The following is a 60,948-nucleotide window of genomic DNA, read 5'->3' as shown; positions in this document are numbered from 1 at the left end:
ACAGCTCAACAAACACTCCCTTGCATTTAGTGGTCCAAGAGCTGCAGCAACATCCCTCTCTCTTCAACATGTTTACATATGTGCGTCAGAGAACACTCTGTTCTCCGATTGGTCAATACCAAGGAGCATGTTGTAGGTCATGGCAAACTAGGCAGAAAAAAAAATACAAATGGACTTTCTTTGAATTGCTGTCTTTAATATTTTGCACTGCAAACCCCATTTGTCTTTCCAATGTTCCCATTCTCTTCAAAACGTGTCAAAATCATGATGAATGTATGTAGTGTGATCCTGGAAAAAGCACTGTGGGAAATGCCAGTAGGTGCCCCTGCATCAGGAGTGTAAACCAACTGGCACTAAGACCAGACAGCCCTGGAAAACTCACCACATCGACTCCAGAATGAGATGAGAATGAGCGCGACAGAAACTTATCAGCACTGACAGAGAGGCCACTACCACAGGACCCGCTCACGCACCAGCTCACTCCTCTCACACTCTCAACACTGATCAGTGAGAGAGAAGGACAGGGCAGAGCTCTCCCTCCTCTCAGGGGTTGTGTGTGTGTGTGTGTGTGTGTGTGTGTGTGCGTGTGTGTGCGTGAAAGAGAGAGCCACTGGCAACTTTGAGCTGAAGGCTTGAATGCAGTAGGTGCTGAAAGTGACAGGGCTCTCCCTCACCAGAAGAGGAGAGGGAAAAAAGACAGAGGCATACAAATAGGGGTGGATAGAGAGGAAAAAAGAGAGGGGGAGAAACATAAAGGAAGAAAAGAGAGAAACTGACAAAAAAATTAAATCAGAGAGCGGACAAATGTGGAGGGAGCAAAAGTGGGTAATAAGAGGAAACAGAGTCAACAAGAGGCAGGAGAGAGAGAAGAAGAAAGGAGAAAAAAAGAGCAGCAAAAAAGTCTAAAGAGACTGAACAGAAACAGATATTACTAAAGAGAGGAATACCATCAGAAAAAGAGAGAGAAAGAGGAAGAAGTAAAGAAAAAGATGGTGAGAAAAAAGAGCGACAATAACAAAGGGATGAAAAGGAGAGAGGTGAGAAAGCAACAAAAATGTAGAAGAGAGGGGAACAGAAAGATATTGTTTGTTTAAGAAAAGAGGAGGCACTGAAAGTAAAAGAGTTAGAGAAAGAGAGAGAGAGAGAAAAAAAAGATAGAAAAGAGAGGGTAGAGAGACTCCACCATACAGAGAGGAAAGAGAGAGTGAATCCTAAAGAGAGAGAGAGGTGCTGAAACAGGTAGAAAAAGGAAGAGAAACTCCACCAGAAAGAGAGGAAAGAGAGAAAGACTCCACAAGAGAGAGAGAGTGAGAAAAAAAGAGGGAAGCACTAAAACGGATAAAGAAAGAGAGAGAGGAATGAGAGAGTGACTCCACCATAGAGAGAGAGGCACTGAAACAGATAAAAAAGAAAGAGACAGGGGAGAGAAACTCCACCCGAAAGAGAGAGAAAAAGAGAGACTCCACAAAAGAGACTGAGGAAGTAAGTAAGTGAGTGAGTGAGTGAGAGAAAGAGAGAGAGGCACTGAAAAAGAAAGAGAAAGAGAGAGTGGAGAGTGACTCCACCAACACAAGAGGAAAGAGAGAGTGACTCCACCAGAGAGAGAGAGAGAGAGAGAGAGAGAGAGAGAGAGAGACTCTGAAATAGATAGAGAGAAAATCCATCAGAAAGAGAGAGGCACTGAAATTGATAGATTGAAAAAGAGAGCGATTCCACCATAGAATGAGAGGAAAGAGAGAGTGACTCCATAAGAGAGGAGAGAGACTCTGAAACAGATAGAGTGACTCCACCAGAAAGAGAGAGGCACTGAAATGGATAGAAAAAGAGAGTGATTTCTCCATAGAGAGAGAGGAAAGAGAGTGACTCCACCGAGAGACTCCACCAGAGAGAGAGAGAGAGACTCCAGCACAGAGAGAGAGAGAGACTCCACCAGAGAGAGAGAGAGAGAGAGAGAGACTCCAGCACAGAGAGAGAGAGAGAGACTCCAGCACAGAGAGAGAGAGAGAGAGAGAGAGAGAGAGAGAGAGAGAGATGTACAGCAGCAGCAGTCAGTCGGTCGGTTGGAGAGTAGTTGCTCTCTCTCCCTCTCTGTTTTTTTTTCAGTCAGCTCCGCTGTTCTGATGGTTTCTGATGAACAGACATGCATCGCAATCCATTTTTAATCAGCTAGTAAATATTTACCTTCCCTTTAGCCGCTCTGTGAGAGGAGGGAGAGGATCCGTATGGTCATACACAGGTAAGACTGACTCTTTTCCTTCTTTTCTTTTTTATTTCCAGTTTAAACAGCGCTGAAACACATACAGCTCTTTTTTCTCTGTTATACGGAGAGAGTCCGGCTCTATTGTTTACAGTCAGATCTCTCTCTCTGTGTTTTGTCTCTGTGTTTCTGTAAATGCCTTCAGTTGAGCAGTGCTGTAGTCTCACCTGTCTCTCTCTGTGTGTAACTCTGCCCCGCAGCCTATTATGTCCGCACTTCGGAAGAAATTCGGGGACGACTACCAGATAGTGACCACCTCGTCCTCCGGCGGCTCCGGCTTCCAGCAGCCCGCTCCGGAGAAGAAGCGCAAGCGGCAGCGCTTCGTGGACAAGAACGGCCGCTGCAACGTGCAGCACGGCAACCTGGGCGGAGAGACGAGCCGCTACCTGTCCGACCTCTTCACCACGCTGGTGGACCTGAAATGGCGCTGGAACCTGTTCATCTTCATCCTCACCTACACGGTGGCCTGGCTCTTCATGGCCTCCATGTGGTGGGTGATCGCCTACGCGCGGGGCGACTTGAACCGCGAGCACCACGACGACAAGTACACGCCGTGCGTGGCCAACGTGCACAACTTTCCCTCAGCCTTCCTCTTCTTCATCGAGACCGAGGCCACCATCGGCTACGGCTACCGCTACATCACGGACAAGTGCCCCGAGGGCATCATCCTCTTCCTCTTCCAGTCCATCCTGGGCTCCATCGTGGACGCCTTCCTCATCGGCTGCATGTTCATTAAGATGTCGCAGCCCAAGAAGCGCGCGGAGACGCTGATGTTCAGCGAGCACGCGGCCATCTCCATGCGGGACGGCAAGCTCACCCTCATGTTCAGGGTGGGCAACCTGAGGAACAGCCACATGGTCTCCGCGCAGATCCGCTGCAAGCTGCTCAAAGTAAGTTCACGCTGGTTAAGAGTGGCCGCTGCAGCACAGCACCTTTAGCTAGTTTCCTCCCTCACGAGGGACTTAAAGTTCAGCGAACTGTGTGGAAAAATGGCTTTTTACAGCCACCTGTAGTGAAATAATCAGATTAAAGGTCTTTTAACTCGTAATAACAGCGCTTCTAAACCCCAGGAAGTCTGGGGTTCTTTTAGTGGCACACAGTACCAAGGACCTGACAGCTAACTTTTGCATAATACATAATTACCTAAAGCATTTTAATCACAAAGAAGACTTAAAGCCATTACTAACGAAGCCCCTAACCCTCTTTGGCATGGTGTTGCTTTCAGGCAATACTTTTTATATGTGTTTTAATGTTATAATCAAACCTTTTTCTTTTAATTTTCTTACTAAAACAGTGTTTTTTTTTTTTTTTTTTGTCTCAGGGCAACAATATCTTTACTGTCCGATGAATGAAAAACAAGTATCTCCAAAACAGCACCCTTTAATGGAAGTTTATGTAAAAAGTAAAAAGAGTTTATTTCAGATAATTTTGAAGTATTTTTTACATGTCTGTTCATCAAGAAATGTTGACACAGTGTAAGAAACAGTTTGTTTAAATTATGTAGTAAGCTAAGAATCATACAAAAGGTGGAAATGTTTTATTGGTTTTTCATTGGACAGTGATGATATACAGTTACATTATATGGAAAGCAGTGGTTCTTATTATCTTATTATGGATATATGAAAAGGACCCTCCAAGCTCTTTTAAGAAGAAGTGGAATATATGAAATATTAAAATCATGCTATAAAGGGCTAAGGTGACATTATGGTAAAAAAAAAAAAAAAAACCCTGTGGCCATGATTTATTAAGACATGGTTGGGACTTCTTATAAAGGTGAGAGGAATAAGTAATGAAGTTGTGGGCATGACTTATATAGCCAGGACTCAATTATCTCGTTCCCACAACTTAATTGTCTCATTCCCATGTTTTAATAAGTCCTGGCCATGCATCAGCTTGGCTCCACACATATAATCTATTTTTACCAGCTAATTAGAAGCAAAATGGGATTTACATGCATTAAAAAGTGCTATATGACAGTTATTAATACTTTATATAGCTAACCTAAGCTAACTTAGCTAGCTATTTAATAACCAGAAATGTTCCTTACATAGACTACACCCTTTTTAAAGTAAAAATATTTAAAATGATACCTTTATTCATAAAATTCATAAGATACGATGTGTAAATACAGTTTGGTGATTTTAATAGAACCTGCTTAACAGAAGCAGCACGTGTTCGCTAGTTAGTTAACTAAATAGCTAACAGTGTACCTAAAACTAGCTAGCTAGCTAAAGTTGCAGCCATTGCTCCAAATCAGCCATTTCCACATATTGTGGAAATTTCTTTCTCTCCCTGCCAGTTGCATTAAGAAAATTAAAAACACGTCAGCTCCCGCATCAGACAACACTTAAACTTTCTTCTGCAAAAAGTCATGCAATAAAACAGTGTTTTAGTATCACTAATAGTGTTGTAATTTTGTAGTGCGATCCTTAAATTTAAAAGATTTCCTCAAGAAATTTTCGATGCAGCACTTACTGACTGAGTTATGACATAAATGTTTTCCTATGTCCACAGAGCATATAAACAATGGTAACGGATTTATATGTGAATTCCAGTAGTAACACAATTTTTAGACCTCTCCAAACAACGTATATTTATTTTATGCCAAATAACATATGTTGTTTGGAGATTTCTAAAAATTGTGTTACATTTAGAAATCACATATAAAAAGCATATAATTTGTTTGATATTTTATCTAAAATACAAAAAAAAAAATCACGACCAAGTGGGGTTAAGGAATTTACACTCAGGGAAACATAACAACTGACGAGTATGTGAATGCAGCTAGAATGCGTCAGGTTTGTATGATATAGCTGTTAGCTAAATGTATCCTATGGTACCAATACCCAGGAATTGTGAGCTCATTAACTTTTAGTAAATATCATGTGATCCTGTGGTAACCTACAGTTTTACCATTTCAAAATACTGCCTATAATGAATTGTATTGTAACACGGCCCACCAAAAAATTGTTTTCCTGTTTTAGCTTCCTTGTTTTAGCAAGTGTTAGTTAGGTTAACTAGCCAGCTAGCAAACAAAACATGTTAGCTATCTAACTAGTTAGCACACAGATCATGTAGCTAGTTAGGTTAGCTTTACTCCGTTTTTCTTGCTCAATGAAACGCAGATTTATTTATTTAAATGGGGTAAAATGGTACCGTAAGCGACATTCTTAAAAAGATAACCTGACTTTGTTTACTGTAAACTAAAAAAAAAATTAACAAAGAGCCAAGTAATTTGAGCAAAAATGATCATTATAAAGTCAAAGAATCAGTAGATCATTTTTCAATGTGGATGAGAGTAAACTATTAAAATAGACTAAACCAAAGTTTCTTATTGGCATGCCACCAACTTGAAAAGTGCTAACACAGTTGGCCATTATTAGAAGAAATAATTTATTGTAAGACATTTTTTTTTGAGTAGGAAAAAGTTACAATTACTCAGGAGATAATTCATTGTAACAAATATACATACATATAATAAAATAATGTTGTTTAAAATGATCATCCAAATACTGAATGTACTGATCGGTATCTAAACTGTCTGGCTATGGTATTGTTTAGTTATCGTAGCTAAACTGAAAGTGTTAACTAATACAGCTAGTTACGTAGTAACAGCAGAACTTGATTATATAAATAAATGTGTAACAGTATGTAGATGCATAATGTTTTTTTACTTTACTAAATATTACTAAGAACATATCTTTATATCTTTTTATATTTATAAGAACAATATGTGCTGAAGTATAGGTAAAATATAATACATATTGATTCTTTAAGTAAGTTTATCCCAGTGGGCCCTGAATTCTGTTGCTGATGTGGCAGCATAGCTAATCTCTCGTAATCAACTCAGCCAACGCTAACTGCTGCTTCTCTTATCAGCTTTAGATTGGATAAAGGCTATTTAGTCTAATGGCCTTTGTGGAGTATTAAATCTTAGGTTATGGATTGTTCTAAATGTATGTACGCTCACTGGATTTTACCACATTTAGGAGAGACAATGCCTAGCTAATATTATAAGGAGAAACTCATTTTATTTGTTAAATTAGTTTTTTTTAATCATATTTCTTTATATGTACATTCGAGTCATGGCCTGTCCGGCCCCACATCATCTTTTCTAGCTTGATAACTTTATTGTTTTGTCATCATTCCCTGATTAAACAAGGTAGAGATGTGAGATGTGCCTGTACGTGTGTTTTCTCATTCCTCCCTGTTAACTGATTGGCCCCTTTCTCTCTTCCTCTATCTCTCCCTCTCTCCTGCTTTCTCTATGGTTCTTAATTTCTCCTCTCTCTCAGTTCAGTTCAAGTTCAACAAGGCAGTATTTTGGTACAGTTGTGCCAAAGCATAACAGAAACAGAAAGAAACCTTTTTTCCCCTTTTTCTTCTTCATAACTGTCTGTACACCTGTTTTTTCCCTCTGTCCTTTTTCTGTCGTTAAATCTTTCTTGTCTTCTCTCTTCTTGTGTCTCCCTCTCTCTGCACCATCCATCTTTCTTTCTCTCTCTTCTCTTTCCATCCTAGTCTCGGCAGACGCCCGAGGGTGAGTTCCTGCCTCTGGATCAGCTTGAGCTGGACGTTGGTTTCAGTACTGGAGCTGATCAGCTCTTCCTCGTGTCGCCGCTCACCATCTGCCACGTGATCGACAGCAAAAGCCCTTTCTATGAGCTGTCCCAGCGCTCCATGCACACGGAGCAGTTTGAAATAGTGGTAATTCTGGAGGGAATTGTGGAAACGACAGGTAAGCAGTCTTCTCCTGTAGCTGGAAACTCTTTTTTTAAATAAAAGCTGTTTTGGAAACTTTTTTTTACACAAAGCATGATGAAGTCATGACTGACCGGTGGGAATAAGTGTGGCGAAACAGATAGGTAATTGTATTGATCAGTGTGATTAAAGCACTGGTCTAAACGTTTTATTTAGGACCAGCGGTAAACATGCAACACCTTGATGGCTATGTAGGCCTGTTTAACAGAGGATAAAACTGATATATGAAACGGTTCATAAATAAGGCCATATCTTGCCACAGGCCTGCTTCTACCAACCCTTGGAAAAAATAAAAAAATACAAAGCCTGTTGTGGTGAATATTGGGTGTAGAATAAAATGTTGCATTTGAATTGGAAGGCAGGCCTATATTTCTCTTTTCAGAGATAATCAGAGATTCTGTGTACCTCTCTCTCTCTCTCTCTTTTGTAACTAAGGACTTTCTCTCTTTGTAGTGTAATGTATTTTGACAGAACCAGTTGTGTATTTAGTAGCACTTTCATTTACTGTCATTACCTGTACTAAATATAAACATGCAAGTAAATAGCACTAACACTTGGAAAGGCAAACAATTAGGAATAGCATCCGCATAACTACATTATATGGACAAAGTATACGGACACCTGCTCAAGGGTTTTAAAATGTTAAGGGGTTTATCCTGCTTTTACTGAACTAACTGGCTGTACTGTCAAGGTAAAGCTTTCAAATAGATTTTGGAGAATTGCTGTTAGGACTTGTGAGGATTGCATTCATTGAAGAACATTAATGAGGTCAGGTTGTTGTTGGATGACCCACCCCATCCTCAACTCATCCCAACTCATACTCATTCCGAAAGTATTAGCTGGAGCATGATCATTCACAAGAACAAAGTTACAGTTCTGCACAGCTCAATGCTGGGTGGGCTTTTTACCCCATTAGCCCATATTATCTAGTGCCAATAGGTTAATCGTTATCTGCTCAATTTTATCTTTATCTGCTTTATTAGATGTTCACAACCTTGAATATCAGTGTAGTCTTAGACCTTTTCCCTTCCTTTTAATGGAAAATCTTCATTCAGAATGCTGTGTAGTCCAAGAATATGCTTTTACCTTGTCTGGGTAACAGCCCCATAGTGTATTAACCTGCTGTTGTTATATAGACCACTTAAAAATGATGAATTTATTTAATTTTACCAAATTGAAAATCTCTGGAATATAATCAGAGCAGAAACCAAATAATATAAACTCTTTTTGCGTTTTTTGAGGTCTGAAAGCTCTGCATCTTTTTTGTTTTTTTCAGCCATTTCATATTTTCTGCAAATAAATGCTCTAAATGACTTTATTTTTATTAGGAATTTTGGAGAAATGTTGTCTGTAACCTATAGAATAAAACAACAATGTTTATTTTACTCAAACATATAACTATAAATAGCAAAATCAGAGAAACTGATTTAGAAACTGATGTCGTCTCTTAATATTTTTCAGAGCTGTATATATATTTTAGTGGAGCTTTGATTTTGGAGTCTGTCAGTGTGGCAGAGAATACAAAGTGAAAATCTTGAGAGAGTGAACATTTGGTGTGGGGGGGTGGAGAGAGGTACATTTCATTTGTTACGTTCTGATAAATCTGGCACTAAAACTGGAGTGTCTGGAACTTTTTAAAGACAAATAAATGACTAAGTTATTAAAATAGCTTCAGCTACAGTGAAAGAAGTCGGTTGATTAAGTGTATGCGTTTACTGCCCACTGAAGATCAGACAGAAAGAACGTTTCAGTGTAAAGTATGCACACCCATATACACATCCCTTGATTTAACTTCCCTAAGGTCGGTTGGTGGTCTGTTTTGGTGTCAAAGAATAGTCAGCCTAAATGTCGGGATGGGTTTTAATTGGACCAGAGAGGAAAGCTGCTATGGTAATGCTGTGTATGGAGTTTGACACTGCCCTTTCTTGCTTTAAACTGCTTCTGAATATTCTGTAGTTTCTGGCTAGTGGATTTAGGCGAGTGTGAGATAAAGCCAGCAAAATCCTGAAGCGTAGCATTTAAAACAGTTGGCATGGGCTGACAGTGTTGTCTGCTGTTTTTTTCCCCACATTTTGGCACGTCACTTTTGTGGAGGTAAGATAAAGAGATATTAAATGTCACTGGTTATTAATGAGACTTTTTTTGTTACATCAGACGTGGCATTGCTGTTATTTGAAGATATCTGAGCTTGTTTCTAAAGCTTCATATAATTGGAAGCTGCTTCAGAGCGTGTTTATCCTAAACGAAACGGATGCATCTGGCATTCGGCGGTATAAACGTTAAGCTTAAGCTCTGCTGATTTGAGCAAGTCAGGCATAACACAAAAATGAGTTGTGGCTCAAAAAAAACACAATGTTTCATTAAAAATGGATGTACAGTGAAACTCCCGGATCCCAAGACGCTCCGCTTTTCTGGTCACTGTAACTCTGTTTCCATGGCAACCTGCCTCTACCACCCCCCCAGCCCCCACCTCCCCCTATGTGCTCTCAAGGTTTTGCACAGACGCTGAACTTCTGATTATTTTGAAACCCTGAAAAGTGTGTGCAAAGCACATCGCCTGGCTGTGCCTGTGGACACACACTGCAGTGCACTGAGAGAAACTGTGAACGGGTATGTCTGGGTTTTAAAAATAAATACACAGCACACAAAGAGCTGCTGACTCTTCAGCATGATCTTATGAGTGGAGTGTGTGTGTGTGTGTGTGTATGTGTGTCTGTACGCTGTGACAGTGCTGGAAACAAGAGACGTGCTCAGTTTTTGTGTCACATAGGCAAGAAATCAAAAACATGCCAGTGTTGTTCCTGTTTGCGTCACACAGGATAGGGGTGTATGTGTGGAAACAAAAACTTCAATATGCGAAAACGCTGCTGGATATCCAGATATCGATGTGAAACACAATTAAAAAAGATCCTAAATTAGTTTAAGCTACTTAAAGGTTTTTTGGCACTAGGCTTGGCTGCACTAATTTTCTCAGATTAGGGGGCTGGTTTAGACTTATGCATAAAGTCAGTGCATTGTCTACAGCATAGCCTGCATGAGTGCTGTACACCACTGTGACCATTAATACTTGTCCAATTACAGCTGCTGCTGCTGCTGTTTGTGATGTGCGATGTGTCAGATTTCTGGGGAGGTGTCAGGCTACTCTGGCTGTGGAGTAGGATACGTAGCTATGGCGTAGAGCAGGGGTTCCCAACTTTTGCAAATCACAGTCTAGTGCTGGGCGATATGAAAAAATCATGATACACCACATTTAAAGCAGCACTAGGTAGGATTTTCTAGATTTTTTATCTTTTAAAAGAAGTAAAATTACAGCTTAAAACTCACTGCAGCGCTGCATTGAGATGTAATAGGGGGAATAGCAGTGCTCTCGTGTCTGTGCCGGGGTCCTCTGAGCTCAAACCAGACTCTGTAAGTTTTCCGAGGCGGCCGCGACCAACGCTCGCGAGAACTGCAACCTGCTTTCCGATGTTTAGTTCTAACAGTTCTACAAGGACTACTGGTTCATTCTTTACAAACTAACATACAGACACTCTGGCAGAAGCTGGAAAGAGACCAAATATGTCTGTGAAAGCCAGAAAACGAGAAAGAGAAACTAATCCGCCTGAAACAATTATTACAACTGTAGGGGGAGCCCACGAGCACAAAATCTCAATCCTACCAAAATAATATCATTGCTTACTTTTTTCCAACTTTATTTCAGAGTGACAAATGAGAATTACTACCTTTTTGTGCAGCAATATATATATGTATCAAAAGAAAACAAATGAGGTAGATGCAGTAGCTATTTTTTTTTCAAAATTATATAGGTATATAAATTGAGTTTTTAAAATAAACTCAATTAACCTTTTTTTTAAGTGTCCGTCAAATAACGTAAAGCAGCATCATGTCGCAAAATCACATTATCAAGCTTTTTTTTTTGCGAAGATTACCTTAATACATTTCAGCGTAGCCTGCTTTATATATTTGCATGAATAATTGATTAAATTACTGTAGAAACGGGGACGATAGGGACGATAGAATGTAAGTAGCACGATAGACACTTTTCTAATGTCCCCACAATATTTATCGTAATATCGCACAGCACCATCACAGTCTATTAAACCCACAACAAAACTTTCCAAGGCCACTGGGAATATTTTATTTGTAGTTTAAAACCAAATACAGCACAACTATCAGCTTCATAGTTTTCTGTTCCCGTGCATGTAGATGGTCCGGCTTCAGGGTCTTTTGTTGTCAAAGTCTAAAAATTTTTTCAACCATCACTCAGATTCTGACTAATAATGTAACTACCATATTTTTCACACTATAAGGCGCACTCTCAATAAACATCTATTTTCTGGTGTATTTTCATACGTAAAGCACACTGGATTATAAAGCACATTTTAAGAGACACGATATGAAACTTTCTATACATTTAAAAAACTTATTAAGTTAAGTAAAGCTAAGCTAAGTAAACAAAACTGTAATTAAATAAAGAGTTCAAAAAAAGTCAAACGAGCGCTGGATGTTAATCTACGCAAATTTCACTCCTAAAAACTGTTTATTTATGTGAGTAAAGAGCTTCCGTTTATTTACAGAAAGCTCAGATTCCCGGGCCGATAATACTCACTTCTGAATGGGGAAATAGTGCTTAGCGGCTAATGCTAATGCTACTCCAGCCCGGTGCTGGAGAAATAAACTGAAACTTCTGAATAACGCTGCACATCAGTGGAGTGGCTTTACTGCTCCTTACAACCTGACTGGCAAAATTCATACACAAGGCACACTGACGATTTTTTTGAAAATTAAAGGATTTTAAGTGCGCCCTACAATGCGAAAAATATGGTAACCGGGCTATTAATCTGCTAGCTTGCTCTCTTTGCCTGTCATGTGACCACACCAAACTACACCAAACCAATCAATTATATTTTCAATTACCTCTTTTAAACTATTTATATATTGGAATAATAAAAAAAAAAATTGTCCAAAAAAATTGCCCGTGTCCCAAAGGTAGATAACCACTGCGGTATTGTTTTTCGGCTACATGTAGAGTATACATAGACTGGGTCATATAAATTAGCCTTAAGAAGTAGTTTGGTTTGGTGTGGGAGTGCTCTGGAACCTTGTTTTAGTCTCCCTACCTCCAGTTATAGTCTAGTTATGAGTACAGTTTGCAGTGTGAAGAGCTTCTCCTGTTTTTTCACAAAGTAAATAACGTTTTTGTTTGCTGATGCTATTGCAGCTCTTAAAAACTAGTTTCTAGTTAACAATAAAAGTACAGTTCATCTCTCAGCCCTAGCATCACAGATGTATGGAGTCAAAAAGGTGCCAGTGTCATGGACTGATAGCTGTTTTTTATTGGATCAATTATTATCCTAGAAATTATAGCAACAAACAAGATAATTGTCTTTGAAAACCATTTTATGCCACTGATATAACGGTAATGGTTACACCCTAATAAAAAAAGCCTCACGTATGTAAGGATTAAAAAATGTGTCGTATATTTTTTGCCTGTTCAACTAGAGTTCTGCTGTTATATCCATACATTATTTTTCATTAAGGGCAGACCAGAGTGAAGCAGCAACAATACTTCCACTTCCCTAATGTGGTGACTCATATCTGATGGTGTCAGGGCTGTGTGGAGTCACAGATCTTATCTTTTCAAATCAGCTCTGAGCCACTTTCTATTTAGTCCTGTAGATCCTATAGGCTACATTCCTCTTTCCAGGCTAAAGTGACTGAAATCTGATTTTGTTGCCCTAATGTGACACAAATGTGATTTTTCAGGGCTGTAAGGACATGTCATTGAGTTTTATTCAGATGTGTTCCGGATTTGTTGGCACGCAACATGTATGTGAATGGTTAGATCAGATTGTGTGCAGTTATTTTCCTGTATGCATGTGCTTAGTTGCTTATAGAGGCTGTAATGCTTATAGGAAAGTCTATTCACTCAGCTGTCATCTTTGCAGAGCTGCTGGGAAGTTATTTCTAATCACATAAGACAATGTGTTCTGGCTTGTTTTGGCCACTGTCTATGCTTAAAAATACTTTTTTCTTTTTAGGGACACATTTTAGTTGTGTCCCTGGGTTTCACTCATTCCTGTTACTGTAAAACATTACCTCATCCGAAACATCTGGAATATTCTACAACAAGTCACATCTACAACAGGAAGTGACATCAGATGGTTTTTCTGAAGATCATGGGAAGACCAAAATTAGGTCCTCTTACTTGTTTTTTCTGTATATTTGATCTTATCGTAACTCTGACTGAGGAGGTCAATCTCAACCCTCATTCCTGTTACCTAAATTAATCCTCAGATGTTATTTGTTTATTTTGTAAACTACAAACAAATCACAAGAACGTGCTCAGTGTCCTCCTCATGCTATTAGCATAGCTGCTATTTAACTATTTGTCATGTTTTTGCTAATTCTATGCTAAAAACCCATTCCTGTTACTTTCATTCTTGTTACTCAAAACATAAAACGTAACAGGAATGAGTGCTAGTAACAGGAGTGAGTTCCAGTAACAGAAATGAGTGCCATTAACAGGAGTGAGTGCCATTAACAGGAATGAGTGCCGTTAAGAGGAGTGACTTTTTTTTGTCATAAATATCAATTATTTGAACATGCAGTCAAACAAAAATCGAAGAAATTAGATATGTTTTTAAACATGCTTTTTAAATGTCACATGAGTTATGTAACCAACTTCGACTTAGAAACTTTGTAAAAAATTAAGTAAAGCTGCCTGAGCTTGACCAGTACATGTTTAGAGTAGTTTTATGTTATTAGATTCAAAGTTGAAAAAAAAACAAACAAGTTTAATTTGGAAGAGTTACAACAAGTAAATGGCACCCATTTGGTGGAATGGCCCATATATTTCCCCAAATTATAATTAATCGTAATTTTGTCATATTTTAAGGGGTAAAAGTCATTTCTGAGGTGATGTACTGTCCACAGAACTTCTTATCTTAGTAACTTAGACTGTATCTAGTGTCTCAAAAAAACCTTACTCAGACGAATTGCATATAAACACAAAAGTAAACATTCTCAACAGAGCTGAATAGTTGGGTATCCATTTTAAGAAAATGTTCCCATCTTCCAGATTTAAAGTTAGAGTCAGTGGGTTTAATATTTTGTGAGTGAATTGTTTTCTGTACTCTGTTTACAGCGATTGACACATCTTTTCCTTTGTTCCAGTGCAGGTTATCCAAGATTTTTTTATTTTTTTTGTGCCTCAAAGGCAGTAATTGACAGTCGGCTTTGCAGCATGTGGTTTTGAGGTTTTGAAGGCAGGAGACCTCAGGGTCACGTTTGAAACGCCAGCTGTACCTGATAGCGAACGCTGCTGTGCTGCCTCAGGCCAAGGTGCTTAAACCATGTTGTACCAAGCCTGCCTGCTACACAGTACAGGATGAAGCTCTCCCCCACCCCCTCCCATGTATTATGTATGAGTACATCATATACTTGGATGAAAGAGTAATCTGTATTAGTTAATATTTCTTTATGTAGTAGAGTAGTCTAATTCTGCTCTCTGTCAGCTTATGTGCAGTGTGGTGAGGAATATATTTATAAGCCGTGGCAGTCGTGAAGGAGTTGAAAGTGAATGAGGAAACTGTGATATTTCGGTGGATCAAACGCTGTCAGCAGTGAAAACCTCATGCTAAACAAATTATTAAAATTGCTGTTTTGAAGTGGTAATGATGTCATTTTGCTGTTGTCACATTATCTAAACAGCCACTGGTAGAAGGAAGAGTGATCTGAAGCACTGGACTGGAATTAACAAAAGTAATAACTGCGATAAACAAATGTTTGGATAAAATATAATTAGTATAATCAGATATAATCAATCTAATTTCTTTGTGGTTTTTTTATGATTTTATTTTTGATTTAGTCACCATTTTCTCCCAATTTGGCCATTCAATTGCCCCACCCCTTTGTGCGTTCCCATCACCAGTAGCACCTGCGACCCTAGGAGGATGCGGACGAGCACACGCCTCCTCCAACACGTGTGAAGTCAGTCACCCCTTTTTTTGAGCTGCTGCTGATGAATCATTGCCTGAGTGGCTAGCGCGCTCGGAGGAAAGTACAGCAGCTAGGTTCCGATACATCAGCTCACAGACGCCTTGTGTCACCCGGCAACACCTTTAACCGTGATGGGGAGAGAGCGCCATCTACCCACCCGGAGAGAGCAGGGCCAATTGTGCTCCCTCTGAGCGCCGGCAGCTTGATGGCAAAGTTGCATGAGCGGGGGTTCGAACCTGTGACCTCCCGCTCATAGTGGCAGCATATTAGACCGCTGGACCACTTGGCACCCCGCATTCACATCTGAATTTGACTCAGATCTGATGTTTTTAAAGCTGTGTGGACACACAAATGTGATTTTTATAAATCAGATCGAAGGCTGCATTCCTATTTCAAGACAAACCAATTGAACCAAATACTACAAACTGTTAATGAGGGGGTTTATCAGATTTTATCAGAGATAAATCAGTTAAAGTGTTGTTGTTTTTAAAAGGACCATCAGTTTTGATATCGCTCTCCTCATTTATAGAGATCAGAGCCTAGGCTTATGCGACTGGACTTATTAAATCTGAATTGAATATGTGATATCTGATCAAGGATCACGTTTATGAAAGAAACTTAAAAATTAAATTTAGTTGATTAAATCTGATATGTCCACAAAGGCCTGGAAAAATCAGATCTGTGTCACATTTAGACAAAAAAAACAGATTTGGTTCACTAGAGTTTTGTGATGTGAAAATAGCCAGAGACACACTCTTCGTATGGTCCTGCTGACCTCTAGATTTGTATCAAGCATGCAACCGTACAGTAATCATTTGGAAAATAATCTAATAAACATGATTAATTACTTATCATACATGCTTTATTGATCAGACAAGAAATGTTTGATATCAGATGTGTGCTTCTGTTGTATACAATCGTGGGTTACTAAGTTAAGGTTGCTAATAAACACCTGGCCCAGGCTGCTGCCTGTATCCTCTCTATAAGCAAATGGGCAAAAATATTGTTTCCTGTCGGCTCAAAATGCATCTAGATTAATGTAGTTTAGAATATGTTATTTAAGTCTACATAAAAACAGTAAACTTATCTGCTGAGTAGCACAACTGGGGGGGCATATTGAGTAACCCTTCCATTTTTACTAATTGTATTTTGTTTTGGTTTATTTTATATTGCTTATGTAGCTTTTTGAAATACTTTCATCACATTCATTTGATTTTGGCTTATTTATTCCTTTATTGTAAACAGTCATATTGGAAGGTTTGTGTTTTCTTTTTCAACTCTATGTGTACCATACTTCAGTTTCCTTATTGCTCTTATAATAAAGAGCTGAAAGCTTTTTCGAGCAGATTATATTTATTCTGCTTTTACTTCTACCTAATGCAGTGTATAGGTCATTACAATTGGAACTTTTGTATCCAAACCAAAAAAGAAGAGCCATTTGGAATTTAGTTCATATCCACAGTTGTGTAGTGGATATATTGTGCACTATTTGAACAAAGAAAACATTTTATATTTTAATGTCCTACATAGTGCCCTTGGAAGGAGAGAATTTCTGTTTTGATGTTGATGTTCCATATGGCAGTGGTGGTGTTTGTTTGTGTGGTTAAACTACTGGCTACTCTGCCCCCCACGATTTCCATTGGTCACGTATTTCTCCATTCCATCTGTATCCATAAGCTTTCAGAGAGCATGGCTAAATACAGACAAAATGAACCATCCATCCATATTCATATCTATACATAATATTGAGCATCAGCAGGAGTCTTTACCCACACAATTGAGCTAAAAATAGGAAATTGGAACAAGGCCTGCAAATGTGAATGCAGCTCTCTTTTTAGTTTTTTTTAATAAATGTTATACAGTTTCGTCCTACACTATTATTATTTATCTGTTTATTATTTTTTATAGTTAAAAAAATTATAATCCAGTATTAGTACCTGACTCCACTAATGCTGAATTATTGCTGAATGAAATCAAATACTTCAGAATCTGAGGTGAAGTTTACTCGAAAGGGGCCGCTACTTAAGCAAAAGGGACAAACATAAGGCCGTCTTTTAGCAAATGAAAGGAGTTGTCTACCGTGCACTGCACTGCACAGCATGATTTAAAGCCTTGACAGGCTTTAAATGCAGAAAGTGCGACTCGAAACAAACAAAAAGGCATGAACTAATTCTCTTAATTAATCATGGGTGTGCTTTAAATGTAAACTAAAGTAAACCAGTCAGGGTGTCACTTACCATTCTGATTAAGAGGCAGACATGCTCTGACTTTGGAGGATTGGTATTTTAAGGGTGCAGTGCTTCTGCTCTTCTCAGCAGAGGAAACTGACCTGCATGTTTACATTGTGAAGGTGTGTGAGCAGCACAAACAGCTATGTTATTTTATTGTGTTTTCTGTTTATCGTTGATGTAAAAGTTGGTTTGTGCACTGCGGTGCATTCATTTGCGTAGCCAAGATAGGAAAGAACATCTGATTGATTGTTGACTGTTGTCAGGGTTTAAATCGGTCAGTGGTGCACTCGTGTTCTCCGGTGCCAAGATAGCAACATGCCAGAAATTTACCTGAACACAACTCCAGACCTTCCAGACCACCACGCCCATCAGTGTAAATATATTCCTAAACTCCATCGCTCTTTTAACAGCCCATGAGAAAGGCATAAATCCCAACATGCCATGTACAGGGTGTAAGATAGAGCCCTTTATGTTATTACCCTAATTCAGAATAAATATTTTAAATCGTTCAAATTTAAAAAAGGAAAATCAGTTGTAGATATCATCAATACCCAAAATACACATACTACAAAATAAGTGTCAGCTGTATAGGATTTCAGTAGTGATGATGCTGGACGATGCTGTTTTCTCACCTCGAGTCTCTCCATCAGCGATCAGAAGTGAGCTGCATGCATTATGCACAGACAGTCAGGCTGCTCCCTCAGGTTTTAAATATTTTGTAAACTCGTGCTTGACAAATTTTGTCAGCAGCTCCTCGTGTCTAGGGGGATTTATAACACCTCAGTTCTGCCACGTTCGCTGTGTATATGCATGGCTTTCACAGCTCTGAGAGGAAGCGTTTATTTTTGGGGACCTGCATTTAGTCAGCAAATACAGTATGTTTGAAAAGCTCTGACAGCATCAGCAGAAAAGCAGGGTGCTTATGCAAGTGTCATGCTGATTTGAAAGTTTGTGATGATGAATGCGACGCTCTTTAAGTGGGGGGCTGAGACATTACCATAAGACCACACTGGCGTTTTCCCCAAAGCCACACTGCATAAGCTTAGCTAATTCACAGACTTGCAGTGTGTGTGTGTGTGTGTGTGTGTGTGTGTGTGTGTGTGTGTGTGTGGACTGGGTGGAAAAGCTGTTTCTGAGATAACGAGTGGGCTCTGATGTGGTCATCACACACTGATGGCTTTACTGGCCACAATAAAAAAATGATAAGAGGTTCATGAACTTCATTAACTGTAGTTATGGCCAGGCCTGCTATGGACTAAAATATAAAAAAGGTTAGGAAACCTGTATCTGCAAATTCAGTGGACATCATATGACTATCAAAACAATTAGGACCCTGTTTACATCTGGTCTCTTTATTTGACTAGTATGTAGATTGTATTTAACTAATATTTTAATTAAATTCATTTACACTGTCTTGTCAAATGTGTCTCTGGCTATTCAGACCTTCAAATCTAATTGCTGTATCAGCTGGAGTGTCAGGTAGGGAGCAGGTAGAAGACATGGAGAGCGGACACAATCATGAGTATTTATTGAAATAAATATAATAAGCAGACAAAGAATCAAAAGCTGAAGAAAAATAGACACAGAGAACATGGAGCTTACAAAAACTAAGGGGTCTCTCTCTCTCTCTCTCTCTCTCTCTCTATATATATATATATATATATATATGCATATACATATACATACGGAGGGGACAGGAAACGGGAAACACATGGGAACGGGTAACAAAAGGGCAAAACATGGGATGAACACACAGGACACGTGAAGGATAGGGTATATAAACAAACATGAGGGCCGGAAAAACACAGACAGCAGATGAGAAAGACACAAAACAGAACGAGACAGAGACATCGAGTTGTTACGAGTTAATTTTTAATTGGTGTTTTGGTTGTACTAGGAGATGTTTTTTAGATGTCAAATGCACTTAAATGCATCTCAGAACACCTGAAGAAATTTAATTGATTTGTATCTGTTTTGCATTTGTTTTGAGTATGTTTACACTTGCATTTTCATGGCCATTCAAACTAACAAGGGTATATAGAATTTAGGTTAGCATTAGAGGAACAGTTTGATAAGTAATTATTGACTATTTCATCTCACATCGGTTTTATCTATCTTAACTGTTAGCGTCAATAAATATAAAAAGATAGATAGATAGATAGATAGATACCTGTATGTGTCTGTAATGTGAATGCATTTGTGCCTGAAACAACTCACATTCACACATTAATATGTTTATGCATGTCACCACTTTTGTTGTGTAACACTGCCAGTCAAATTCCAACTTCCTGTCAGAATTCGACTCCCCTCCACATGAAGGCGTGTCACTCAGCAGTGTTCTTAAACGATGGTCTGTTTGTTGTGATGGAAAACTGAATAATAATAGTTGTTCAGAAACAGAAACCAGAGGAATTGTGGGCTTAAACTGTTGTGCCCATACTGCTGTGTGATATGTATGCACATTGAGGGAGTTGGAATTTGCCACAGCACTGGGCAATAATAACTGATGACTACACTAGACGCAACATACGCGCAAACAGAGACATGAAATGTAATCTGACTATTCACATTCATGTCAAATCCCCACAGATCGGATAGGAGTCTAGTATGATATAAGAAAGTGACTCATATGCAGTTTAAAAGATTGGATTTGATTAGGGCTGGGTATCGAAATTCTACCGAAATGTACCGAGTACCAAAAACGTCTAAAAAAAATGTAGTCCCTATTTTTAATACTTTGCATGGAATGTGCCAAATGCAGAAAGCGTGGACAGCGAGGGACTCTATCGCACACAAACTCTCTTGTTCACTCTCTCTCACTTGTGCTGTCTCTCGCTCTCTCATGCTTTCTTCCCCACTCTTTCTCTTGCACTGTACCCTGAGATATTATAATACAGTAGGTCTGCCAGAAGTAAACCACACTACACTATTATTACCCTCTCCCTCCCAAAAATACAGGGAAAAAAACGAATCAAATCTAATCTAAAATAAATATAATTTGATTTAATGCTGATATGTCTTTACAAAGAACTCCTAAAATCTGAAATGCATCCAGCAATATACTTTATGAAAATATTTATAATTTAACACTAGTAATGATGTTTTGTATGTTTTTAATAAACACATTTGGCCTGAACACACCCATTTAACCCTGTTATTCTGGCTTATAATTATATAATTAATCACTGTAATGTCTCACAGGAGCCACATATCACTGCGTGCAATAGCATACGCAAATACTGTAATAAATCGATAAATCCTATCACTGCATATGTTAATGTTGCTAGAGTTTCTATTCTCTAAGTTTTAAAATTGGTTCATTTTGCTGCTCTGTTTAAGTTATGCTGACTTTTCGTTTTAATGAAGAGGCAACCATGTACTGAACTCTCATTATACTCATTAACTGTTCCAATGTAAATACAGTTTTCCATTCTAGGGCACCTTTAATAAAGTTAGTGAGTCAGAGTTAATGAGATCATTGAACCTGCTTCATGAGCACTCTATAATAGAAGCCTGTTTTGATTGGTCTGTTTTTTTTTTGTTTCATGTTCTGCTCTAAAAATTACATCAAAGAAAACCTTACAGCAGCTCCCACTCTCCAGCTCTCCTCCTGGAGACCAACCTTCCTGCCAGTGTGAACTCCAACCCAAATCTAACTCAGCCCGTTCAGCTAATCAAGGACTTCTGAAGGAAGTAATTAGTTAGATCAGGTGGGGTGGATTAGGGTGGAATCCAAGGTCTGCAGCTCTCCAGGAGCAGGGCTGGAGATCACAGCATTTGAAACCACAAATCCAAAAAAAGAAACTAATATTTACAACCTAAATCAGAGAAACTTTTAGTACATTATGGAAAATGCAATAAAAAAATTATGTTTCTTAAAATGATAAGTAATTTGACTTTTATTACATTCCAGACAATATGAACACAAGATGTTTTATTTGATTTATCCGGTTAACTTTAATTCATTTGTTAATAAGCCATAAGAGACAATGGCTTATGTTACTGATAACAGTCAGGATGGTCTTTTCATCTTTGTTCCACTGCCCATAACAGCCATTATAAGATGTGGAATATTGATACATACAATAAACAATACACATTTTACTGCGATGATGTTCTATCCTAGATCCATCTCAGCCAAGAGAAATTGATGCCAGTTTTGGAGATGGTTAACATAAGGCCTCTGTTCTACAAAGTGAAGTTTATTTATTTAACTTCATATTGTATTTCATGACATAAGTTTGCCACAATAATCCCTCACACATGTGGTTCTATCAGCTATTTTAAATGGGGGATCAGGTGGCACTGCATCGAGATATGTATTCATTTAAATCTCATTACTAGCCCTTATCCTTGTGTTTTTTTGGATTGTTTTTATATTTTAACAAATTAACAAATAAAATTAGGCTGAAAATATAGAGCATTCATATTTTGGTTTTATATTGTCTGCAATTAAATATATTAATATAATTTTCTGGTTCGAATCCTGGTCATGCAGCTTGCCATCAGCTGCCAGAGTCCTTAGAGAGCACAGTTGGCCTTGCTCTTTCTGGGTGGGTAGATTGCGCTCTTTTTCTTCATCACTTCCAGGGTGGTGTCAATCAGAACAAGGCGTCTGTGAGCTGATGGATCGAAACAGAGTCGCTGCGTTTCCTCCGAGTGCACTGTGATGCTACTCAGCAATGCTGCATCAACAGCAGTTCAAGAGGTGGTGGCTGACTTCAAAAGGTGGTGGCTGACTTCTCATGTGTCAGAGGAGGCATGCTCTAGACTTCACCCTCCTTGTGTTGTGGCATCACTAGTGATGGGGGATATACAGTTCACTAGCAGCTGAATGGGTGGGACAATCGGCCTAGCTAAATAGGGGAGAAAAATTGGAGAAAATTGTAAATACATCTTTAAAAAATAACTAAATATTTTTGCTGTATTTTTTAACATTTTTTTTCTATTATTTTTCATAGTTTTTACAATCGATTGATTCTTTAATATAATGACTTATGACATGGCGGCCTTAGTTACAAGCACTGCAGTTAATTATTATGTCCTGGATACCTTTAATAAAGTGCAGAATGCAGAATTTAGAAGCTAAAGGCAGCAGCAGTACAGCATTCAATAAAAAGCAGTGTCCTGACATGTCAGCACTGCGGTATATTAGAATAGATTCTTTGTCACCCAGCACTGCAACCTGGGTTAAATCAGAGGTTAAAGACACTTTTTACTCGACGGTGAGCAGCATACTGAGGAGAATCGTCCGAATGCCTGTTGGAAAAAAGTGATGCCTGGCATTCTTTTGTCTGTGGCTGGGCTGGAAACATCTGTGAGCAACCACCATCAGACATGAAATCATTATTTGATGTAATTCAGTCTTACTGCCATGTAAACCAAAGCTTGCCCTCAGAGTTGGCCACTAATAACACTGAATCAAAACATATCTATCCAGCTTCTGCCCTGAGGGCAGGCACTCCAGAATGTGTGAGTCTGATCATTTGCCTGCAAATACACAGCCTAGCGAGCACTTACAGAATGACCAAATAGGCTGCTTGTCCAGCTAGTGCTGTGTATTGGTGTGTAAAATGCCATGAAAGGCTGAGGGCAGGATTTTCACACTGCCTTCATGCCTACTTAATACCGAGCCCGGAGCCGTCTTGCTCTCTCTCTCCTCTCTCAATTTATCCCTTGTTCTTTTATTTGTCTCCTCTCCCCTCTTTCTCACAATTCACTGGTCGTGTTGAGGAAAAATAGCAATCCTCTCGCTCTTTTGTGTGTGGCGTGTCTGTGTGTTTGCCTGCTGAGAGGTGTGTGGGTGGTAGGAGACTATCTATGGCACGACGATGTGTTGGAAACCCATGCTGTAAGGCTTATGTGTGTGTGTGCGTGTGTGTGTGTGTGTCATGCACGTGTGTGCTTGTGACCACGCAGCAGTCATCCGTGTGTATGCTTAAACTGTCTCTTCTTAATTGGGTATATATGGAGATAGATTTACATATCAAGCAGATTTTAATAAACTGAGTTTGCCTTCTCTTCCAGAAATGATTTGTTGGCATTGTAATAATTTCTTATTCCCCTAATAGTGTGGTTTGTGCTGTGAATTTATAAATGGAAAAGGAACAGATAGAATTAGCCATACTAATATACCTACGGACGTGTTGCTTTGCTTGTCCGCCGAGTATTTTTGCTCTGTGTACATAATTCACCATATATTAATTCACATTCATATTCAATATTCATGTTGGAATTTTGCCGGTGCTCACTGTCAGGCAGAATATTGAACAAGCGCACAAAGCCGGTGCATATTAACCTGCACACTCAGAAAGCAAGAGATAGAGAGAGATTGAAAGAGGAATATGAATTTCAAATTGCGGCGCATAAGTAGGCTGGGGCATGTGTCTGAGCAGCACTCACATTGGGAATAATTAGAGTTTCAGGTAGGCACATGCTGTATATATACAAAACAACAGCTGCCAAGAGCAGCTTTGGGGACCAGCATTTAGGATGAATTGTATAACAACAAATTTTCAGCCTAAATTTTGCTTTCGTTCAGAATTTTCCAGTTTACTGGAATTACTGGTGGCCATAATGTGTACTAGAGGAAATTACTGAATTGCAGAATTACAGAATTACTCTGCTTAGGGGTAGTTTTGGTAGAGTTTTCAATGTTGACTGCCACTTGGAGCTATTCATCTTCTCTGGGTGTGTTTACATGCTCTCAAAAATGTATTTGAGTATTTCTAGTACTATTAGAAATCAGATTAATCTGGCTCCGAGTGGTCTAGTGGACTAAGGCGCAGCCACTATGATTGGGAGATTGCTGGTTCGAATCCTGTTCATGTAGCTTGTCATCAGCTGCCAGAGCCCTGAGGGAGCACAATTGGCCTTGCTCTCTTTGGGTGAGTAGATGGCGCTCTCTCCCCACATCACTCCAACAGGTGATGTCGCTCAGCACAGGGCTGTGTCTGTGAGCTGATGTATCAGAACCGAGTCGCTGCGCTTTCCTCCGAGCACACTGTGATGCTACTCGGCAATGCTACATCAGCAGCAGTTTAAAAAGAGGCGGAGTCTGACTTCACATGTGTCAGTGAAGCCATGTGCTAATCTTCATCCTCCTGGTGTGTTGGGGCATCACTAGTGTTAGGGGGAGTTTTAATGAGCCTTGTAAATTGGGGAGAAAATGGGATAAAATTTAATGTAATCAGCATGCTCCGATTTCTTAATTTGGAGTAAGAACTAGAAATCCAGTTAAGGAATTTGACAAAGTAGCTGGAGTTTAGCTCAGTAATCATGTTTCTCAGTCCAGACTGAAGAATTTAAATGATCTTCATCTTCATACAATTATCTGATTACCCAAGTTCTTGTAAACATGCCGATCAGATTTCTGGCAAACAGAAGTAACTAAGTGACAAAAAATTGTGTGTTTACTGCTTGCTTGATTTGACTGTTCTTCCATGTTAAGCACTGATTTTCTTAAAATTGATCTGGTTTTTACGCTACATTTACACCTGGTAACTTTGTGTGACTAGACATATCCTGATGAGATTTTAACCACATAGTCAGAATGAAATCTAAAATGCTGTGTGAGACAAAATAAGCAAATTTGCTTGTTGCATGGCAATCATTACTGGTGTTTTGGGTTTATTAGGACATTTTTTTTGGTTGTTGAATGCTTCTTGAAGAGATGGACACATTTAAGCCCTATCTTTTTAGGGGGAAGTCTGTGAAAAATATTTCACACTCAGTGATAAAACTCTTGCATGCAGACTGCAATAAAAAAAAAAAAACAGGAGAACCAGTGAGTTTTTTTGGCTTTCTCGGTCACATGACATCGTGTTCAGTAGCTCCTCCATTTCCGCTCACTGTTGTGTTTACGTGGATCACTGTGGTAATTACGGTTTGTGGCAGTGGTTAACTCAGAGATGTTTTAGTCCGGATGGGACTAAAATTATAGAGGACCCCCCCATAAAAGAGAAAATTACCCCAGGACCCCCTGAGAAGCGAATCCCGTCTGGATAGGGCTTTGGATCAGCACCTGAAGTGGTTTAAGTGATTTGGATTGGTTTGAAATGCGTCTTGGGTTGGATTTAACATTTGCATTTTACTATGGATTGGCCTTATTCTCGTATAATGCTGATACTGAAGGTGCGTGAAGTAAACAGGCGTGAATGGGGTCTCGGATGGGGTCTTGAATTCTTGGATTTTTAGACCGAAGAACAGTAGTCTTATTTGTTTTGCTACTAGTGGACTCTTTATTGTGGAGATCATGCAAATTGTCAGCTGCATGCTGCGGTCAGTGTTTGATACTCTTTCTGTCAGAAACTGAGACCAGAATAATGAGGACTGGAGGAAAACATGGAGTGATGTATCTTCCATGTCCACTTGCCTTCACTGTAGGGTTTTGGAATGCAGCACCACAACAGCAAAGTAGCTTTTTAAACCAGCCAGAGCAGCAGGAGGGTTGGAACGAATGGTTTGGGGTTGGTAGAGTCGAGGCTTGAGACAGCCAGCGAGAGGGCGTGGGTGAGGGGGCCAAGACCGAGGGAGAGATTTTGACAGTTAGTCATTGTGAGCGATTAGACTGCTCTCCTTCCATTGTGCAGCATGCCACAGTGTACTGTAATTTACAGGGTTAAAATGAGCTCCCTGCTGTGGCGGGTTTTCCGCTGAACAGGTGACAGCATGAGCGCCAATTAAGTGTGATGCGCTCGAGGTCAGAGCTGCACAAAACCTTCTTTAACCCTGGGGGAAGATCCCTGTGCCATGCAACTCTCTGTCTTTCTGTCAACTTATGCAACAGGCTATCTTTACTCACTCAAATCGGCCATAGCCGTCAGAATAGCTGCTTGTGCCTGATGCTGTGGAAAAGGCTGTGCATGCCTGAATAGCCGTGTATGCTCGAATGCTCGGAGTAATACTGATGTATAGCTTGTGTTTCTGTGGCGATAATAATAACCAATAATTAACACCTTCTTGTGATCAATATGGATTCCAATAAACAATCTTTTTTTTTTGCATTTCGTTAAATTTGCATTGAAATTCTGCACTGCATGGAAGATTGATCATTGATTATTTTTGCATAGCCATTACCTCCGAGCACACTGTGATGCTACTCGGCAATGCTACATCAGCAGCAGTTTAAAAAGAGGCGGAGTCTGACTTCACATGTGTCAGTGAAGCCATGTGCTAATCTTCATCCTCCTGGTGTGTTGGGGCATCACTAGTGTTAGGGGGAGTTTTAATGAGCCTTGTAAATTGGGGAGAAAATGGGATAAAATTTAATGTAATCAGCATGCTCCGATTTCTTAATTTGGAGTAAGAACTAGAAATCCAGTTATTTTTGCATAGCCATGCATAGTAATTTTGCACTGTTCCACAGACAGTTTTATCCACCACCAGCTGCAATAGTGAGTGAAAAATAGGAGACTTGCCCCAAGCTGTATATCAGCATAATTCCTGGCTGGCTGGAGATGTGCTGTTATCCACTATGCCGTCCATCCATTACAGTGAGTAGACATTAAGACTCGGTTTTCCCGCATTTTGGCAGAATTTGGAATGATGATTTTGCATTGAAAGAATAAGAGTCTGTGGCTAGGCTTAAGGTGTTCAGGAAACAGACCCTAAAAGTACACTTTAGAAATGCAGAATACTTTATAAAAGCCACAAAATTGAACCAAGTGTAACTGGAATGATTCTGCTCCACCCCTGGACTGCTGATCCAGCTACCCCTCTGCGTTGTGTCAGAAAACAGAAAAAAAAAATCTCTAACACTTCTACGATCAACTTATACCCGAACAGAATATTTCTATTCATTATATTAAACTTCATGTGGGTTTTGTTTTGCACAACTTTCTCTACATATACCTCTCTCAGCGCAGACTGAAGGAGGGAACAGAGACCCTGCTCTTTTTCCCGCCCTGCTCTTAAAGGGGCACCGCCGTTTTAATGTCCTAGTATTTTTACTATTTCTTTTTATTCTGCTTTGTTATTTTTAACATTTATGAACTAAAAACTTTGAACTATTTATCATGAGGCAGATTTATATAAAAAGAAATTTAATAAAAAAATATTTTAGGATTCTTTTTATACCCATTAAACAAGCATCTTACTGATGGTGAGAGAATGAGAATGTGATTAAAGCCCTTCAAACACAAATTCTGCCCAATTGTGACATTTTTTTAGAAACCACCAAAGTTTCAGTGGCAAGCCTGACAAACTGTCTGCTTAGTGTGAAACATCAAAGAACATTGATTTGACATCTGGGACACTGCATAACACTGGATGGAAAAAGTCTATCTATGTTGGAATATTTTGTATTTTTCCACTTTGTTTAATATGTCCTACAACATGACTTTCATGACTGCACGTGGTAAAGAGGGAGGGATGCTGCTGTAGCTCTCAGACGATACCAAGAAACTGAAAAAAAAAAATTGTTGCCCGTACTATGTTCCTCGACACCCAGGAACGCATCCGCAATTGTTTTTTTCTTCATTTATTTTCTTTCTGTAAAAAAAAAAACAAAAACACCAGCAGCACACTCAGCACTGCACTAATGCAGCCTTGATTGACACTTTCTTGACCCTCCACCCTGAGGACCAGAAAACTTACACAAGGATGTGTAAACAATTATTGGTTGGCATTTATTTCAATGTATTTCACATTTCTTTCAATGCATAAAAGAAAGGTCTGGTCCCACATTATAATAAGTGTCTCTAATACGGTAACAATGTAGAATTATGACAGTTGGTACAGTACAGGTTATGTAATTGCATGTGTGTCAAAGTCAATTTTGACTTGTGTGTAATAAAGTGACTGTACTTGAATGTGTTGTAGTGTGTGTGAATTTTCCCGTGTAATAGTGTGTGTGGAATAAGTTGTATAAACTTACAACTTTCTCCAACAGCTTATGTCTGGTACATTATTAGGGCTGTGATTTGTTTTTGAATACTAAAAAAACATAATTCAGATTTTATTATGAGAAAATGGACAAAATATTCTGCTCTATGTTATACAGGTTACATAATTACATAATCTGAACAACTGTAATTAATCTGTAACAGTGCATACTCCACCAATAGTTACATTGTTAATACATGGATTGTTAATGTGTAGCTATACAGTTATTAGAGTTATTATTCTTCATTAGTTTTAGAATTCACACAATTCTGTTTTCTTCTAATTTGAGCTCTTTCTATCTTTTTGAGTGTAGTTCTAGTTGAGAAGATCTTATTATTGATCTGCATAATCAGAGTAATGACAAAATATGACTGATGTGTGCATTTTTTTTAAATAAATACAATTAATAAAGTTTTGACATGTTTGGTACTGTTAGATCACAACTGTTACACATCAAAAAACAAATGTGACAGTTTTTCTTCACTGTGATCTCTTTGCAATGATCAGTACATTTTTGACCATTATTATTACTACAGTATTTTAAGTCACAAAATAGTCATAGTCATATTTGCAAATGAATAAACGTGCATTTTTTACAAAAAGGCTCTCTGTTCTAGCTGTGGTCATTTTGACAGCTCTTTTAATCTGGATAAAAATAAATTATTTTATTATAAAAATTGTTATTCTTCAGAATACATTAGTACAGAATTTCAGGTGACAGAGATTGAGTATCTACAGGATCTATTTCAGTTTAATCTCTTTGTATTGGCTGCTGTTCTGTGCATGCGCAGTCCAGATTGGGCAAGTGATGTGGATCAATTTACTTGAACAAAACATAAAAATAATGATATAAGCATGATATGACCCGGAACGTTAAGCACAGTGTGAGTACAGGACAGTGGGGGGGAGTGAGCAGGGGGCACAGTCATGCTTTGGTACACGGTACAAGACAACTGGACCTAGTCTATTATAAGTCTAATATATTTGTCATGTTTCTACAGCATAATTTACATAAACATTGTGTGTACTATGTTGAGTATCATCATTCCAGAAAACCCATTGCTTATTTATTCATTTATTTTTTGGAATTAAATCACACAAATGGTAACCGGCATAGCAGGTGAGATATTGCGAATATGGTCATTTTTTATATATATATATATATATATATTTTGTACAAAATAGTTTTGATGAAATCGATATTTGTAATATATTGTCCAACCCTAAATACCATAAATCATAGCAGGTGTGCCTGAATGCAAGGAATTCCATCCTGTGTTCATATATAGGCTACATGTTTAACAGTTTGATTCCCGGAATTGCCTGCGACTGTAAAATTCATATATTCATGAGGGAGAGTTCCCCCGCGGATCTTGTGCTGTGCTTCGGCTCTGCCGTGTGTTCTGCAAGGATGCAGTTCAGTGCAGAATCCCATTACAGTGACTGATAAAGATCCCCACATAGGCAAAGTTCAAATTTAGTGCTGCTCCGAGATCGGTCCGATAAGGATCCATATAAATGCCAAGTTTAAACGCGGCTCTGCTCCGCCGCTCCCCGATCAGCGCGATAACAGCTTTCATAAGACTGAAAGCACAAGCCTTAATATAACCTCTTCTCTTTCAGCCAGAAAAAATTGCAGCTCTTAGTCTAGATATTGAGAAGATGAGGCAGGCCCCATTTTTAGCACACTCTTGTGGATATTATTATTGGTGGCGGCATAGAAATATCGACCCGATGGGTGGTGGATCCGTTTCAGCACTTGCTACTAGTATCACAACATTGGCTCGTGCCAAGTGGAAGAATGAAACGAATGTTTAGGAAGCGTTTTATGTGCGTATTATTCCGTTTACTCCGCGCAGCTGTGAGCATTCAAACACCCCCTGAGACTGAGCCAGTGTTCACTGCCCCAGCCCCCACTGTGACTCCACACACAAACCTAACCCTTCCACGTCATTACACTGTAATTACGCTCCTGAAGAAAGAGCCTTTAATTGACAAAAGGATGACTGGAGCTGGGCTTGGTGGCATGTTGCAGGGAGCGTGCGGGGCTGTGTGCCGGGGTTCTGCGGGAGAGGGTCAGCTAATTGTGTCTTTAGGGATTTGTCAGGGATGTGCTGAATGGCGATAAATCAGAGGAGGTGGAGGTGAGGCGTGGGACCCCACACGAACCCTGTTTGCTGGGGACGGTATATCATCCCTGGAAACCTTCCTAAACCAGAGCAGAGCAGTCCAGAGCAGCGGAGGGAGAAAGGGAGGAGGGGGCGAGAGAGCGAGCGAGTCAGACTGAGACTGGAAATAATTGGCACAGCAGCGTTGCTGATGTTCTCAGAGTCTATAAACGATGTGTTTCACATAGGTAATGGAGGTGATGATACAGCTTTTAGAACTGCACCGCTTGAATGACCTGCTTTGATGGTCTCCAAAACCTTATATCACCACAAAACAGTGGCGTGAGGCAGCTCACACAAAGGCTGCATATATTTGCACCTTTTAACACCCCTCTATTATTGATCACCTAACTGTAGCATGCTGTAATAACTGTATTCAATTCCTCCTGATTGAGGCACACAATGATTGTATTCACAGTTCGCTTATGTAAGTTTCTTGTACCGGTTTAACATACAGCACAGGCCAGAAGTTTGGACACACCTTCTGTTTTTCAATGCGTTTTCTTTATTTTCATGACTATTTACATTGTAGATTCGCACTGAAGGCATCAAAACTATGAATGAACACATGTGGAGTTTTATGTACTTAACAAAAAAAGATGAAATAACTAAAAAGTATATATATTCATTCTAGTTTCTTCAAAATAGCCACCCTTTGCTTTGATTACTGCTTTGCACACTCTTGGCATCATTCTCTCCATGAGCTTCAAGAGGTAGAGTCACCTGAAATGGTTTTCCAACAGTCCTGAAAGAAGGAGTTCCCAGAGGTGTTTAGTACGGTGGCCGAGAAAGCCCAACGCAGTGCAAATTGAAAAGTGCTGCAAAAGCACAAAACACATCCATCACAATTACAACACAGGCGCAGCAAATAGAAAAACGCACTGCAAATAGAAAAACGCGCTGCAAATACAACCACAACACAACGGAAGTGAGTCACAACACAACGGAATTTTCCCGGGGGAGCTTAAAAGATACTGTACCAGCTAAGCTGCGTCTTCAGTAACGTCTCGGACTTCACTATGTGTACAAAGGACAATAAGTGGGAAACAAGGCGTTTTGTGAAGCAGAACTTTTAATAATATGCACACAACCGTGGTAATCACAGGTAATAAACATAACTTACTTTTCAGAAGCTTGTTTGCCACTTATTGTCCTTTGTATACAGCTGGTACAGCATCTTTTAAGGTCCCCCGGGAAAATTCCGTTGTGTTGTGACTCACTTCCGTTGTGTTGTGGTTGTATTTGCAGCGCGTTTTTCTATTTGCAGCGCGTTTTTCTTTTCGCAGCGCGTTTTTCTATTTGCTGCGCCTGTGTTGTAATTTTGATGGATGTGTTTTGTGCTTTTGCAGCGCTTTTCAATTTGCACTGCGCTGGGCTTTGTCGGCCACCATAGTTTAGCACTTGTTGCCCCCTTTGCCTTCTTCACTCTGTGCTCCAGCTCACCCCAAATCGTGACCATTTGCAAAAGCTTTTGTGCTTTTTTAAATTAAATGCATCATGTTAATACATATCCATTGTGTCCATACAGATACTTCAAAGTGTACTAATGCATTGCAGACATGGGCATAGTCTGTTTACATGCACACAGCTTGTATAATCTCTACAGAAAAGCCTAGCCAAAAAAATAAGATGAAATGAAATGATGAGTAAATGCCTGTATTCCTACCCAAGGTCACCATGACCAAAAGCAAGCTTCAGCTCGAGTATTAGGCTTTGTGGCAGAAGAACTGTGTTCACTGTTCTCTAAAGTAATAGTGTACCTTCAGATAGCTTTGAAATGAGTTGGAGTGGTGTTTTTGATCATCCAAAATCCCTGTCTGTCCTCACGAGGGTTCTAATGGCTAAATGCTATCACAACAATGTTTTATTATCTGTTGTAAAGCCTTCCTTAGAAAGTCTATGTTACTAATGCAAATACTGATATATGTGCATAAAACATTGAAATCTGTGTTCCCTACCATTACAGAGAATTTTGACCTGTGTTACAAACTGTAGCTCAAATAGAATGCATTAAATATCACTCACAAATATTAGAAATGTCTGCTGATACTAATATGATTCTAATATTTTTGTGCAGCCTAAATTAATACTCTTTATTTTGGAGGAAACATTGCATAAGCAGGTATCTACAAATCTGTGGACACATAGAGGCAATAGCCTCAAGCACTTAAACTGACGTCACAATAATAAAACATGCATTTAACCACCCTGTCGCCATCCGCAATTTCTGTAATATTGGTTGAAAACTTCAGACACTACACAGCAGGATTAGCCAGCAGACTTTGTCTGATTGAAGGATCTGTACCTACTGTCTGTGGCAAGTCAGCAGATAAGGGAGACGTAATTACTTTCAAATGATGAGTTTTGTGTTTCTATCACAGTTCAGCATGAACTACCTCGTTTGTGTTTTACCATTTAGCACAAGCTAACACTAATGTGCTGTAAACTCTGAGTAAACATGGCATTGCCATCAAAAGTTTATTTGCATAAAAGTGTCAGAGCCTATAAAAGGCTCATTTTGAAAGGGACTGAAACTGGAAAGAATATACCTGATGAGATCTCATTATGTGAGGGGGATTTTGTGCAAACAGCTTAATGAGCATGTTTGTATAAACCATAGACTTATTATAACTTGATTAAAAAGAGGTTTAATATGTCCCCTTTTACCTTTGAGTTTTTAGCCTAGGTTTTAGTACTCATCTGCGGGTTCCATCCAGCATTTTGCAGTTTTTTTCTTAAACACTGGGGGAATAAGTAGTGGAAAAGATCTCCAAAAACTGGCTCTGAAAATACTTCATTATCAATATACATCCTGCTTCCTATAACTTTTAGGAGGTCAGTGTAATTTTGAATTTTAACAACCACCTAACTTTGCTTAGCCTGTCAGAATAAAGATAGAAAATAAAGACAGAGATCATCTGTCATCTGTTAAAACTTTCAACTCATGCAGTTTTATATTGTATTGTATATTTTTCGATATCGTGAGCGATATTATACCCTGAAATATTGTGTCATATCACCCACCCCCAATTGTTACATCAAGGTACTACTTTTATGCTGTTTTTAGCAAAAGCAAAATTCACACTCTTCTCATTTCCCATTTTATATCTACTAGAGACAGATTATATCTGTCCAGTATCAGTATTTATTTTACTTTAATCCTGGATATATGGAGATATGTAGAACGCATTATTAGTACCATGACATTCTGGATCATTGACTTCTGTTACAAATCTGAGTAATTTCTGGTATTTTTTTTAAATCTCAGTTAAGGGTGTGCCATATCATATCGTGTGCATTAAGAAAATTTAATATTCATTTTGGTGCACTGGTGTATTCTTGCAATCATTTTTTGAATTCAGTATTTTGTCACATCACCAAGATTATAGTTATCGCGAAAATACCATTTAATATTGTGATATTATTTTAGGGCCATATCGCCCACCCCTAATGGATTATTTAGTTTTTTATTCCTATTTCATTTTATTTTGTATTTTTGCTGATTCTAAGATTATACAGACCCAGGTTGAGCCTGATTCCTGACTAAAAAGACTTTCTAGTGGTACTTTATTTACTCGTTGACACCTTATTCTAAGACTGAGTTTAATCCTTGTCTGGAGAATCCCTACAGTACTGCTTTAAAATGGGCACTTTCACTAATAAATGACTGAGAAATATATATTTATATTAGAAAGCCTTTTTAAAGCCTCATTAGAGTGCTGCCAATCTCTGAATCAGTCTGCATGCTCTGAGGGCAGGGGTGGGCTGGTGGGCTGGTAGTTTAAATGTCTTATCTCCCCTGATAAAGGCTGCAATCTGCTTTTAGTGTTTGGGTTACTGGCACTATTGATTGATCGTGTCTGTGGGTCTCTGAAGACCACATTAATCGATCTTGGATAAACACATAGACGTTTTGTTCGCCGGAGTGGCCACTTTCGCGAGGCAGTCCTTCTGGAGGTGAGCTGCTATTTTTGTCCCAGTGTAATGCTACGCCTGTCAAAGCTTTGGAAAGCTGGCGTCAGAAAAAAAAAGACCTTGACTCTGTTTCTTTTCTCATTTCTTTTCTTCTTTCATCCTTCTTTCTCCTCTCCTCTTTCTCCTTTCCTTTTTTTTATTTCTTTCTTGTCTTTTTTTGTGCACACTGACTCTCCATGCGGTCTGTCCACCTTATTAGCAGAAGGTCTTTAGTTGCAGGCCAGTGAAAATTAACCCATATTCTGCTGTTTTCACCTTGGTTAAAGACTTGGTTATGTGGATATAGCTGTATACCAGCTCTTTCAGGCTTATCATTTCTCTTATTATATGTAGAATGCAATTTCATGCTTACCTGGGGGTCTTATGTTCATAGTATCCACTGACATAATTGGTAAAAAATTCTATACGTAATCCTTAATAGGTAGTTTGTGTATTTACACATTTTCTGCTGTGCATGATCACTGTGAATTGCAGCCCCCTGCCATCGACTGCAGTGTGAAATAACAAGCGTGTAATTAAAGTGAATGTGAATTCCTGACCGGGACTGTACAGTATTACAGTGAATGTCCAAGTATGACTGTATGGAAGCGGCCCTTGAGTCATCAAAATAGATGTCGGTCATGCACTCTGAACTTACATTTCACACTGCTGAAGTGCCTCAGATTATGGTGAAATGCCTGCAAGTACTTCAGTATAACAAACTAAGCTTTATTGATCTGAATTTGCAATGTATTGATTGGAAAGTCTCACACTTTGTTGTAGTTGATTAAAATGTTAATTTGCATTTTAAATCAAGTTCATAATACATGTTAAAACTATAGATGTTAAAAATAATCATTACATTACATGACATACATTTGGCAGAGGCTTTTGTCCAAAGCGACTTACAATAGTGAAGTACAAAAGTAATAGAAGTTAAAGGTAAAAACATCTTCAGATAGGGCCTAAAGGAGGTCAAAGTGAAATAGTGGGATAGAGGCAAGCATCAACTGGTAGCCAATGGAGCTCAATGAGCAGCGGGGTGACATGTGCCCGTTTTGGCTGGTTGAAGACCAGACGTGCTGCTGCATTCTGGATCATCTGGAGTGGTTTTACTACACAGGACGGGAGGCCAGTTAGTAGGGCATTGCACTAGTCGAAGCGTGTGATGACGACTGCTTGTACCAGGAGTTGGGTGGCCTGTTGCGTCAGAAATGGTCTGATTTTTCTGATGTTATAAAGCGCAAAGCAGCAGGATCGAGCAACTAAGGTCACATGATGGGTGAAGGAGAGCTGGTCATCAACCATAACACCCAGGTTCCTAGCAAACTTTGTCAGTGAGAGAGAGAGAGAGAGTCGATGGTTATAGTTAAGTTGTGTTAAAAACATGGTTTCACTGGTATAACCAGAAGTTCAGTCTTTGAGAGATTTAGTTGAAGGTGATGCTCCTTCATCCATGCGGATATGTCTTGCATACATCCTCCAATACAGTTGGTGTTGCCCAATTTGTTTGCTCTGTATTTCAGATGTTATAAAAGTCAGATTTTTCCACCCAAATGCTTTCCATTTTCTTGTATTAGTTGTTGTACGTTTGATCTTCAGTATTATGGTTGACATGAACATTAACTATAGCGGCATGGCTTTTGTGCATTACAATGCTGGTAAACAAATGGCTGGTTAGTACGGGTGTGACGAGATCTCGTGGAACGTGACGATATTTCTCGTCAAGCATAAACCTGTCTCGCGGAAGAAAAAAAAACAGTTTAGTGTGGACTTTTTAAGAGGGATCTGGCAACACAGTAGCAATAGGAGTGAGTGTGGTGGCTGAGCAGTGAGAGAAGCTCTCAGCAGAAGAGGAAAATTCGGGCATTTGCAAAAGATGCTTCTGCTACTTTTAAGTTGTATGTCTGGCTGCATTCTGGCTCCAGTGGAAACAATAAACGGTAACAGAGTGACCAACAAGACACAAACCATATGTAAATACTGTTAGTAAATCCTACACGTGACTGTTTTAATAGGCAGCTGTACTAATCCCTTAGCTCTGTACTGTATTTAAAAAAATGTTCTGTTTCTGTTTGCACTTCATGCATAGTCTTAATATAACTGGTTATGGTTTTGCATAGTTAATTTACAAGAGATTTAGGAGAAAAAAACACAAACCATAGTCTTAATATGACTGGTTGTGGTTTGCACTTATTGTTTGCACTTTATGAGACCTAGAAAAGTTTTATTTTTATTTTTTATTTCTATTTCTTATAGAATCAATGTGTGAGAGAAACCAGTCTGTTAAGTTTGCGTTATATGATTTTGTCAAATAAAACTCTAGTTTTTAAGCCATTTTTTCATTTTTGAAATTTCTTGGTTGAAATAACAAAAAAGATGCAGAGCTTTCAGACCTCAAATAATGATGTTATGTCAAGATGGGTTGGTGAAATAATTGGGGATACACAAGATAAAATAACTTCCTTACTAGCTGTCAAGTATTGTGTTGGGGTTGAGCAATTCATAAAAAAGTAATCAAAACAAAACCATCAGAATTGATCTTACCAATGTAATCTGGTTTAACCTGTCTGATATATTGTCTAGTTTTTTTTTTATTCCATAAAAGCTGTAATCTTTAAGATTTTTACTTTTATATTGAAAGCAGTGGTGTTCCTAAATGGGGAAAGGGAAGCTTTTTCTGGCTGTAAGAACTTTTTCTGGTTACCCAAGCAATCACTATGCTTTTAATTACCAAATTCACTTACTGTGAAAAAAGACCAAAATGTGTTTTAAAAGTACTTTTTAGCATGTTCCTTGCTATTATAAATTTTCACTAAAAACTTAGATACTGCCTATTTAATTAGCCTTTACCATTTAAAATTTGACCTACATTATGCAACAGAAAAGCACAGAATAAAATTTAGCAGTGTGTGATTTATACTTCTCACAAACAGCACAAACGCTTTTAGCACTTTTAGTGTTGCTAGGTTCGGCTTCACAATCACTCTGTGGCAGTTTTCACACCTGATTTAAAGTAAATCGTGAATATGTAGGAGAATAAATCACAGCTTCGATAAACTGGCTCATGATTACGGTTAAAAGAGGCGAGCTCAGCCTTAGCTCAGCTCTTAACCAAATCATTCAGAAAACGGAAAAACTTTAAATTTATTGGAATTCTGATTTGAGTTCATGTCGCCTAGCACTGTATTGTGTTTTACTGTATTTATTTTTAATAATGCATCTGTTTTAATGTAATCTGATGTTGTTTTTCAAATTAAATCTCTCTTATTTATAGGATAAATCATTGTAAATAATGTTCTTTGGAATGTAAAACCTCTGGGGACTGTGTACTGGCCAGTGACAGTACTTACACTACTATTCAGTGACCCAGCTGGATGAAAAAAAAGCTAAAGCTAAAAAAATAGTTGAAATCGCAAATAGAATGTTGCCACAAGCATTTTGTCTGATGTTTTATTGCATGAAGGTATTTCTGTATGTGCATGTGCTTCAGCACTGCACCGATAACCTTGTCTTATTATCATTTTTCCTCTACTTCACTACTAATGCCTCTTACTCACTCACTCTCTCTCTCTCTATCTATCTTTCTCTCTCTGCTGTGCCTCTCTCAGCCCTTCCCCCTACATAGAATGTCATTCCTCTTTCCATCGCTTTTATTCTCACTTTCCCCTTTTTCCCTCTCCCTCAGCACTGCCAATCAGCCCTATGAAGTGTCTCCAATACAAACACAGCAAAATCCCCTCCATTCAATTCACTCTTTGGTGTTTATTTGTGTCCAGCTGGATAGAAAAGAACACTGTAGGAGTTAAGTCAGCACTAGGGATTTTTTTTTCTTTGTAGAAGCACTAGATTCACTCACTCGTTTTCATTTTCATCTTTCTCTGCTCTAAATGATCAAATGTTTATCTTTTATTGGGCATAAGTAGAGCTGTTACTCTAAATGACCTTAGAGAGAAAGACCTTAGAGCTCCTGAAAAAACATGACATATTTTACCAATAATAATATACAGCCACATTTAGAAAAAGCCTTAGAGACAGCAAATACCCATTATACTGTATATGTTTGTGATATCGATCTCTTTGGCTGTGTTTACACAGCAGGAGAAAATGACTAGAATTCAACCTTTATCCTCAAATGACACATTCCACAAAAGGGCTGCACAATGTTGTAAAAAAACGTGGGATACTTTGTTTTAGTAGATATTAGTGCTGTGCGATATGATGATAAATATCGTGGGGACGAAAGAAAAGTGTCTATCGTGCTTACCTTCTTACCTTCTATCGTCCCTATCGTTTCTACAGTAATTTCAGCAATAATTCATGCAAATATATAAAGCAGGCTACGATGAAATGTATTAGTGGGTCACTTTGCATAAACTCGGTTTATATAAGTGATATTAAAGTAATCTTCGCAAAAAAAGCTTTACGTTATTTGACGGACACGCGCAGACATGCTGGTTTGCGACATGCTTTACGTTATTAAGCTGAACAATGATATATATCGTTATTGTGATTAGGGCTGCCACGATTAGTCGACTAGTCACTATTATGTCGACTATTAAAATAGTCGACGACTAATTTAATAGTCGATTAGTCGTTTTTTTTTTTTTGGACGACATCTCAGGACATTATACAGACAGGCTCTGGTTTCATGGCTACCCCGCTACAGAACTCAAAAGTGTGGGATCACCAAGAAAATAAAAGTGAAACGCGTGCAATGCAATATCTGCAATGAAGAACTTGCCTTCCTCGGCAGCACAACCGCGATGCACGAGCACCTGAAAAGGAGGCATGTTGTGGCTGATTAAATGACGAAGAAGCTAAATTGCTATTTAGCTGCTAAAATTAGCGTAAACAGAGCGTTAACTTAGTACTTAACTTACTCATCTTGATAGCTTTAAAACAGAGGTCACTAATAGGCGGACCGCGATCCGGATCCGGACCCAGACGTTGTCACAAATGCCGTCCCAAACCGATAAACTACAGAGAGGGATTTCATTCTGACAGTGGCTTCTGTTTTCAGTGCTTTTCGGTGCAGTAAACTCACAGATCAGTCATGTGTGGTGTAAAATCACCAAACGCTCTCCTCTGCCAATCAGATCTGTGCAGACCGCTGCCCTGGCTCGTGAATTGGGACGCGGACAGGGAAAAACGCCTTTATAAAGAGATAGGGAGCCCAAGAACTGGCAGAAAAACAAGATCGGGCAGAAACTAAAGACACACTGAGTGCGACAGAGAGACGGTAATGTACACAATATCTGGACAGAGAGGCATTTTTTATTAATATACTTTTTTTTCATAATAGTTCAAACAACCTCACGGTTGAGATGTTTCATAAATGCCAGTGCCTTATCCTTATTTTACACAGTTGTTTACACTTTATGCTAAACAGTAAAATAATTGTCTGTTACAACAAGCTGCATATTTCATTAAAGGTTTAATGAACTATGATTTTAATTGTTTTTATTTTTAGTTAGCATATAGCTGAAATCTAATGTTGGTTGTATAATAGCAGCTGCATTCTATTGTGATAAACTGTGTTTTATATTCAATTAACGTATGATCCGATTAGTCGACTAATCATAAAAAATAATCGGTGATTAGTCGACTATAAAAATAATCGTTTGTGGCAGCCCTAATTGTGATATAAAAAATTCCATATCGTGATATATGATTTTTCCCATATCGCCCAGCACTAGTAGATATTGAATGTTTAAATGAATTTGTTTGCTATTTGTTAGATTAGTCGATTAATCAACAGTTATTTCTGGTATGACCTCTATTGCTTTAAAATAAAAGAAACTTTTGAACATGGGATTTATATGCCCTCTAAATGCCCAGAAGATGTTTAAATGTGGAAAGCACTGATATAGTTTGCATTAAGAAAATATGTCATATGTTGTATTTGGGCACTTTTGGAGACACAGACCAAGTTAATTGTAAACTGTGTGAGTGAGACCAGTTACCCATCTCCCATTGTGATTCTGTTCCCAGCACTTTGTGTTGTGTGGTTCTACTATAGGTTAAGGATTAGTCGATACATTTTTATAATCAACATTGTTGATTTTATCCACCAACTATTGCAGCCCTATATGGATGATAGATTAAAGTAAATTAATAGATTTTGGGCAGATATAATCTGCCTCTGGTAGATATATCATGGAAAATAAAACCACTGTTTTCTTTTTGTATCAAATTTGTAACAAATATGATTTAGCTTTTGTGACGTTGCACATTCTGCCACTTTTTGTGCAGCCCTAATCCAAACAAAGTTGCTGGATTAATGCAATGTCCCCAAAGAGACATTAAAAATAAAATACACCTTTTTATTTATTTGTTTATTCATAGATAAACAATGATTATACCACAGGTAGTTCTGATCTGGCAATTTGATTGTCTGAAAGGTCTTTTATGAGTGCCATTATCAGCCAGTAATGCACTGTAACCGAAGCTCTGCATGTATTACTTCACCACATACTGGTGACCTAGCAACGATGCAGCGCTTACAAACCAAACAACGCAGATACAAACAGAGCAGCAATAGAACTATTTTAACGTAAAGTATTTAAAACCAAACAGATCGTATTTTCTCGTCCTTTTTAACTCAAAATCTTTCAATAAACAGCGATAATGAAACTGTGGTATAATCGCAATGATACATTCGAGGTTCGTGCTAATATTGCACAGCAGTGCCATTTTTATACGTTATAGCACTCGCTCTCGTGTATTATTGCTTAAGTATTATACTGTCTTACTGTTTGTGTTCAGTCTGGCACAACACTTTGCCCTCATTTGCATTAGATATTAACTATTTATAACACCTCAGATCAAACAAAGAAATCTGTGGGAATATCCTAGTAAAAAAACTAAGTGTGTTAGCACACATTTTAAAACAGCCATTTTTGTCCTTTTTGCCAAAAGAAACTGAGTTATTGTTATACACAGAATGTCACATGTCATTTCTGCTAGAGTAGCTTATCTGTTGGTACGGGCAATGCTAGCCAGATGCTGCCGCTCATGATCATTGTGGGCATTTCCAAGCTGTTTCCTGAGGCAACACTTTATGATAAATTTAGAGACTACTTTTGGCATGTCAGTGCATTTGATTCCATGTTTTTTAGTTTTTATATTATAATGATTTTTTTTTCTGTTATTATTTGTTGCTTCATCAGTATTTTGCTTTTAGTAGAAGCCATGGCTCGGATTCTTGGCTTTTCAGTCCATTTTGTTGCACCGAATAGGCTTATTAATATGCATGGCCTTTGTACCATGTTGATTTTGATTGGCGGTCACTGAGTTCATGTGCACAAACAGTGCATTTACAGCAGTATTTATAAATGTGGCCCATTGAATGTGACCTTTTCAGATCTAATTTGGGCCACTTTTCATTTGGGTTACTGATTTTAAATACCCCTCCAGTACAGGCCAGTGTGACGTCGGTCTGAACAGCAGAGCAATATGAATGCAATTTTTTTTTTTTTTTTTTTTTTTTTTTTTTTCAGCATAATGTTTATCATAAGTTTGTGGAACAAACCCTTATGACTTATGAGTCTCAAACCTGGTCCACAACAGGCCAGCATGATTACAGGGTTTCTCTGTATTCAGGCAGAAGCACATGTCACCAGTATTGTATTGGTTTGTTTGTATCGAATGTATACATGCCGTCAAATATCTACTTTTTTTAAATGAAACATAGGTGCTCTAAATTCCCTTAGACTTGTGCCCCATTTTGATTTACTGAAGTTGCTGCTTCAAAATACTGATTGTCACATTCTGTTAAACTGACACGAATAAATTCATAATTTCTGGTATTTGCTTATATAGGACTGTTTTATTCTCTTTAGTAACACAGATGCCAGAAGCGATTTCAGAATCAAATTTTAGAAATTTTAGAAATCAGAATTCAAATTTTAGTGGTGTTGAGCACCCAACAAATTCAGCCCCACTTTAGAAAAAAAAGGACTGTAAAATAAATTAAGTAGAGTTCCCTGGAGCGGTGAGTCGGTCATATCAGAAGAAATAAAATCATTTAGATTCAAATCATATATACAAACCATTACGCACAGTGAACAGCTGTGTTACTTTCCTTTTAAACATCTTTACAACAAATAAGGAGAACACGTAATTGTATCAGACATTTCTCCCACATGCTGCTGCTGCATTCTCAAAATATGGTCTAATTTAAATAGCTAAACTAAACAAAACTGAGTATGGATTTTTCAAGGCATCTGCTCCCACTGGCCAGTGGAATCCCATAATTTATTTTCACCTTACTCTCTTACCTGAAGCTAAACCTGTCTCTTTACTATCCAAAAAACTGGCCTCACTGGCTTGAATATAAACACACACAGACCAACCAATGGCACACAAGCTAACCTCTCTCATTCTAGTTTAAACACTGAACAGTGGCTGAGTGTCAGCCTGCAGCATTAGCTTACTAAATGTCAGCCTGCAGCATTAGCTTACTAATTTAAAGAAGCTGTAGACAAAAACAGGATTAAACCTTCTATATTTTCATTATGTTTCTGATCATTTTCTTTAATTATCTACTTTTCTACGTTTTTTTTTTAAGCTTATCAGGGACACATTTTTGTGTAAAATACAACAAAATCTTTGGCTTTCACTTTTAGGAGTGCTTGGACGCATTTTAAGGACCTCTGAAAAAAGGGCTAGCGATGCCCCTGATTCACAGTATCGTGATATCATCATTATTGTGGGCAATGATAATGTAATATTGTTAATTTGTGATATATTTTGAGATGCCTGGAGATTCCCAACCACAATCATCAGCTGTATGAGGACTGACCATCTGATTAAACAGGTCAGATTCAGACGTGCTGCCGGTAATTTAGAATGAAACCCTGCAGTCACACCGGGTCTGTTGCGTATCAGATTAGAGACCCCTGCCTTAAGAAGAAGATGATGATGATAATGAGGATCAATATGGTTAGGATAGTGAGGACAGTGTATGCACAGTGCTGTTAAATAGGAAAAGTCATAATAATAATCTTTTCAAGATCAGATTTATTGACATTGTCAAAGGAGCTTCTTCTTGTAGATCTGTAGAAGTGTCTTTAGCTGGTATATAAAGAAAGATAAAGTTTTGGCAGCTTGTGACCCTTTAAACTCATCTCCTCTTGAATTCCACAATCAAACATGGTCAGCTTTCTTTTTTAACACTGTTTTCTGGAAATGATTATTTTGATGCTCACTGTTTGTCCTCTAAACATAAAGCAGCAATTTCCTCAGCTAATTTTAACATCACATAAAAGGCTCTGATTATCTTATTGACAAACAGAGGATTGTTGTATGTGTGTGTTAGATAAATGTCCCAGGTGGAGCACTGTTCTTTGAAACATTTGGCTCCATTTGAGGATTTTAAATGTATTTAGCTCATTTTCTTCCTGTATGAACACAGCTTTTGTGTTTCATTGTGTTTTCAGTGGCCACATATGGCTGAAGGAGGTGATTTTAAACGTAATAGTATCTTGCATTTGGTAAGACTGGGCCTGTATGCTCAGTTCCTCTGTGCCTTTGCTTTGGAGCGAAAGCTATAATGGTTATTTGTGTTAGTGAGGTTGGCAGGGAATTTCTGACAATCTGTGTCACGGTTTCTCTCCCAGTCCCTCAGCCTCACTGGAATCCAAACTGCCTCGGTCTGTGTAGACATGCTACTGATGATCTTACACTTATGAGGTTCAGTTTTTTTTAGGGAAACATTTCAAATAAGTGTGCAGTAGGGGTGGGCGATATGGCCCTAAAGAAATATCGCGATACTTCATGGTATTTTTGACGATAACGATACTCCTGGCGATATGACAAAACACTGAGTTTAAAAAATAAAATATTTCAAGAATACACTACTAAAACAAAGTAAAAAAAATAATTGTATTAATGCACATGCTATAAAATGGCACACCCCTAACTGAGATTTTAACTGAGAATTTGATCAAATATGTAACCGGAGTCAATGATCCAGAATGTTAATGTACTAAAATTGCACTTATATCATTGCACAAATATATCTCCATATATCCAGGGCTATAGTAAAATAAATGATACTGGACAGATATAATCTGTATCTAGTAGATTTTTTATTTATTCTTTTTTTTTGATAAAACAGCAAAAAAGAAGTACCGTGATGTGATAATTAGGGCACGATATTTAAAAATGTTGACGATATTATCGCGTACGATACGATGTGGCACACCCCTAGTGTTCAGTGCAGAAAGACAAAGTGCTACATGGGACATTTTAACATTTCTGTTCTTTCTCATGCCCTGTATGATTATAGCTTCAAACACAATAATAGCATTCATCTGATTAGAACCAATGATTTTAGCTGAAATAACAGTAGACCATGAGAAAGAGGGTATGAAAAATAAAAAGGAAGCGAGACTGCCTGGAAATACTGAGAATCGTTGTCCTTGTAAAATAATATTTCTGTTGTTTGTGTGTTTTTTGTGAAACAACAACAATGATGAATAAAAACAGAGATACAGATACCAATTTAGATTGTTGTATTAAATTACAACAAACCTAATAAATTGAGAGAGCAGGAAAATGCATTGCAGGCATGTTAGAACTGTAGGTAGACTGTAGGGAGTCCATTTCAATAATTGTCTCACTCACTTGTTACAAACTGGAGATCCTCTGCCCAGTCTTTGCTGCTCAACGACTTGTGCGCCACTTGTGGACACTGCTGCTGCACTGTCTGAAGTCACATCATTATTTAGTGTTTTATTTTACTTATAGCCCTAAATTGTCTACATCCCAACATTTTTTGGAATGTGTTGCAGAGCTGAAATGCAGAAATTGAAGTAAATTAACAAATTAAACAAAGATCTTGCATTGATGAGTCTGACCGCTACACAAAGCCTTCTTCAGCACATCCCCAAAGATTCTCAATGAGGTTATAATCTGGACTCTGTAGTGAAAAATCCATGTGTGAAAATGATGATCTCATGCTCCCTGAATCACTCTTTCACAATTCCAGCTCCATGAATCCTGATATTATCATCTTGGAACATGGCTGTGTTCATCAGGAAAGAAAAATTCATTGATAGAATAACCTGGTCTATATTCAATATATTAGGTAGTCAGCTGACCTCATTCTTTCAGCACATACTGTTGCTGAACCTAGACCTGTCCAACTGCAGCATCAACCCCACATCATTTGCTTAGTTAAATCCAGCTGGCAGATTTTTTTATTTTTTTTATAAGTCAAAGTAAATACAAGAAACATTGTTCCTCTTTTTTCTGATTTGGGGTAATTTATCGGATAGTATTCAATCTTTTCTGCTTTTTAAAATCTGTATTAAAAGTTTCTGTCCATAAAAACATGAGAAAGAAACACAGAGAGAGAAACCAAAGGTCAAAACATAAGATCTGTTCTCTTTTAAGAACTGCTAAATTAAAATAATTGAAGCTATGTGTCAGTATATAGAGAGTTCTGTTGTTAGAGTGGAAATAAAGTGAGGTTCTTTGTAGTTGTAATAATAAGGGATGAACCTGAAGCTCTGGGAGAATCTTGCTTGATAAATTTTCCCTCTGTTGTCATCTACAACTCAACTGCTCACTCTCGGCCACTTTAGCCCCAGGAGTGTGGGACAGTGATCTGAGCCTACAGCACAGGAGAAAGAGAGGCACAGAGAGTTGGAGGGGTGGAGTGAATAAAAGAGAAAGAGAGAGAGGATGACAGACTTGTGGGGTCATTGAGCTCTACATCAAAGCCTTTCTGTGATTTATTGAGTTTGCTTGGACAACCAGGGTCCAAACACAAACACTGTAATGCCAGGTTTGTTCATTGGTTGGCTTAAGGGGCATCTCAAAAAGTAAATAGTCAGTCATAATGGTCATTTATATTTATGTGTATGTATTTACCATTATGACCACCTCCTTGTTTATACATCTATTGTCTGTTTCAGAGAGAGTAGCTCATCTGTTGCTACACATTATGTTAGGATCATCCTCTAGTCTTTCATCAGTGACCATAGGACCCTGCCTACAGGATACTGCTGGTCTGAGAATAGCCCACCTATTAGAAATATGCAGCCAACAGTAATTTATTAGGGATGGGGGACATTTTTTAATTTTTTAGACGCATCTCAATTCGGATGTCGACGATTCTAAATCTCAAAACAGGTATGCATTCTGACATCCTAGCACGCTTGTACGATTCCATGTTCTGTGTATTCCAGCAAGCTATCTATAGAGCCATCTGCTTCTTTCCTACAGGGGTTGGACAATGAAACTCCTGTCATTTTCAACCTGGTGGTCAATCTTCATTAATTGCACATTGCACCAGTAAGAGCAGAGTGTGAAGGTTCAATTAGCAGGGTAAGAGCACAGTTTTGCTCAGAATATTGCAATGCACACAACATTATGAGTGACATACCAGAGTTCAAAAGAGGACAAATTGTTGGTGCACGTCTTGCTGGAGCATCTGTGACCAAGACAGCAAGTCTTTGTGATGTATCAAGAGCCACGGTATCCAGGGTAATGTCAGCATACCACCAAGAAGGTTGAACCACATCCAACAGGATTTACTGTGGACACAAGAGAAAGCTGTCTAAAAGGGATGTTCGGGTGATAACCCGGATTGTATCCAAAAAACATAAAACTACGGCTGCCCAAATCACGGCAGAATTCAATGTGCACCTCAACTCTCCAGTTTCCACCAGAACTGTCCGTCAGAACTATAAATTATTGTGGTCTAAAACCAGGTGTTTCAGTTTCATTGTCCAAGCCCTGTACTTTCCTGTGCTAAAGTCTCTCTCTTACACACTCTTTCTTTCTCTCTCTCTCCCTCTCTCTGTCTCTCCTCTTCCAATCACGTGCACTCTCACAGCTGATCCATACAGCACGTTTTCTTTTCCAAGGTAGTAAGGATAGAAAATGCAGCTCTCAGTTAAACTCAGTAACTCAGAACATTAAAAATCATCAAAACTAGCCTGAGATATTATACAGTAAAAAAGCTCTATTATATACTTTGCATAATATTGTATTGCATAATATCATAAGCTGATCAAACACAGATCAGCCATAACATTAAAACTAGCTCCATATTGGGCTGAATGATGAATTGTCTTTTTAAACTAAAATCGCAATTTGAATGGACATGATTTTTTTTTATTGCAGGAGCTGCGATTTGATTTAGCAGATAGCCTGCAAGTGTGTTTGTTAAGACGCAGCCCGCTTTTCCGGAGACACGACACGACCTTGCGTCACCATGTGTGTAGTCCGTAGAGTGCTGGGGATTGTAGTCTTTGGGCTCATAGTCACTCCCATGCTACGGTAATCTGAGAACCCTGGGAATATCTGAATATTTTATGTGGAAAGAAGTATATAATTATATTTGATAGATGTTAACCACTAATACAGGTTTAGGGTTTAATGAATTAATAATAATCACAATTTAATACCAATTTAAAATCACAGTGAGGTATCTTGTTCAAATCGTGCAGCTCTAGCTCCATATATATGCATTACATGGTCAGCCATTACATTATAATCACCTTTTTGTTCCTCTTTTCTTTGTAGCTGGTTGTGATATTAACAAAATTAATCGTTTTGTATATTAATCATTTGATTATTTAAAATACTTATACGTTTTTTTTTTAAGTAAGTAGAAATTATGTCAAAGAGCCTATTATATAGTGGTATTTATTACTCATTACTCATCATTACAGATACTTTACTGTACCAAGTAATCATGCAATAAGGAAAAAAAATCCTGTATAGAAGATAAAGATGCATTAAGATGCATTGCATAATCGTTTTTTATAATTGCATCACAGACCTCTAAATCATAATCGAATCGAATTGTAAAGTGCCTAGAGATTCCCACTCCTAGTATAAGATGTATAAGAAATAAACATACTGAATGAGTGTGTATGTGTGCGTGTGCACGTTCACTGAAACCCACTTTCAGACGCCAGACCCAAACATCGCTGATCATAGCAGCTTTACATGTGCTTGCTGGTAGGATTAGGTTTCCATAGAAACACAGTGTTGTAGTCATGATTACATAAGTCCTTTTCCCCCCTGAGTGAAATAAATTGATGTTATTTTTTCCTCTTTTACCACCTATAGTCTCTCACACAGCCATTACACACAGCGGATCGATCAGCTGTATGAAGCAGAAATGAACGAGCATTGAGCTCAAATGAATAAAACTAATTGGCGTGTTTGATTTAAATTAATTATTAATTAGAAAAAGGAGGGGGAGGGGGGGGAGACAATTTGTTTTGATTTGTACTAATTTGTTGCTGGAGGGTGGGTTTAGTTTTTCTCAGGTTTGTGATGCAACATGAATAATAAATGTCAGATACAGATGATCTCAAGGGCTCTCCTTATTATTTTATTTATTTACGTTTGTAACATTCTGTTAGAGGCTCGGCTCTATTATACAGTACACGCTAATATCATTATAATTTTGGAAATAATTATAAAAAAAATCTAAATCAAGGTGAGAGCAGTATAATTTTGAAAGCAGTCTGTATCTGATCTGAAGATTTAGGGTTTTTTTTTTATTTGTAATTTATTTTTTTGTATTTTGCAGTTTATATGCATACACTAAATATTCTGCACTTTAGTATTGTATTTATTGCATTTTTATCAATTTATATTAAATCAAATGCTTAATAAGTAACTGTTGTTTACAAGTTTTTTATAGATATAGAAATCCAGCAGTACTTGTATACTGTTCTTTCTTTTACTGCATATGATAAATCATATATAATTCATAATCAGAGTTCAAATTGATTGACATCCATTACAGGATGATTACTTACAAAGAACATAAGTGCAGTTTTGCATTTTGTAAGTTTCAATCGAGCAAAATTTTTTTTTTAATCATATATTTCAAGATCTGTATTTATACAGCTCTAAAAAATATATTTCTGATTTTGCTATCAGATATATGTTGTTATATGTTTGACTAAAATGAACATTGTTGTTTTATTCTATAAACTACGGATATCATTTCTCCCAAATTCCAAAAAATATTGTCATTTAGAGCATTTATTTGCAGAAAATGAGAAATCGCTAAAAGAACAAAAAGAGGCAGAGCTTTCAGACCTCAAATAATGCAAAGAAAACACGTTCATATTCATAAAGTTTTAGGAGTGTAAAAATCAATATTTGGTGAAATAACCCTGGTTTTTATCACTGTTTTCATGCATATTGGCATGTTCTCCTCCACCAGTCTTACACACCGCTTACTCACCATCATGTTCATGTGCATAAAATCTGCATAAAAGAATACTGCCCACAAAATGAGAAGTAATCGATACTCTGTTTTTTAGAATTGATACAATATTGCAAAATGCAATATGGCGATACTTATTTTCTTACACCTCTATAATATTCTTAGAAATAATTTATGTTTTCTTTCTGTTTTTCATATCATCACAAATATCATTATTGTAAAATGACCCTGAAATATCATAATATTTTAGGGGCGTATTGTCCACCTCTGCATTTATTTACAGTTTCATGAATGCATGTGCTGTCTCTGGATTGTTGTATTCCTTGTATGTTTTTCTTTTCTCCTTTTTTTTTTTTTTTTTTTGAATCTTATTTCTTTTTATCTTTTATCTCTGAAGCCGAGCTGAGCGATGTCTTTTTTCTAGATGACAGGTGTTCCCTTAGATGTAGCGAAAGACAAATTGCCTCTGATGTGTCATATTCCTGGGCAGTGTGCTGGTAAATAATCCCCGCCTTCTCTTTGGCAGGTAGCAGACAAACAGACAGCACAGAGCTAATGGTCTTCTGAGTTATAGTGCTTAGCCTCAGTTGGCTTCTTTGCCTCCAGTCCCAATCAACACGCTTTCTTAGTCATCCCAGAATATTTCTGCGCACCCAGAGCTGTGGAGCAATGAGGCAGAAACTGTGTGAACACCCTAACCGAGCTGTGTGTTCATCCTTAACACATATGTGCCTTTTGTGAAAGCTGCTGTTGGAAATATTGCCCTTTCATGACCCTGAGAACGTGGCCAGAACCTCACAGTTATATTGCAGTGTTGGTTGTCCTCTGGAAAAGATCTTTACTCTGTTGAGGAACTACATATTATAAGCACACAGTGTCAGTACTGTGTTTCCGGACTGAAGAGTGTTCTAAAGAAAATAATTAAGGTTTAGACAGAATGTGATACTTAATTTGTCAAGCATTTACCGTAGCAGCTTTAAATAGAACACGCCTCCAGCTATATGAATGGCTTGTGAGAGATTGTGAGAGCTTTTGCGTTCCATAAAAGGTAATAAAGCTGACGTCCGTGAGTAAAGTCTGTGACATTTGTAGAGGCGTGAAAAAGATGCTTGTGTTATTTTATTTTTTTACCACCACCATAGAAATCTGTTTGTAAAAAAGCCCCTTTGTTCAGTTTGTGTAAATGAGTAAATGAATGGTCTGCACATAGAATCTGTCTGCTCACTCGCTCGCTCTGAAATATTTCGCACTACAGAAGGGAGACGGAACAGTCACAAAAGCAAAATGGATTTTTGATGAGTATAGGTCTGCCCTCTCTGAAAGTAATTTTGTACTTTATGAAAGTGGTAACGCTATAACACCGAACCAGTCCATAGGAATAAAGAAGTCTGTACTGCACTGATAGCGCTGGGCCTCTCTGCTCTTCATGTGAGGAATCGATTTATTTGATCCCCTTCATATTACTTTCTCCATTTATAGCCTTTTCCTTTTTCTCATGCCTGCTGTATTTTCATGTTCAGGTTTGAGGCGAGCGAGTCAGGATGGGATTTAGTTAATGTCTGAGAATGTAACATTTGATCGTTTATCTTGCAAAGCTCAGGTTTCTTTTTACTTGTTGGGTTTCTGTTCCATTTCTTATGTCCAAGAGATCCTCAATTTATTCTTCAGTTAGTCATAAAGGCCTGACATGGCCAGAGAAGGACTTTCTGAGCATCAAAGTTTCAGTCCTTGAGCTCTTTTTAAAGCTTCCTGGAGGAAAAAAATAATTAAAATCTAAATCTCCCCTAAATCTTATTCAGTTCTCTAAGGCTATAATTACACAACTGACAGAAATCTGATTTTCTCACCAAAAATACTATTGTTTCGGCTGTTCATCCTATCTTTTTAATGTGAACTAAATCCATTAGTGGTGAAAATTGATAAAAAAAATGTATCTGATTAATCACAACAAATATCAGTATTCTGTTATTAACTGTGATAAATCACACTTGTTCTTCTTAAGATGCAAGTTTTAATAGTGGATATTTAAATGTAAATAATGTAGTATGTACTTCTATGTTTGAGGAGAGATAAAGCCAACATGCGGAGCTGGAATTAAGAATGCATGACAAATTGGATAGAGGAAACTTTTTTTTTTACTTTATTGTAAACATCTCCACTTGGTTGGAAGGGATTTCTGAATTAGAACTTAATTTGTGGAGTATAAAAGCATGTTTTTTCAGCTATCTTGTACGGGAGCAAGAAAGTAAATATAAGTGAGAAGATTCTGTTTTCCAGCACGTATATCTGTGCAGTGTGAAGCTGCTTGAACACAGAATGCTAAAAATGTGCCACTGCACTTTCAAACTGTTTTCAATGTGACGTGCAGTGACCACTGCACATACCGCTCGTGTAAACAGCCTGAAGCAGCAGAGCCAGCACTTGTTCATAGCAGTATATTATCTGTCTAATATATCAGATGAAACTGTACCTAATCTGCAGTTAAAAAGCTTAATTAAAAAGAAGTATATTTGATAGCTGGTATTTATAGATGTTTTGTATAACAGTTAACTGCCTGGCTTCAGTGTTAAAGGCTATAAGAGCAAGTTACTATGTTTTGAGTTGTTCAGTGTGACTTTATGCTGGCTGGGTCCAGCTGTTCATATTTGCTTTACAGCAAACTTATATGACTGAAAAAACTTAAACTCAAAAACATAGTGCAGTAAGTTGCCCTGACATTTTGAGTTTTCTTAACTCTTTCATTTTTTACAGTGTACGATGCATGCTGTCACTCAAAGACTTGTTTAACTTCTTGACCACTTTACATTACATTTTATTACCACCAAAATAAAACCACAAAAAAACATATATAAAATATGACTTGAAACTTTCATAAAATGCAAGAAATGCAGTATTAAAAATAAACTTTTCACTCAGAAAAGTCTTGCTCTGTTCAACATTACATCTTACTCACAAGAAACTCTCATTGTGGGTAAGGAATAAGGAGAAGCTAATCAACAAGCTGAACTTATTAGAAAATAAATAATGTATTCTTGACAGCTTTTACTAAATAACCTCAATATAAGCAAATCATCTGCAAAGTAATTCCTACTTCAGTCTTGGTTACAAGGCGCTGTTTTACATGCCGCTTTCCGTCATCATGATGTGACACGTTCGGTGAGTTCACACCTGTAGACAAAGTAAAGCCCTGCTTGAAATAGGAGTCTTAATACCTGAGCAGTTTCCTCCTCATTCCTTTTAAAATTCATCTCCTCACAAACAACCCCATAGGATTTCTCACAGTGATCAAAAGTATATCAGTTGGCTTCACACTTTTTGGTCAGACTGATCTCCCCTTAGTGTCAGCTGAAAAACAAATAATCACATCAGAAAAGTGTGAGATCTCATTATATCTTATATCATGTCCCTCTTCGGCAGCTCTGAAATCTGTCTGCTGTCTATCAGAGTGGAAGGAGACCTCATTTTTCTCTCATTTGTCTCGAGAACGTCCGGCAGTTAAGTGCTCATGCTGATCTTCTCCTTTTTCCTAAGGGAAGTTTAAGATTACAGTGTTTAGAAATAAGTGATTTTCCATTAATCTGAGATCCCAGCTTTATTTCTCTTCAGAAATAGAGAGATAAATATATTTTTTCGTGTGGTTAATGAGGACAATACATAAAAGATCTGTCACCATCAGTCAGAGAATATTAAATATGTATGCAAATATTGAAGATGTGTTGTTTTTATTGACCTAATCTCTTAAAGCCAGTCCCCCATGGCCTTTCATCAGGTCTATTCGGGATTTCCGCTCAAGTAATTTGATTATCTTAATCTTCTGCCATTTGTTCTGACTCGGCAAGGTCAGGATGAAGCTTGAATGGTTGTAGGAGTGAAAGATTAAGAGCGCTGTCAGCGGCTGCTTTTGCATTCATTGGCTGTTGTGACCCGAGCAATTATGAGTGAGGGGTTCAGTAATTGAATTTGGTCTTTGTCGAGAGAACGTTTGCAGAGATACAGAGAGCGGGAACTGTTTCACCTCAGAAAGGAACGGAAGAAAATTCATAACTTCACTGGCTTCACTTCACATTATGTACGTGGTCTGGTAAAGATCATTTTCAATCAAAGGTCATTGTCAGCTATATCAGTCTGCAGAGCATAAGATGGACTGTGTAAATTGCCTGAGTGAATTTGGCGAAGAAGAATAAGGTATGGGTGAAATAAAATGACTGCAGGCTGAACGGAATGGAAAAACTCTCTGTGATACTAAAGCTGAGATGTTGGTTCAAATCCCAGCTGTTCTGTTTGCCTGTTTGAAGTCCAGGGGGTAATAAAACTGGGTCGTCATTGTGAAGGGAGACAGGCAGCTCACTCTATCTCTCAGTCAAAAGCAGTATATCAGATTGTTTGGTTTGTGTGTGGTCATATGTAGGCCTGTCTCCATTACTACTTTTGTCTGGGTGATGTATTGTCCTAGAATTAATTGCAATAAAAATATTATTGTCATTTTATGACTAGGGCTGTAAAAAAAATATCAGTCTTATTGTATTGTGATATTTTGTTTTACAATACTGTATTGATTTTCAAAACATAGTATTGATTGTGCATTAGTAGTTTACATGTAAAGATTGATGTCAGACAGTGGTTCATTTAGAGCTGTTTTTAAACCTTAACCACTAGATAGCAGTGTTGTAAACTTTCTTTATGCATATTTTCTAAATACACTGCCTGGCCATCAAAAAAAGGTCACACACTCTCACACATATTTCACACATATTTCATGGGACCGTGTTTAGCTTTGATTGCAGCACGCATTCACTATGGCATTGTTCTTGCAGCAGCATTGATGATGGTAGAGTCTGACCAACCTCTGCACAAAGTCTTCTCCAGCACATCCCAAAGATCATTTATGATCAATGAGGTTAAGATCTGGACTCTGTGGTGAACAATCCATGTGTGTAAATGATGAGCTCATGTTCCCTGAATCACTCTTTCACAATTCCAGCTTCATGAATACTCACACTGGCGTCTTGGAATATGGCCGTGTCATCAGGGAAGAAAAAATCAATTTTAATGGAATAACCTGGTCTGTAATCAGTATATTCAGGTAGTCAGCTGACCCCATTCCTTCAGCACATACTGTTGCTGAACCTAGACCTGACAAACGGCAGCATACCCAGATCATTTGCTTAGTTAAATACAGGTGGCGACTTTTTTTTTGGCCAGGCAGTGTGTTTTTTATACTATAATCTTTTTTTCTAAAATTGGATTTAAAGAATTGCAATATATCGCAATCGCAATTTGCTTACAGTATTACAAAATATTGCAATACATTGAATCGTAACCCTTGTGTTGTGTTTCATATCATCTTACCATGTTTGTGCCAAGTGTAATAGTGTAATAACATTATAGTACAAATACACCATTTTATAGACAAGGGCAAGATTAAAAAAAAGTCATGATGTATGAATTATGAAAATTCAATAACAAAATTATTGTGAGAGGCTTAGGCATGTGGTAGATAATTCTTTGTTATTTAGAGAGGCTCAGTACTCACCATGGATGGAGATTAGATAAGATCTAGTGATGTTAAAGTACTAAATTACTAATGTCCTTGACTGTCCAAGATCGGTGGATCCATGAGATTGACACATTACAGTTGCTAGGAATTTGCTCACTGACTGCATCAAGGCAAAATTATGGACAATGAAGAATTACCTGAATCTATTCGCTGATGTGTCCTATGCATTAGCTGTGGGAATCTCCGGACACTTCACCCAGTTGAGAGCTAAAATGTGATTATGACAAGTTTCTTCATGCATTTTGATTTTTGATTTTTAACTATTTTATCTACAGGCATTCAGGACAGTTTTGCCGTCTGTCTGGTTAAAGCAAAAAGGCTGAAAGTGAAAGTGTATTGCAGTGTAGCACAATTTCACGCTTAAATAAACATGTATATTGGTAGTTGATCAGTTGGTGTTTGAGTTCTCCATGTTTCGTCCATGTCTTAGATCAAATAGAGTTACATGACTTGTTTTTTTTTTTTTTTTTTTTAAGCAAACAGTAGGTTAGCTTACCCTTTGGGGAAAGTTACTGGCAAAATTAAAAACAAACCAAACTGACATGGGTAGAATTATGTTGGTTACAGGTTCTCAATATCAGTTTCAATATTTTTTTATGAATTGCCAAGCCCTATCTCTGACCCTCTATCCAATGTCAAATCTCATACTTCTGATTATATCCTGTTTACACCTGGTCACGTCATGTGATTAGTGTCTGATAAGATTTTAACCACATGTATTTACACTTTGTAGCCAAATGCATCTCTGGTTAGTCAGATTAATCTGATTGCTTTGTGAGATGGAATGTGCAAGTATCCTTATTAACAGGCAATTATTGCTACATAGATGTGATGATATATGCATTTCTGCTATTCTGCTATGAGATCTGTGGTAACCTGTGCCTCAGAACATCTCATGAAGTGTTTATGGTTTGGTCTTATCTAGATATAATCCTGATACTCCAGTTATAAATAGGTTATATTAGGGCAATGCTTAGAATTGAACACTGTTCTGCTTCTGTTTGTAGTTTGGTATTATAATTCTGGAACATTCTATTTTGTGCTTCTTTGCTAACTTCTGTGGCAGGTTGCCAGATGAATAATTGGATGTAAAATGTGGAAGCTCTTTTGACAGGTTTGACTAATGCCTCAGCAGTCACATGAATGCACATTTAAGATGCTTGTGTTTTCGTGTGGAAGTACACGTGGCCCTATAGATGTTTTGTACCGGTGAGACTGTTACAGTAGGAACATATGCACAGTACGGAGAAGTTTCCAACAATGTGCAGCAGTAATTAATTATCTGGATGAGTGAATTCCTGCGTGTACATTATCCATCAGTATTCAGTAGTTTAATACAGGCACTGGCGCATTACTGTGAAGGCTTTTGTTATGAGCATCTGAGAAAGTTTTTAATTTCTGCTTGATGAACTGCGTTAGTCATTTGTTGCGTGATGGCGGCTACCTCTAGGGTTTCAACAGTAATACTCTACAAGGCTTAGAGGGAACACAGCTATTATTTCTGCTTGATTAATCCCTGTCATCTGTATACTTCATGATTCCTCTCTCTATCTCCTCTCTGCCAGGCATGACTTGCCAAGCACGGACGTCGTACACAGAAGACGAGGTGCTGTGGGGCCATCGTTTCTTCCCGGTCATCTCCCTGGAGGAGGGTTTTTTCAAGGTGGACTATTCTCAGTTCCACGCCACCTTCGAGGTGCCTACGCCTCCCCACAGCGTGAAGGAGCAGGAGGAGGCTTTACTCATGTCCTCTCCGCTCATGGCTCCGTCGCTGTGCAACAGCGGGGAGAAGACCAGCTCCCTGGACTGCCTGGAGCTGCTGGAGGACACGGAGACCACCACCAAGCTCCCGGCCAAGCTGCAGAAGATGACAGGCCGGGACGGACTGCCCCGGAAGCTGCTCAGGATGAGCTCCACAACGTCGGAGATGACCTATAGCCTCGGAGACCTGCCCATGAAGCTGCAGCGCATCAGCTCAGTGCCTGGGGTTTCAGAGGAGAAACAGCTCTCCAAGCCCTCCAAGATCAGCGAGCCCATTAGCCAATCTGTGGCAGACTTACCGCCCAAACTGCAGCGGTTAGCAGGGGGCGGGGGAGGGGGCCGCATGGACGGACACCTGCCCCCCAAACTACGAAAGATGAACTCCGACCGCTTCACGTAGAAGAGGCCATTAATCAAACACATGTACTGCTTACGTCTCTTAGGTCAATAAGACAGAAGAACAAAACCCTTATAGCTACTCCAAGAAAATGTAGTGTAGACACAAATGCCTACTACACCTATATAACATAGGACAACGTAACAAGGTTCATGTGTATGGGTTCGTTCACATACAGTGAACATATTCTTTCAGGTTGTTGTGATTATAAGCACAATCTGGCATGTATGAAACACTAAGTGCATGATTAAAATGCAATTTTTCTCTGTCAGGCATGATGACTTGTGTATAGTATGTATGAGTCGTGAATGAAATGAAATGAAGTGAAATTTGCCAAGAAAATGAACACAGACTGGACATTTGAACATGAAGCCATAAGGTTATGCAGTGGACAGCTCCTCATACATGCCTGAGATTTATTTTTAAATCTCATTTCAGTTTTATTTTTATTTTCTTTTTTTTTTCTCGTTGTTTAGTGTAAAATGTTTCCTAATATTATGTTGAAATGCATGTTTTGCTAGAGAGAGGTAATAGACACAAATATTAGCCTTAAATATATTACCTTCTTTCTCTTTTCTCAGTTGGTCTACAGTTTCTTTTCATATATCACAAGGTGTTACCTTCTTCTGTGAGATTGGTTCAAAGAAATGTCATTGAACAAATGCTTTACAGGTTAAAAATTTAGGCTAAGTACAAGCCCAAATCAGAAAATGTTGGGACAGTTTGGAAAATGCAAAAACAAAAACGCAAGGTTTTCTACATTTACTTAGGTTTACTTGACATATGTGGATATTTCCTACATATCAGGCCCTCAAAATTTTCCAGACAAAGTTGGGGAGGTGAAGCATATACAACATTATAATGTTCCCATTTATTTTTCCAACACTTTAAAAATTGTTTTGGCAATGAAATATTTCAGGTTTTATTTTGACACATTTTTCCGGCAAAACATCTTAAAGTGTGCAACTTTCCTGAAAAAGATGTGGGGCCCTATTTTAGCAATCTATAGGCGATCCATCAGCCATGCACCGCACAGCTTATTTTAGGGCATTTGTGTGTCTTTGCTATCATAACAATGTCAAAATCGTTACTGTCAATATGCTGCTCAAAACGCACAAAATGCATGTTCAAGTTCTCTTAATTACTTATGGGTGTGTTTTGGGTGTAACATGAAATAAAGCAGTCAGCATGTCATTTGCCATTAGAACTAGGTGCGCTTCTCAACAGAGAAACCTGTCCATCATGCACCGTCACAGCATGAATGAGCAGTTATTTACGGGAACAGCAATGTTATTTTATTTTGTATTCTGTTTATCGTTGATGTAAAAGTTGGGTTTCTGCAGTGCTGCATGTCTTTGTGTGTGATGAGCAAGGGCGCGCCTGCGTTGCCAAGATAGCAGTGAACCTCTGACTGTTGTCTAGGATCTAATCAGTCAGTGGCGCACCTGTGTTTTCCATTCCCCAGATAGCAATACACTAGAAATGTACCTGCACACACCTCATTCCCAGACCACCACACCTATCAGCTTAGATATTCTTGTAATCGTCTTTGCTATTTAATCAACACAAGCGCACAATACACTGCTGACAGGATGTTAAACAGCAACTTATGCTGCTCTAAGGTCTCTATGTATTTTCTTTTTCGACTTTGTTCCAGATGAAAAATAGATGTTTGACCATATGATGACCATGATTCACTTTCAAAGTGTGTTCTGATCCATCCCAGATGCCTCTAAGCCCAAAGAAGTTAATTGCACTTCTGGAATCATGTAATTTATTTATTTGACCTCATTATCAGCCCCAAATTTCCCCATCCCAACCTCTTTAGAATGTAGTGCAGGCCTGAAATACAGTACTTATCGTCTGTTAACAAATGAAATGAAGCTGATCAGACTAAACATGAAAAATCTTGGTTTCGTCAAAGTACGTAAATGTAAGAAACAGTATCTCTTTTTTTTATTTGCATGTTCCATACTGCCCCCTTTTTCTGATTTGTGGTTGTAAATGCTTGTGGGTTTTGGAAATATCAGACGTGAATTATTAAAAAGCGTTTTATTGGCTATAAAAATCTATATAAACCATTAAACCACTCTGAATTCAATTGCTTTCAGCTTTCACCATTTGTCCACATTAACCTCAGAGGAATCCTTTTATTAATAGAGCAATAACTAAATGCTGTATGAGCACCAATCTCTCTGCACACACTGAAGCAGTATGTCTTCACTAACCGTATTGTTCAGAAATTATACCAGATCTTGAATGCCTTCTATGGTCCACTGTTCAGCAAGAACTTTAATCAATTTTCCAGCAGAGCTTTGAAGTCATCAGAGTAGTCTGCACCTACTGTAGCCCCACGGCTTTTACAGACTGTTGTATAATTATATTATCTGATCAACTAATAGCACTGCAGGGTATTTACAACAAAAAATATGGAACTGTTCTGTTTTTCTTATTGTTAACCACAGAAATCTTCAAGCTTCAACTCACGTTACTGGCTAGGGTTTATAGCAAAGTTCTCTCTTTTCTGTCTCTCTCTTTTCTGTGATTGAACTGGCAGGTAGATCAGTGCATCAGAGTGCTTGATTGCTTGATCCTCTGAAGTCTTGAAGTGGTGTCTAAATCCTGTTAATGCACCCTGACTGAGCAGCTCCCTCTCCCCTGAGCCCGTGTCTTTATCACCATGGAGATCTCTGCACCTACTGCCATTTACTGTCCCATGGTGAGGAGATGATAGGGGAGATGGAGCCTGGCCTGGAGCACGGAAGCTTTTACACCGCAACCACTGATCACCGCCGCCATATGGCCATGTACCAGGATCAGCACAAGAGAAGCTGCTGTAGATTTTATTTCTTATATATATATATATATATATATATATATATATATATATATATATATATATATATATATATATATATATATATATATATATATAGCCCACTACTCCAGTCTGTGCTGCCTTTTTTATTCACTGAAGATCAGTGTCTTGCTTTGCTCTGGATGTCTGTGATCGTGCTCTTACACTGAATGTCACATTATATGGTGTTACATATATATATACTTGGAAAGCAAGACCTTGATCTTAGACCCACAGAAATAGAGAATATATACAGTATGTGTCTGTATCAGGTTTGAGATCAAGGTTTTGCTTCCCTCTCCTTTCCCCTCTCTCTCTTTTTCTCTCTATCTTTTCTTTTTCCCTCTCTCTCTCTGTCTTTTCAGGTCTGCAGATGTTCACAGTGAGAGAGCACGAGGCTTGTATTACCTTTTTCTGCTCACCAGACAAAGAGCCCTTTGAGCCCTTCCAACACAAAAACATACAAGCATTTTTCCCTTTTGAGAGATATCAGCTGTTTTCTTCTTTCCATTAAATTGCCTTAAATTCCTATATTTACTAAGACACTTAACTCAAAGAAGAACATCACACCCTTTAAAATATGTGTAAAGTTCTTAAGTGACACATACTGAACATTCTGAGAGCCATCACTACAGGGCAGTGTGTAAATGTGTGATCTTTTCACCTTATGTACAGAATGTAGGTGTTCTGGGTAAGTTTGTTTTTGGCTTCTAAAGGTCTGTTCTGACCTTTTAAACCACATTTTGACCACATTTTTAGAGTTAAATTCGTTTAATAATTCAGTTTAAAACCATTTCAAACATTTAGTTATTTTAATGTTGATTATGGCTTACAGTTAATGAAAACCCAAAGGTCAGCAGAGGGAAGAATAAAATGCTGGAAAGTGTCCTGGTAAATGCTGAGCTGACT

The 60,948-nt window shown here is 38.2% G+C and overlaps 1 protein-coding gene across 1 annotated transcript; it reads left to right on the top strand.

Moving 5' to 3' along the window:
• Positions 1-1,941: 1,941 nt before the first annotated feature.
• Positions 1,942-59,283, top strand: kcnj3a (potassium inwardly rectifying channel subfamily J member 3a). The gene is made up of 4 exons (XM_007253484.4): positions 1,942-2,236; positions 2,458-3,147; positions 6,779-6,995; positions 56,590-59,283. Exons 2-4 carry the CDS (start codon positions 2,464-2,466, stop codon positions 57,183-57,185), a joined length of 1,497 nt encoding a protein of 498 aa, XP_007253546.1. The 5' UTR covers positions 1,942-2,236; positions 2,458-2,463; the 3' UTR covers positions 57,186-59,283.
• The last annotated feature ends 1,665 nt before the right edge of the window (positions 59,284-60,948 follow it).

The sequence above is a fragment of the Astyanax mexicanus genome, chromosome 11, assembly GCF_023375975.1.
Source record: "Astyanax mexicanus isolate ESR-SI-001 chromosome 11, AstMex3_surface, whole genome shotgun sequence".
Classification (NCBI taxonomy): Eukaryota; Metazoa; Chordata; class Actinopteri; order Characiformes; family Acestrorhamphidae; genus Astyanax; species Astyanax mexicanus.
Note: the sequence above shows the minus strand (reverse complement) of the source record. Positions and strands in the feature narration are given on the sequence as shown.

Coding starts and splice junctions, on each gene's coding strand:
- kcnj3a (XM_007253484.4), top strand. CDS start 2,464: ATGTCCGCACTTCGGAAGAAATTCGGGGACGACTACCAGATAGTGACC. Junction 3,148..6,778: donor TCCGCTGCAAGCTGCTCAAA/GTAAGTTCACGC, acceptor TTTCCATCCTAG/TCTCGGCAGACGCCCGAGGG. Junction 6,996..56,589: donor GGGAATTGTGGAAACGACAG/GTAAGCAGTCTT, acceptor CCTCTCTGCCAG/GCATGACTTGCCAAGCACGG.